At 44.1% G+C, this 71,492-nt stretch overlaps 4 protein-coding genes across 4 annotated transcripts in view; 3 read left to right on the top strand and 1 right to left on the bottom strand.

Annotated features, from left to right (window-relative positions):
- The window catches only part of dipk1aa (divergent protein kinase domain 1Aa), a 9,657-nt gene extending 8,116 nt beyond the window's left edge, over positions 1-1,541 (bottom strand). The window contains exon 1 of the mRNA XM_083659799.1: positions 1,414-1,541. Coding sequence (XP_083515925.1) covers positions 1,414-1,467 — 54 coding nt within the window. The 5' untranslated portion in view covers positions 1,468-1,541. The remainder of the gene's footprint in view (positions 1-1,413) is intronic.
- Positions 1,542-2,252: 711 nt separating this feature from the next.
- Positions 2,253-16,076, top strand: mtf2 (metal response element binding transcription factor 2). The gene is made up of 15 exons (XM_083658761.1): positions 2,253-2,420; positions 3,459-3,654; positions 3,908-3,998; positions 8,822-8,929; positions 9,123-9,223; positions 9,510-9,640; positions 9,778-9,873; positions 10,433-10,501; positions 11,024-11,153; positions 11,633-11,700; positions 11,819-11,992; positions 12,626-12,737; positions 12,992-13,050; positions 13,235-13,342; positions 13,447-16,076. The coding sequence occupies exons 1-15, from the start codon at positions 2,416-2,418 to the stop codon at positions 13,820-13,822; spliced, it is 1,824 nt and encodes a 607-aa protein (XP_083514887.1). The 5' UTR covers positions 2,253-2,415; the 3' UTR covers positions 13,823-16,076.
- Positions 16,077-17,282: 1,206 nt separating this feature from the next.
- On the top strand, positions 17,283-38,764 carry ccdc18 (coiled-coil domain containing 18; the record flags this gene model as incomplete). The annotated part of the gene is made up of 26 exons (XM_083659133.1): positions 17,283-17,383; positions 17,561-17,735; positions 18,165-18,326; positions 18,702-18,811; positions 19,461-19,589; positions 20,888-20,984; positions 21,089-21,198; positions 21,390-21,666; positions 21,950-22,037; positions 22,349-22,566; positions 22,777-22,887; positions 23,057-23,188; positions 23,543-23,677; positions 24,326-24,403; positions 24,531-24,647; positions 24,823-24,990; positions 25,966-26,108; positions 29,329-29,492; positions 29,736-29,949; positions 31,383-31,482; positions 31,670-31,807; positions 32,057-32,173; positions 33,634-33,771; positions 35,261-35,746; positions 35,853-36,563; positions 38,375-38,764. 26 exons carry the CDS (start codon positions 17,283-17,285, stop codon positions 38,393-38,395), a joined length of 4,440 nt encoding a protein of 1,479 aa, XP_083515259.1. The 3' UTR covers positions 38,396-38,764.
- An 8,974-nt stretch (positions 38,765-47,738) lies between these two features.
- Positions 47,739-70,974, top strand: scinlb (scinderin like b). Its single transcript, XM_083658922.1, has 17 exons — positions 47,739-47,816; positions 53,475-53,662; positions 56,091-56,245; positions 59,026-59,187; positions 59,492-59,641; positions 61,474-61,563; positions 63,651-63,783; positions 64,689-64,777; positions 64,908-65,123; positions 65,320-65,456; positions 65,748-65,838; positions 66,493-66,663; positions 67,528-67,702; positions 68,405-68,520; positions 68,756-68,833; positions 69,009-69,069; positions 70,171-70,974. The coding sequence occupies exons 2-17, from the start codon at positions 53,482-53,484 to the stop codon at positions 70,329-70,331; spliced, it is 2,166 nt and encodes a 721-aa protein (XP_083515048.1). The 5' UTR covers positions 47,739-47,816; positions 53,475-53,481; the 3' UTR covers positions 70,332-70,974.
- The last annotated feature ends 518 nt before the right edge of the window (positions 70,975-71,492 follow it).

Here is a 71,492-nt window from a genome sequence, read left to right as displayed (position 1 = left end):
ATGCTGACTGCAGGAATGTCCACCAGAACTGTTGCCCGTGGATTCAAAGTTACTTTCACCAGAAGCCGTCTCCTCTGTGTTAATTCTGCCTTGAAATGTGAGCTTGTGGCTACGACATGGTTATGTGGCTTATGATGGCAGTGACACTTGCGACATCTGCGGCTTTGTGTTGTGTGATCAACCGACACATTTGGCATGTGTCAGTGTCAGTAATATATTTGCAGGTTCTTCAGCGGGTCCCATGTTAGTCCGGCTTTAGTTACATATTCATTTCAATTAATGGCAGGAGAGCAATGTCCATCACTTCAGGTGACAGGTCACAGGGTTGCTCCGGAGATCCTGGTTATCTTGTTAAGTGTTGGCTAACCCAAAGCCCAACGCTCAAAAAGCTGATCTTTGCAACCAGAGGAGCAGGACAAAGTAAAATCAGCAGACTCTCGCACACCGTCTTCAATTAAAACAAATGCAATAAATGACACATTTATCAAACGTATGAATGAAACATTTATTACATGACTCAAGTGAAGACAGTGTGCCAGGAGTGTGTTGATTTTAGGTGTTGGCTAGTCTCGCTTGCCAGACTATCAGGTGTTGGCTAATGCCATGAAGAATTTCAATATTCCCCTCTGCGAGCATATTTCATCTTGTTCTGACCAAGCACACAGCAGCTCAGATTTCAGCACACCTCAGCTAGCCCATGCTCAAAGTTGAGTTCAACCAACCCTATTATCCAACCAAAAGCATTATTCCTGGACCTGTTGGATACGATGCAACTACATAATCAACTGTGGCCTCTACCTGCAACTGCAAGTCTTGGCAGTGTCAGGTAAGGTGTGAGGAAATCAAAACAACACTGAGATGAAGTAGTCCCAGCAGGCATCAGCCTGGAGAGAGTCCTTTGATGATTACCCCCATGTGTCCTCAGAGTCTCCATGACTAGTAATGATTACCCAATTTATGAACTTGTTATCATCACTGCACACGCACGCACATACATACATGCATGCACGCGCACACGCACACGCACAAGCGCACGCACACACACACACACACACACACACACACACACACAGGCGAGTATATTTGTACTGTGGATCAGCAGGCTGTCAACCTAATCTAACAGTCTCATTCTAATCAGCAGTCTCATTCCTCGGGTATCTCGAAACGGCATTTCTTAGTCAACGGACAGAAAGCTCTCATAGCCTGCAATAATATTCAGGCAGTGTGATAAGGAGGAAAAATAATGTTTTGGATTCGGACACACTGCCAGTCTCAGCGGCTTGTCAATCTGAAGTGTGACACCACCACGACCTCATGATCATCATTACCCATGCACAGCGGTCTGTCAGTTTAACCCACAGTCGCCTACATAATTGACGTTAGAAAGGAAAGCAGATAGCGGTAGCATATTACCTGCAAGTAGAATGACTTTTTCATCCAGGCCCGTGGAAACAGACCCTTCGCCATCACCAAAATAGCTCATCTCAATACGTGGACCTGGCTGCGGGAGATCATCCAAAATACATGGGGAGATTCCGAGCTCAGAATAATGCGGCTCCCAGTCGGTCGCCCACCATGCCTCATTTACAAAATCGATACAAAATTAATGCAAAATCTGATTTGAATCCCCGTCCCCCGATAGAGGATTTGTTTGATCGGCGTAGACGACTCTGCTATTGGCACTTTCTCTGCGTTGCCTCTTTGCTCCTGGCTGCAGCTGCTGTGTTCTGATCTCTCAAGCAACATACCTCAAGCTAAGCAGAGGTGCAGGGCGCAGGCGCGATTTTTTCGGCTACCATACATTCACAAAATGGCTTGGGAGGTTTTCAGATAGTCAACCAAAGTGAAGGCAATATATGTCGAAGTGCATCCAAAATAAGGGTCGTAAGTTTAATTGGTTCATTACTTGTTAGACTCTAACAAGTTAGAATGAGACTTCATGCTGGCAGCATGAATACATACATAAACCTCCGGTTATACTTTCACAATAAAGCTCTTGCAACATCTGACTTCCGGTCAGAACGTTAAAAATAAAAGCTGACAAGACGCTTCCTATTCAAAGGTGTTCGACCAAAAATAAACAGTGTGCTGCCTTTGGCTGGGGGTGGTGTGCCGTTGTTCAGCAACGCCCTGCTTAAACGTTACAATTTCAAAGTATGAAAAAAAAGGCGAGGCAACAACAAGCAGCGCTTCCCATAATGCCCCGCTCCCCGGATCATCAGCGGGAAACCAAAATGGCGAACGCACTGGGGGAAAATGATCCGTTTGTTATTTTCTGAAGCACGCACTGTGAGCGCTGAATATCTCCTCGTCACACTTCATAGATAACTTCAACCAGACGGAGCGAGATAACCGTGGTCTCTTCCACCCATATATTTCTTCGTGCGAGCCATTTGTACAAGCGGAGGTGACCGAATGAGGTATTGTTGTCATCTAACAACTAGCGTAGCTAGCTACAATGTATCACCGTGTTTTCCTCCTGTTGGGGGGTGTGGGTCACTGTGGCTAGCAGCGACCTGACACTTCCTTTTTACACGCGGATTATTTACTGTAATGTTAACTGTTAGGCCTGCGAGCTTTTTTATACACAAAATATAATTTCTGCTTTTAACGTTATCACAAAGTTAGTGTCCTTTCATCCTCTTTAGTGGCCTTAATATTGACCATGTTCACTCAGTGCCCGAACAAAGGGAGGCTCGGGCTGACGGGACAGTGCAGAGGGAAATACTAAATAAAGCCTACTTTTCCCAGCTAAATCTAGTGAAAACTGTTTGGCCTGCGCAATATAAAAGTGTAAAGTATAACTTTGTGTGATTATGAGTATGACTGGCAGCTGTCCTCGGCACTCTTGTTGTCACTGTCAGTTAATTGTCGATTAATTTTGTCCCATAATCTTGACCGTGTCCCCAACTGCCTGCTATTATTATTATTATTTATTTTTGTTTTATTTTATAAAAAAAAAACACACACACACACACACGTGGGATGCACATCCGGCGTGCTCTGTACACAGCTTACCGCTGGCAGCACCTGTCATTAATTAGAAATTATCACCTGTTATTTTCGTAGAATCATCTGTTGTCCCATCAAGAGGCCGCATGATGATGGAGCACTGTGAATAATTTGTGTCCACTAGCTGGGAAAATGGCACAATGCTGTGATGCGCTGTCTTATTCACAGTCAGACTTAGTTTTGTAAGATCTTGCTTGTATCTGACTTAATATGCAAGACACAAAATTCTAGAATGGCACACCAAGCAGACAGTCAACATACAGGTTGAAAATTGCAACAAAAACAGGGGGGGAGTACACACAGTATCACTTAAAATAATAAGAGTACTCGCTATCACTTAAAATGTCAAAATAACACTTGAATTGCCAGCAATTGGATCCACATCCTAATGCATGAATGTCTTTCTCTCTTCGTATCCCAACATTCCCTCTCTCCCTGTTGTCCAGAGACTCGGCGGCTGTGGACCACCTGTCTGTCCATCAGAGAGCTCAGCCCCAGCAGCAGGTGGCGCCCCTGTCCCCCGCCAGCCTTTCTGCTAGGGAAGAGTATGGAGAGGACGCCATGTCTGACAGGTTCACAGAGGGACAGGACGTCTTGGCCCGTTGGTCGGACGGCTTGTTCTACTTGGGAACTATCACAAAGGTAAGTGTGAGGGAAACGCTCCGTGGTTGTTGGTGTGTTTGGTGAGGCCGGTTTGTTTGCTTTTTTTTTTTCTGATGATGTGAGATGGCTGGTCAAGAATAACGAAGTGGATCAAAATCTACCCATTGGTTTCTATTTTCTTGTGAAGTTTTTTCAAAATAGTTTTTTTGTGTGTATTTATAGTTGTCTGATTTAATTTTATTTTTAAATACCATGTGGTGTTGAACCTGTACATGTTTTTTCTCTCTTCCAGATAGATCCGGACAAGCAGCGATGCTTTATTGTCTTTGAAGACCAGTCAAAGTCCTGGGTTAAGTGGGAGGATATTCAGACAGGCAAGTCCTGTCGACGTCTGGCAGTATGGTGCTTCATGCTTTGTGTATTTGTGAAGTATTTTGTTATTGCGATTGAATATTGATATTGGATGCAGTGTAGGAATTTAGCCAGGGGCTAGTGTTAATTTCGTCGACGAAAAATGTTAGTCGACTACCTTTTTCCCCAAGACTAAGACGAGACTTTTAGTTTCATTGACTAAGACGAGACTAAAATACTAAAACTTTTAGTCGACTAGAACTTGACTAAACAAAAAGACGATGAGGTTGACTACATATGATAAAAACTAACAAGGACATTTGACACAGGACTAAGACTACGACTAAATAAAAAAATAGGCGACAAAATTAACACTAATTATAGACTGTTTCCCCCCCTCAATGCAGCAGTTCAGGTTCCTGTGCTGCAGCATCATAGATCTAGCTGACATTTAGGTGTCTTAAAAACATTTGCAGGACTGTACATACGGTCCACTTGTCGTTGCTACCGCCGTACGCCGACACTGGCCCAGGTGGGCAGGGTCAGCATTAGCTACTATCCCTGGGAAAGAGTTGCCAACACTGCTTCGAAATACCATTACTAGTGCAAGCGCATCAGCAGATTCAACAGTTTTCATTGACTAAAACTAGACTAAAATGTGAACCATTTCGTTGACTAAAACTAGACTAAAATACTTATGGTTTTATTTGAATAAGCTGAGTCTTATTGCTTATAGATGCCTATTTCTTATTGCCTTATTGCTGTCTTATTGCCTATTGATGCCTATTCTTATTGCCTATTACTTATTGCCTGTTGCCTATTTGTACTATGTCGTAAACGGAGTCCACTGCACAAGAATTTCACACGTGGTACTTGTACCATGGAGTGACAATAAAAATCTTGAATCTTGAATCTTGAATCTTGACTAAAATGCTCAAACTTTTAGTTGACTAAAACTTGACTAAATAAAAACAGGATGAGGTTGACTAAAGGCCCAATTATACTCCATTTTCATCCGTAAATAAGGGCGTCCGTTTCAAACGGTGTAATCGTCACTGTCCACATATAATACTTCCATGCGTCTTTGACGTTGGTATCATGTTAAGTAATACATCCACCAGTGGGCAGTAGAGAGTCAAATGCATGAGTGTGTGTGTGATTTTCCTCCGTTTCATGCGTATCCGTAAGCTTTCAGATGACGGACAGAAAACGGACGAAATGAACGCAGAGTACGGACAGAAGGCTCTGTCCGTCTCCGTCTTTAACGTTGAGTATAATTGGGCCTTAAATATGACAAAGACTAACAAGGACATTTAACACGGGACTAAGACTAAAGCTGTGTTCACACCGAGATATTTATTTTTCGCTCTGTCGCTTGATTCAACCCTTTGGAATCACTCTGTCGCTCTGTTTAAATCGCTCATCAACAGGCACACGAATTGACGGACATGTGGGGGCTATAACGTTACGCAATGTCATGATGTTTGTCCACTACGAGCCACCGTCGTTGTTTACAAGCTAAGCCTATCAGCGTGCTCCTAACGCGAGCTCCATACCGGTAGTACAGACTTCACTTCATGTCAGCTGTCAGCCTGTCAATGCGGTTTGTTGCCACACAATAAACCAGCGGTTTGTTCCGAGCCAGTGTGATCCTTGACTCGCTCTCACGCGGCAGCCAATCAGCATTGAACAGCGAGCGACTGATGCCAGCGTATTTTCGCTCAAGTTGGGATATTTCATCTGGGGCGACGAGCGTATTTTCTCCCTATCGCTCTGTCTCTGTCGCTCGGACGCCCAGCGATTTTTCTCCCGGGCGAATATACGCTCAATCGCTCGTTTGCATTGACTTTGTATGTAAACTCGATGCCAGCGAAAAACTTTTAATAGGTCGGTGTGAACGCAGCTTAAGACTAAATTAAAAAATAGCCGACAAAATTAACACTACCAGGGGCAAGGGCAAAAATGCCATAAGAAATATCAGAATGCCTCTAAAAACTGATCGAGGGCAAAAGTTGCCCCCAAAATATTTTTTAAATTTCCTACACTGATTGGATCGAAGTGCCATCTCATTCTTATTTCTGATTTCCACCCCATTTTCTCCTCAATTGTACTTGGCCAATTTCCCTGTTGCCCCGGTCGCTGCTCCAACCTCTGCCGATCTGGGGAGAGCCGTACACTAGCACCATGCTTCCTTCGACACATGCGCAGTTGCCAGCCGCTTCTTTTCAGCTGACAGCGGGGAGCTTCACCGGCAGGACGTAGCACGTGGGAGGATCACACTATTCCCACCAGTTCCCTTCTGCCCCGAACAGGCGCCCCGACTGACCAGAGGAGGCGCTAGTGCCGAAGTGCTATCTCTTGATCATTTACAAGTTAACTGATAATATGGCCTGCATGGTAAATGTAGAAAATAAATAGAGTCCGCACACTGAAATTTGTCAGCTCCCAGGTCAGTTTATTTAACGTTTTGACCCAACGGTCTTCATCAGAAATGGAGGAGGAAGTAGGAGGAGCACTCATATACATACCGGGACTCAACACCGATTGGTGGAGAGACAACTAGACAGGTGAAAACATTTGTGTCAATCAATGTTCATACAGAACAATACATAGATGCCGGTATACATTTGCATGTAAGTAAAAGTACAGAGTGTATACACCTTCACTACTAACAACTGACATTATATAAATGCAAACCCAAAGAAAATAAAACATTATATAAATCTATTCAGTGTAAGCAGTGTAGGTAGTGTGTTGGGTCACATAGAAAACCAACAACATCTTTAATAGTTATAAAATGAGACCAGTATTCTAGATACAATACAATACGATATAATGAGAAACCTCCTTGAGGCCAGTATCTAGAATACTGGTCTCATTTTATAACTATTAAAGAAGATGTTGGTTTTCTATGTGACCCAACACACTACCGACACTGATTACACTGAGCATTGATTGACACAAATGTTTTCACCTGTCTAGTTGTCTCTCCACCAATCGGTGTTGAGTCCTGGTATGTATATGAGTGCTCCTCCTACTTCCTCCTCCATTTCTGATGAAGACCGTTGGGTCGAAACGTTAAACAAACTGACCTGGGAGCTGACAAATTTCAGTGTGCAGACTCTATTTATTTTCTAAGTTTATTTGCCTTTTGTCCTGCACCTGACCTCCTTCAAGCGGATGTGCACGCCCTACTTCTTTCTTCATTTTCTGCATGGTAAATGGCCTGCATTTATATAGCGCTTTTATCCAAAGCGCTTTACAATCAGTAGGTACATTCACCCATTCATACACCGATGGCGGCAGGCTACCACGCAGGGGGCTGGCACACCATCAGGAGCAATTTGGGGTTCAGTATCTTGCCCAAGGACACTTGGAGGAGGCGGGAATCAAACCATGGACCTCTTTTATCCAAAGCGATTAGTGGACGACCCGCTCTACCTCCTGAGCTACAGCGTTGCTACTTCACTGCGTGCAGTAGCAATGCTGTGCACCTATTAGATTCTGTGCAGTTTAAATTATAGTCATTTTTTGTGTGATTTCCTTTGCTGTTGACTCCACTATCTGCCTTCTTCAGCCAGGAGTTATCTTCCTGCTCTGTCCCTGACAGTTAACAGTCCACATCCTGTCTGGCTTCAGTACAGCACCAGTGAGCTGTCCAATCCACATGTGGAGAATGAGCATAGGGAAGTTACAGCAGGGCTGGGAGAGATAACCTTACAAGTTATGAAATAGCTGCCGGTCTAATTTTTGATAGATTTAAAAAGAGAAAGTGTTTCTTTCATGTCATTTAAGTTTTTGGTTGGAAATAAATTGCATGACTGATCGAAAACTGAATCAACGCAAATCCTGCTGCACAGCCATGTGCTCACAGTAGCTGTGTTTACATGCACACTTTTTCCTCAATCGGTTTAAAGATTTCGGGTCAACTGTTTACATGGGATGTGTAGCCTAAAGCGTGAATTATGCCAGACATATGGTCCGGACCATCGCATGGAAATGAGAGACACGGAATCTTGGCGAGAAAACGTTTGGAGCTTTCCGGCCGGGTTTCTCCTCGCCGGAGTGTTGAAAAACTCCCGTTTACGTCAAGATGGAGGGCATCTTGGGCATGCGCAGAAAGAAAGCAGCCAGAGAGTAATCAGTTTCACCCTTTTATGATACAATTGTTCTTTTGATCGGTTTATGAAAAGTTTAAACTACCCCTCTGCAACAGATTGAAATTTAAATCGGTTTGGGCCAATTTGATTGAGGTGTTTATATGGAGCATTTTTTATCTGTTTGGGCTTTTAAACCTATTGCAATTTGATTACTAGGCTCCATGTAAACATGCCTTGTGTTGTGGTGCTGTCTAAGGTTATTGCCACTAGCAAGTAACACCATTTCTGTGACTTAACACTTCTATAAACATTATGGCATACTCCAATGGTATTTTTTATTTTACTTTTTTTAAGAAGAGTCAGTCACTCAAATATAATCTGTTATTCTTGCAAACTGGTTAATATAAAATGGCTGTATTGTTTCTTTCCTCCTTGTCATGCCCTTATGGTTTGATGAGAGCGGTGTTTGATAGCCTGATTTTTATTTGATCTTTAGTTAAATTCTATCACTTTCGGTGTAATATGATTTAGTCTGGATACAGCGTTAGATGGTTTGGGATTGTACTTGGGAGTTAGGACATTCCAGTTGGTTTGTTGTGCCACATCCGATCAGGTCAAACACTGCAATGAGTCCATTTCACAACAATTTGACCTATTTCTTGTTGGCACCTAAACTAAAGCGCCTTTTGAAGTGCTTGGCTGTTCATCATACGTAGCCTGCGTCAGAGTTGTGATTCTTGTTTTGTCTGTTTCAGGGGATGAGGATGATGACGATGAGGATGACGACATTGTCTGCTCAATATGCCAGGATGAAAGCTCAGAGGAGCCCAATGAGATTGTCATTTGTGACAAGTGTGGACAAGGTACTGTCCTCATGCTCTTATTTCTAACGTTGAACAAAATGTTCTGTGGTGCGGTACATTTTAATTTGTTTTGTTTTGTGCTTTGACTCTCATTAATATTGACTTATATGTATAACTATGCATAGAGGGGGGTGTAATTCTGGAAAAAATGGATGCACTGCTCCGTTTGCTAAAGTGTTTCTGCTGTCTCTAGGGTACCATCAGCTGTGCCACTCCCCCATCATTGATGCCACGGTCATTGACTCGGATGACAAGTGGCTCTGCAGGGAGTGTGAGCTCACTGTCACTCCGAAGGTACGGCAGAGGGCACGAGTGGAGGGACACATAATAACCTTGACTTGCAGATGTGTGACATTTACAGGCTAGCTTGTGTGTGGTGTTGTTGTGTTTGATATCATGGCAAATTATTGGCAGTCATAATAATCACCAGTCACCGATTTAAATGTATTAATATACATTTAAATCTGTGACTGGTGATTATGACCGCTAATTGGCCAGACTGATTAATTTCCCCACTTTTAGTTTGAATATGTGGATAGATGGTTTTATGTCATAAAGAGCTAACGCTAAAGGCCTTCAGCAGCCCGAGCAGCAGCAGCAGCATATGGAGCTGCAGCTGTCCTTACCATACGTCTTGGAGGAGTTGGTGTGGGACCAGGGCCACAAGACTAACATCCAGCGCTGCTACTGCTACTGCGGAGGGCCAGGAGAGTGAGTCACGTATACACTCTTTAATCAACGCACTCACGTGTTGGAGTGCACACTTGCGTACCCGCCTTCAACTGTGAAAGGTTTACGATTACTTGCACAGACATCGCTAACTTCTCTGTCTGTCTGTCTGTCTTTAGCTGGTACCTGAAGATGCTGCAGTGTAACAGGTGTCAGCAGTGGTTCCATGAGGCTTGTCTCCACTGCATACAGATGCCCATGCTCTATGGAGACAGGTACAAATGCTGATCATTATATCCTTGCCTGAGAAATAAAAAGGAACTAAACCCTAAAACCCATTTTCCAGCTTTAAACCAATGTATACAGTGTGGCTTTTGAGTAGTGTTGCTGAAGGATTGTGGGGAAAATCTCCAGATTTGATAGTAAACTGTCTCTACACACTGTATAATTTTCATGCAGGGAGAGTGCCCTCTAGGGGTGGAAACCCACTTTTGCCATTGGGTCTGCCAAGAGGCTGATCTTGGGTTCCGTTTTAACATCAAGAACACCCCACCCAGAGTCAGAACGGGTTGATAGGATATGTCCCCGCCCCCTAGCTCTACCCCAAGTTCAGACGCTTATTATTATTATTGTTGTTGTTGTTGTTATTATACTTTTTTTTTTATCAAGTAGAGGCAGGTCTGCCAGAATTCTGGGGCTTGGTTCCCCCATAACATAATAATTAAAAAATATATTTATTTTGCCTCCCACTCTCTTAACTGTCTTTTTAAATTCTATTCCTTGATTCATTGTGCAATGAAAGTTAAGACAACAACTGTGCTTCTGTGTCTTCAGGTTTTATCTGTTTATTTGTTCCGTTTGCAACTGTGGACCAGAGTACCTCAGCCGACTGCCTCTCAGATGGTGAGTGAAGCCCAAGATGTTTGTTCAGCTTCAGTTTGATCCACGAGAAGTACTTGGACACAGATAGCCTGATGATGGAAGTTTGTGTGTGGACAAGGTCAAGGAGACAGCCTCATTATGTTGAATCTCAAGACTTCTGCACTAAGTTCACTAAGTTGAATCTCAAGACTTCTTCACTAAATTCTTCTATTCATAGAATGAATTGTACCATAAAGTAGAAAAGCATGTGATAGCCCTTCTTTAGAAAGTCATCTTATTTTTTAGATACAATGGCCCCTTTTACAGACCTATTCCAAAATTATTGTTTTGGAAACGACGTTTCCACTGCATCTCAGTTACACTTGTGAGTAGTTCATGGGTTTTTTGTGTGCCCAGTTTGCCATTACCACATGACCTTACCAAGTCTCATTTTAATTTGTGCTCTTTACATAGTTTCTAAGTATACATTGTTGCCGTTGTCTTTGTCGTGATTAGTCACTTGCCACACGACTATTAGATCATTATTATTTTTTGCTACATTAGGGAGGATGTGGCACACTTGAGCCTGTACAACCTGGGTGTGATCCACAAGAACAAGAAGAAGTACTTTGACTCTGAGATCGAGTTGATGTCCTACATCAACAACAACTGGGAGCGGCTGCAGCTTGGGGAGGTAAGAGGACGCTAAGCTCCATATATATCATGTTCTGTATGCTGGAAGCAGAAATTCTTAGGAAAGAGTTACCTACCGGGAAGTGACATGAAATCATGCATAGAAGTTAGACATTCAATTTTGTCTTGGATCTTGGAGCTGCAACAATTAGTCGATTAAACGATTAGTCGATCCGACATCAAATTAATCGCCAACATTTTTTTAAATAATGGATTCATCGTTTAGACAAATTTGTATGAAAAAAAAAATCACATTCTCACACACATTCATACATGGAAGCTGACCAGTACAACCACAGTCTGATCTGCTGGCCACTGGAGCGGTTGGGGTTAAGGGCCTGCCTCTTCACTTTACCCACCCAGATTGATCCTGTCGGCCCCAGGGATTTTTACAGTATACAAAAAAGTGTTTTGTTGGTGAAACTACACTTCTCGGATATTTAGCAATTCCTCTCCCGTCATTACCCTCCCTGTCTGCAGCTTGCCAACACTCCAAGATCAGAGCGATATCAAAGTATTCGGGAAGCACTAAACGGCAACAACAACAGGTAGGTTTTTAATTGATTAATCACCGTTTAAATGTTGTTGATTGCCTTAAAATATTCAACTTATGAACTTCAATTGTCTCCCCGACTGTCATTCCCCCCGTCCTCCTTTCTCTACCAGGTTTGTGTCAGGGAAGGAGATCAAGAAAAAGAAGCACTTGTTTGGCCTGAGGGTCCGTTTCCCACCTGCCCCCCCGTACTCTGAGGAGGCCACCAGCAGAGTGGAGGAGAGGGCCTCACACGAGATGGTCACCATCCAAGGACGCAAGGCCACCCAACCCCTGTCCAGCAGCAGGTAAGATGTTAGCCTTATTTCTATCCTTTATTTGTATCCTTTGCAGCATGTCACCCCCCCCCCTCTCTCTCTCTCTCTCCACCTTTCCTGTCTGCCTACTGTCCTATAAAACAGTGAAGGAGACACGTACATCCCAACAACCAGTCTTCAAAGCAGGTGCTGGACCCAATAAAAACAGCAGTGAATGGAAAAAAGTAGAGGCCACACAGACGCACATTGCCTACTGTCCTATCAAATAAAGGCAAAATGTCCCCAAAAAATAATCTTTAAAATAGGGCTAGCCTGAGAATTCACAAAGCATACAAAACAGACATGGAAGGAAATCATAGATTTTATAGTGTTTTGATGCTGCCATACTAATAATAATAATACATGTAATTTATATGCCGCTTTTCTAAAAACTCAGACACTTAAAGATCTGCATCTTGTATGTTGTATTTTTTCCCCCAGAATGTGTGGCTGTTTAAGAATTTATTTATGTCTTTGAAAAGCAGAACTGTCACTGTTTTGCATGTGAAACCCTTGTAGTGTAGTTTGCTGAAAAGTTGTTAATGTTTTTCTAGAACTTCCACTCCGTTAACCGTTAATGTTGCTCTAGAACTTCCACTCTGTTAACCGTTAATGTTGCTCTAGAACTTCCACTCCGTTCACCAACGGCACAGTGAAGACGAGAAGGAGGAAGCAAGGAACACATTCCCTGGAGACTCTGGCTAAACTGCGACGCTCCAGTGAACTCCTCTCCCAGGTGTGTAGGGGGGGTGTGTCGTGTGCGTGTGTGTGTGCACATGTTGAGTTTGTGGGCGGGAACTGGGTGTGTGCATAGCTGTTATCGTAGGTGAGTGGTGTTGCGTTATACTGCATAGGTCTCTTCTCTCACAGCCATTCTGGTGAGACACTTCTCAATCCAGGTGTGATTTTTGCCTGAGATGATTGTGAGAGAATGTTTTTGATTAGAAGTGAAGCCACTGAGATATAACAAGCTTTGTTTTTCTTTCACAGGAAGTAAGGAAGCCTCTACCTCTAGAGGCCCACTCGTTGGATCTCTTAATGTCTAACAAGTGAGTCAGCAGAATCGGGAGCAAAATTTACACAAGCATTAAGCAATCATGATCCTTTTGCCTGTGGCTGGCGGTGCAGATTGTGCCTTTGTTAGGTTTGAGCAGGAGTTCTCTGTCTCTTCCTGTGTATAATCTGGTCATTTATGTTGTTTTACTCTCCTGCATTTTGCCCTCTCCACCACAGCAGCAGGAGTGACCGGTCTCCGCCGTCTTCTCGGACCTCAGATGTGGAATCCATTGGAGCCCTGAGCACCACAGAAACTACCTCAACTAGCATTTCAAGACCGTCGAGGTATGTTTACTCTTCCACAGCAAGATTGAGCCCTTTCTCACTTTGACAGGGTGATAGATCTCCCCCACCCTTAACTTTCTCTTTGCCTGTGCCACACCCCTCAGCCTCTGTAGCTCCATCAAGACGTGCATGTCAACCCACATCGTGCCCGTTTCCCACCCGCCCTTAAAGAGGAAGCGTGGGCGGCCACGGCGGGCCTTGCAGCCCCCCAACCCGGAGATCCCCCCTCCCAGCCACGCAGACCCCAACCCCTCTGCCACGGAGCTTCCCAACCCGCTCGCAGGGCTCCACTCCACAGAGATCGTTCACGGCCTGGACCCCAACAACCAGCTCTCCAACCTCAAGACCTCCATCAGCAGCTATTTCGGAGCAGCGGGGCGGCTGGCGTGCGGAGAGAAGTACCGAATCCTGGCCCGACGGGTCACCCTGGACGGCAAGGTCCAGTATCTGGTGGAGTGGGAAGGAGTCACTGCATCCTAGACGTATATCACTGTCACCGTGACTCCTAACCAGCGCTAACAAGAGGTTAATGACTGTGCGAAGGACAAGTTTACACAGACCCCTATTCAAAGCATTAATTGTTTTGCCTTTTGTTCAGACAGGGAGCAAGTTTTGCCGGTAATGCTTACTCTAAAGCCTACTACAGTACTGCAGTGCAAGGTGATTGTAATGCATTGGAACACAAGTGTTTTCCTCAAGATTATACACTTTTTATTTACCATGGAGATTAAGCATAGAGAAAGTCACAAAGCCCCCTTATTTTTTTGCCCCCTCCCCCTACATTATATTCAATTAGTCTTTATAGAGTCCCCCATGTATTGTTGGGCAAATAATTGAACAGTGCGCTTAGCGCTACACCTGTAGGCTTTCAGTGATCTGTGCTGAGCTTGATTTTTAATCCAGTGGTATATGCTTTCATTTCTGTGACATTGTGTTATCTTCTTGTTTGTTTCTAACCTGGAAAGGTAGATTTTTTTTTATTATTTTTTTATTACCTTTTTCTTTTGACAAAGGTGTAAGGTCAGGTAATGAATGGCGAGTCGTAGAGGATACGAGAAAAAGGGGTAATTGTGTTAAAAAAAAGTAAAATACTTTTGACCAATGCAGTCATGTGCGGAGAGAAATTACATCAGTTTGGTTGTTTTCATACCAAATTGTGTGTGTGTACATCGGTGTCCCCTGCCCTAGTCCTAGCTGTGAGTACCTCTTGTTGCCTTGGGCAGATAAAATAGTTCCCGTCTGCTTTTGGGAAGTGTGTTCAGGTGTGAACGAAAACGAGAGGTGTTGTGCTGCTGCAAACTTGTTTATTTTATATAGAATTATACTACATCTATTATCATCTTTTCTACGTGTATTTTCTAATATGATTTTTTTTCTGTCCAGTAAGGTGTATTTCTGATTCATTTTTTCCTCCCTTTTTTTATTGTTATGGATGGATTCTCTTGCACATATCAAATTGTCATCTCATTCAGTAGATAATCTGATCTTTTCAGTGCAACAATTCTCAGTGAAGGTAAAGTTTCTGAAGTCCCTTTTTATACTGGTTTATATTAGTGTCATATTCTGAAAACCGGCATCTCTAAACAAACAGTGTTATTTCAATGAACAAATGTCCAGGAATTTGTTTTCCCCTCTTTTTCTTTTTTTTTAGGGCATGTACCTCTGAGGAAGTTGTTATTTACGTGTTTAATCTAAAATCGTAACAAATATATAAATTCTGTCTTAAGTCTATTCTGTTTTATTTTACAAGTAGTGTGGATGTCTTTGTATAGTACAAAATATATAATCTCATTTAAAGCATTTTGATTGGAAATTATTCAAAAATGGATTTACTTTGAAATCTACGTAGTACCGGACCTATTTTCTCTGGTGATAGTTATTCCAATAAAGTAAGTGCAACAGGAAAATGGAATACTCGTAGACCTGAATTCACAATTGCTATGCTCCATTTTTCTTTTTTTTCTTTTACTGATTATGCAATTCAGTCCTCAAAAAGAAAAATTCTACGCTTGAGACAAGAGGAACTGTTCCTCTGAACAGCTCTTCAGTTGATCTGACTCAGGCAGGCATTCAGTCTTTGACATTACAGGTGCTGTTTATTTTAGTCACCATCAAAGCTGCACTTAGATTTTGCTTTTATGTTCATGCTCACTTGTACACGCTCAGGATGTGCAAAAATGACACTGTTAAATAGAAGGCCAGCATTTGGAGTGTACAAGACGTTTTGATGTAAGTTATTCACTGATGTCGGTGGTCAGTATTTTTGTGTCAGGTCCTCCAGTCTATCAGTTGTAGCATTAATTTGGACCATATTTGTATGTAAGCTCATATTGTCAGTCACCTGTTTATGCTGAGTCAGAACACAATCTAATCACTGGAAATCCAACATTGTGCGCTGTACTTAATTGCAAGAGGTAAATATGAACTCTTAATCATTATAGGCTATCTCTTTTTGCATACTTTTTTGTTACTCAGACAAAACAAATCCTGTACCCTGAAGTAAAGTGAATCAAGCTTTTCGACATTGATACCTCTTAATTGTAAGGTTGTTATACAGTGCATCTGAAGCTTCCCTCATCTGTCCGGCCAGTGTTTGAGCCTAGAGATTATCTTGCTGTTTGCTACTACTGGCTTTGAGCAGGCTTCTCCAGCCAAAGAACATACATGTAACGTCTACTTTGTTTCTTGGGTTTCCTCATGTTACATTTTTATACATTACCACATAGGTGGACGTGTCGCGTATGACCTTGTTTTGTTAAAGGATAAATAAAAGCAGGTATTTTGATGTTTTTGAGTAGAACTTGTTTATTCATGTTGACCAGTGGTATAGTGCTGGGTATACACAGGTATATGGAATATAGCCACTTATTTTTCAGTCTGCTTTGAGTATACCCACTTCTAAATCCCCTCTGATGCACATGGCAAGGAGAGTGAAGGAATATGTAACTATTGTTTGATTAACTAACTAAATTTAGCTCAATAATTTGCAGCATATATATGTAGAGTTAAACTGAATTTAGCCATTTAAAAAGGCTCCTCTAGACAGCCATCAGTCCTGTAACTTCTGAATACATATACACTAATCTGTTTAACGGAGCCAAATGGAGGCAGGAGTCACATAGAGGAGATGATGGACCAGCAGCATTCAGCTGACACTGGACAAATTAATAAAGCTAAAATAAATAAGTGTATTCCTGGTTTTGCTAAAGATGATGTTGATACTAAGTGATGCGCTTCTCTTAACTGGCAGAGCCATGTTTTGGATGAACTACAATTCAAAAGTAGCAGTAGTTGCATGCCACTGTTTATAACAGGACAGTACAGGCACCACACCACTGATGTTGACAGTTCATAAGAACGCGCCACTATTCGCGGCTTCTGTCATGACAGCCTTCTCCGCCAATCATTTCACAGACAGTTGTTTCTAGTCCAACCACAAAACGTTTTGTTGGAGTGTGGGCGGATAGTTACAAATTGGCTGGCTGGCTGAGTTTACCAGAGTCTCTGGTAAAAGAAGATTTCTTCAACGCGGCTGAGTTAGTAACATTACAAATCCTGTTTTAATGCTTTCATAACGCCAGGGCAATTTTATTACACGGTTATCATTTAATTAAAACATGGTCGTTGTCTGCCCGGGGCCTTTTAGTTTGGTCGCTCGACTTAACAACCTGTTGATGTAGCAAGCAGCTTTGTTTACATCTCACGTAACGTTAGCGAATGTAAAGGTAGCTAATGCTAGCTGATTGTCATGCTTTAATATTCGGCACTCATTACATTTTGATAAGTTAGCTTAGCTGCGGATGTTCTTTATCTTGTTTCTCCTTTCCAGCTGTGCACACAGGTGTGCAATGTTTCTTCGGCAACTGAAAATGAACCCTGACGTTAGCAAGTTAAGACAGCTGGTTGATTAGCTCGAGGTCGACATGCACTCGTTAGTCTAATGTTTGAAAACGAGGAGGATTTATTCGAAGATGTGGCCAGTTTGAGGAATCGGCTTCGATTCACGGAGCTCAGCCTACAAAGTGTGGGACAGCAGCTGAGGTAACTGCAATGACAAAAGTACAATCTTATACTCGAACCAACTGTTGATATCCTCTCAGTCTCTGGTATTCAAGAGAAAGTCTGCAACCATGAACAATACAATGCAGCCAGTGATTTTGGGAATCCTTTCTTGATTCATTCCATCCGTTCTCTCGTTTTCCATGTTCCCTTCTGCAGTCAGTCAGGAGGACATGATGACAGTGGTCAGTCTGTGGCTGTGCATCAGAGTCCTGCCTTGCCTGATTGCCTCACCTTAGAAGACCTGCAGAGTGATGTCCCAGGTTGCCACGAAAAGCCTCTCGAGAGACGTGCTATCGCTGGCAGCCTAAGCCCACCCTCCTCCAAGTCTAGGGTGAGAGAGGATGTGTGTGTGTGAGAGAGAGAGAGAGAGAGTGAATAATTTAGAGAGACATCAAGCCGGATATACTGTGCATCACCTTGCCTCACGCTGCCTGCTATGTGTGCATGTGCAAGGAAGAGATGCTGTCCTGTCTCCAGAAAAAATGTGCGATCCCAAGCTGCACCTGCCATTAACATTGCACCGTCCTGGGTAAAATCTAGGTGTAAATCAGATAACCTTCATTGTGGTTTGGGTGAACAAATATTCAAAGTGTGCATGTAATACATTTCAGATCCATTTTAGAGTCGGATGTAAACGTAATCTATAGAACCTTGATTCATGCCAGTGGCATCGGTAAAGGGGGCCTATGTAAAACCTCCACCCTTCTAGTACTGACACACCCACACATACCTCCCATCTAGCCCTGTTTCCTCCCTTCAGTCTGCCTCACGCAAGGCCAGGTCGATAGAGATGGAGTCAGTCCCTATAAGGAAGAAGCTAGGCTGTCTGCGTCAGGAGAATGCCTGTCTGACCCTGCAGAACAAACAGCTCATCAGTGACCTGGAGGCCGTGCAGTATCAACTGGCCACCTCCAACACCCAGGTATGGTACTCATCCACACACACACACACACACACACACAGTCGTGTTGCAGTCGTAAGCCTGAATATCTTTATTCTTTTGAGTTGGAGATTATTCCTTTCCCATCTTAGGGGACTTAAGGTTGAATATGGTCTGTTAAACTCTCAGTTCTCTCCGAAAGAAAACATTTGCAAACAGGGCCAGTCAGGTTCAGTTTCTGTGACGATATCAGTGTTCTTTGTTTCGTTGAGAAATTTGCAGTCAAAGAGACACCGTGATCATATTGTTTCCATCTCTAGTTTCTTGAGTTGAAAAGCCAAGCTACAGCAAAGAAATCCTCTTAACAAAGATATAAAAAATGGTTTGAGAATCAAGATCATGTGTCTTGATTTTCAGGTCAACCTCCTGGGCTCCAGGGTTGGCGTTAAACGTCACAATATGGCGGCCATGAATGAGCAGATTCTCAGCCTTGAGGCAGAGCTGGAGGCTCAGGCCAATGAACTAAGGTAACTTTGTAACCTAACTTTCTTTCTCTTTCTTTCCAATCTATTATAATATGATTTGTATCTGCAGATGCATTAATGTAAACAGACCATACTGGAATACTGTGCCTATTTTACATGTTAAGATTGTGTAGTTGCTTATGGTAGGTCATTCCTCATGTTGTGTTATGCTGTGTTAGTTAGTGCTCTAATGGGATTCTAGTCTAATTTACATTCCAAGGCAACTAGAAACAGTTTTCCATGAAGGTAACATTAGCTGACACAGTCAATCTTTGTAGACCAAGAATAGGCAACCATGTAACTTGGAGGGCCATGAGTATGCAGGTTTTCATTTCAACTAAAAATGAACAGCAAAGCAGGTGATTTCACATTCAATCAGAGAGAGGGGAACTAATCAGTGAAATTACCTGGCGTAGTGTTGGTTGAAATAAAAAATGCAGACTCCCATTCATAGCATTGCTTATTCCTGTTATAGGCCAACATTCCTACTGTGGTGGCAGGCTTGTTACAGCCAGGCTGGTTAGAGTTACAGCGTCTTTCTGAAAAACAGCATCATACTTGTGACTTTTTTTTGTTATGTAAAGGTGACAATAGCCACTGGGTCACCCTGCCATAATATACTGACAGCAGATCCCTGTCTGTGTTTGCCCAGGACAGCAGAGCTGAGGGCAGAACGTGACCAGGAGGCAGCAACCCAGAGTGACAGTCTGGTGACGGCACTGACTGAGGAGCTGAGCATGCTCAGAGCGGAGCTGGACAACAAGACTGCAGTGGGCAATCGGTGATGCATTTAGTGGTGCTTGAGTTACAGCACCTGATTGGGGGGGGGGGGGGGGGGGGGGGGCACTATGCATTGGTCTCGTTCTGTTTGTTGGTCTGTCACACTGTAATGTCCCATTGTAAAGTCCAAGAACAACCACTTTTGGCAGGTGGGTTCCTATGCCCCCCCCCCCCACTACTCAGGCAAGGCCTCCCATTTGTCAACCAGATGGTGGCGCTATAGCAACTTTACGTTTTGGCCTAGCAATGAAATTCTTTGATTGCAGGATTCCTTGGTCCAAGTTGCATCTATCCATATATCTATCCATATAGAGCTTGCAGAGTTACATCACGCCGTGTTGCATGTTGGGACAGGAGGAGCACCATGTTTGTTGAGGACCTGAAGCCGAGACATTAGTGGACTTCTCGTTATCCACATACTGTACATGGCTGACAACCTCTATGCTGAGAATAATGCGTGACGTCAAATCCGCAAGCTCTATAGGCCACTCCCATTTCTGCCCACAAGTTTTTCGGACACGTTTCATTTTGTCCAAAACAATTTCCCCCCCGCCTTTTCTTTACTGACTCACCCAAGGGTGGAACTACATCACTGGTGGGGGACCACATGTTTGCTATTTGATTGTTTCATATAAACCAGTGGAAACCACATTGACAAAAAACACTTCTGCAAGAGCCACAGTGCAAAAGCCTCCATGGACACGAAGAAAAATTCAAGTTCTCAGTCTGCTTTAAATGTTCGATATTCATCTTCATATTTGCGTTTTATAGCCATTTTAGGTTCATGCTAGTTGTCCCAATGTGAAACTTGGTGCACTTGTCTTGTGCACCTGCAAACAGAGTGCGACACCTGAGATGTTCTATATTTATTTATTTATTTAAGTAGGACTTAAAAGAGCCACAACCACCCATAAAGGAGCCGCATGTGGCTCTAGAGCCTTAGGCTGAGTATCACTGATTTAAACAGTTCCCGAGCATTTTGAGTGAATAGTCAGTGTGGTATTTTCATTTAGGTGCCACAGTCTTCTCTTGTGTCTGTTGCATTAAAATGTTTTTGATTGAACTGAATTAGAAGATGAACCTGGGAATTAAAGTGACAACTCATGCTAATATTTTCGATTATTTTTTTGTAAAGCACCTTGAATTGCCTTTGTGTATGAAAGGTGCTATATAAATAAAATTTGACTTGACTTGACTTGACTTAATATGACACATAATAGCAGCTATTCCACGTGTAATTTATTGTCACAAACATCATACACTGATGGTTTTAGTACTCATAACCGTCGTCTCTTACAGAGCCGAGCAACAAAGGAACCAAGCCCTTCACAATGCAGAGAAACTCAAAGAAGTTTACAAAGAATACAAGGCCACCATTTCCATTAAACTGAAGAAGGTAATCTCATTCAAAGATCATCACACTCTTCCTTATTGAATAACTGACTTTTAAATTGCGCGGTGATGACAAAAACTTGCTTTATTTGTGTCTCTTGATTGAAGGTGATGGAGAGTGAGAGCAAACTAACAGAGAGTCTTATTGAGTGTGACCGAGAAAAGGAAGAGCTGGAGATGAAGTGCACTGCATTGGAAAGAGAGGTGGCAACAGTTAGGTATGTGAGATTGATAGTCCCATACTGAGTCCTTACTTCTAATTCCTTACTGTCATGTATTTGTGAAGATTTAAGATGATCATTTGGAGATGTTTTTGTGAAATTATTCCTGATGCCTGTGTGTACGGACACTAATAATTTGGAGGATTTCTAATTGATCGTCAGTCGTATCTGTGTCATGTGCCTCCCAGCCAACTGAAGGAGGAGGCGAGGCAGGCGAAGGCCTTGGCTGCAGACCGGTCGGACCTCCAGGCGCGGCTCGAGGAGGCCGGACGACGGGCCTTGCATCTGGAGAGGGAGCTGGGTGAGCGGGGCGCGGAGTGCAGGGAGCAGGCCTCTCTGCGCAGGGAGCTGGAGGAGCAGCGGAGCCTGGAGCAGAGGGTCGCTCAGAGCCACAGAGAGGCTCAGCAGAGTCAGGCTGAGCTGGCCAGCCTGGAGGCCTTACTGGCCCTGCTGCATCTACGAGAGGTGCAGAGACACACACACGCACACTGCAATTTCATTCACAAGTCCTTTGTTATTAGCTTGTCACATGACATTGTTGTCATTGTACCACCCACACTGGGGTGCTACATCATTTGCATCATGTGTGATATGTGCAGTATCTCAGAAACCTCTGATTGGATTTTGACATAACTTTGCCGTAAAATGATTGGTCAAATCAAGGTGCCATATTTATTATTGAGTGGCCATGCAGACTGCATCATTCGCGGGAGATGAAACGTGTACTGTTGCCTTGTTTTTAATGCAGGGTCCTGAGGGGCCACTCTGCATCAGGCCCTGTATTGTGCCCACAGTGGACTATTCAAGAACTACACACCTACTGAAGCCAAAGCCAGGTAATGCAGACAACCATATGGGTACTTCCATTACAGTACATACAGTGTAAGTGTTCACTGTGTTCATACACAGGGGTGTGATCTTCATTTGTTTAAATTCGGGTTTGTACTAATTTTTTAATGTTAATTTTTTGATCATTCCACTTATTTTCTGCTTATTAGTGTTGTTCTGATCACCTTACTCTTATTTTTAAACAAGAATATGATGTTAATTATGTGACAAAGTGCAAAAAAGGGCATTGGAGTTGGTCCCATACATTCTATTTCAAACTATTCTTCTCTTTTTTTTACCTGTCTCTCCACCCTTCCAGGTGAAGGCTACCAACAGCTGCTGCCGGTGCTCCAGTCGATGGAGGCTGAGCGGGGCAGACAGAGCGGCCTGGTCCAGCGGCTCCAGGAGCGTCTGAGCAGGGCGCAGGAGGAGATCTCCACCCTGCAGAGCTCCATGGCCCACAGAGCCTCCCACTACCAGAACCTCCACACCGAGCTACTGGACAAGGTCGGCCAAGCCACCGATACAGAGAAAGAGGTGAGGAGGGTGGCTGGAGAAACACGGTGTTGACACAGTATCAGCTCTCCTCTGACTGTTCTCATTTCCTCTATATATATGTAATATATCCTATATATTTTATAGGTAACTTTTGAATAATGATGAATGATATTTTGCCGAACTCAAGTGTTAATAATTACTTAGACAGATTGTCTGTCTTTCTCCCTGGCTGTTTCTTTGCCATTTCAGTTGAAGAGGAAAAGTGCACGCGCGGCCGCGTTGGAGAAACAGTTACAGGAGAAAAGCTCAGCCTACGGTCAGGCTGCTCTGAAGAACACTGAGCTGGAGCAACAGCTGCTGGTACAACACACACACACACACACACACACACACGCACGCACACATGCACACACACACACACACACTTGCAATCGTGCAAAAACTGTGGGATACAGAATCTCTATTAGTCATTTACTGCACCCTGCTTCTTAATCTTGCTCCTGCTACACTTCTCTATCTCTACCTACAGGAGAGGACCAGTGCTCTTCAGCATCATCAGTCATTGATGGCCAAAAAGCAAAGAGAGTACCAGCAGTCTTTGGAGAAGTGTAAACAATCACAAACACAACAATGCACGGAGCTACAGCACAGAATAGAAGTGGTAAACTTTAACCTTTGTTTTGCCCACTTCCGTCTATACCTCCACACTGCAATCCTTCCTCATCCCCCTCTGCCTGCTCAGTTAATTTCAATTCCTGTTCAGAAAACCTTTTTGGCATCAGCTACAAAGCACCATGTATTACTCTGAAGTATGATTTAAGGTTATTTGCACAATGATGTAGAAGGTGAGAAGGAATGATGGAGAGATCATGTCTGTTTTGAGCTACTCGAAAAACATTTCAAGCAGTTGAGTTCATCTGACTGGCCCAGACCACATATTTGAAACTGCAAATACAGCAAAGCTTTTCAGAATTTCCTCAAAAGTAACAGCCCAATACGATCCTCTCTTCACCAGCTGCAGCTGTCTGTGGAGGAGTTGCAGTCTCGGTTGTTCGAGCTGGAGCAGGAGCTGAGCTCAGCCCAGAGGGAGAGAGAGGAGGCGCAGAGGAAAGCTCTGCTTCTGGAAACCTCCCTGCACCAACTCACACAGGTCAGGAGTTAGTCTGGGTAAAACAGAAGCCATTTGAGACTAAGCAACCATGATTTGAGACAGGTTTGTATTGGTTATGGTTATGGATGATGGTGTTTATTTTTATTAATTTAATTAATCAAAATAGATGCCCATCTCGATCTTTGACCTTTATCGCTAACATCTCAGTCATCTCTCACCATGCTACGGTTTGGTGTTGTGTTAAATCATTAGAGTTTAAAAACCCTGTGTAATGGGAGCACGTTAAAATGATTAGGAGTTACATAATCTTTTCTTTTTTTTACCACTGGAAAACGTGGTACGACTCTCTGTCCCACGAGGGCAACAAAGCTATTTACAAATTACAATAATTGCTCAGAACCGATGCAGAAGCAAGTTTAGACGACCAAGCTAGATTCCTCTTGAGAGTGAGGTCAACCAAGGATCATTTTAATCGATCACTTTGCCTTTTGGAAGTCTGCTCACAGCTCAGTCCACTTATGAGAACTGATGTAGCTCAATATTATCAGCAAACATGACTTGCATTTGCTTGAAAAATGGATGCCCTCATCAGAATACGACCAAGAGAGAGAAACCCTAGATCACTGAACATAAACAACCCTGTCATTTTGTTAAGATTAAACCCTTTTTTATTTGTTTTATTTGAAGGAGAAAGAGGCTGAAGTGAGGCACAACGCGGAGGTGCTACAGAGTTTCAAAGAGCAGGCAGCCATGTCTGCCACCGAGGTTAGTAAGAGTTTGGCACCATAGACGCATACATGAACCACATTTCACAGCGTATCTCATGAGTTCTACCACAGCTATCACCTTGAGAGGACATTTGTGCCATCGATGACTTCTATCTGTGCATCAGGTGTTCGAGTTGCAGTCGTCCCTGTCGGCGTGTAGAGAAGAACTGACCTCCTACCTGCAGCAGATGGAGGAGGTAAAGGAGAACTATGAGACTGAGCTGCAGAAGAAGAGCAACAAGGTATAGTACTGCACAGACATTGAAGTGGGACATCAGTTTTGTCTGTGTGTTTGCTCTGAACAAGAACAGAACTGGAAAATGAGTTACTTGGGATGACCAATGCCCAACCTTATTTTCATGTAAGGGCCTCTCCTCAGGCTAATCTTCTCCTCCTTTCCTCTGTTTTGCTCCCCAGCTCTCCTCCCTGCAGGAGAAGCTCCACAGCACCAGCCTGGTTTGTCAGAGCTCCAGTGAACAGAACCTGCAGTTCCAGGTTTCTCTCCAGCAGCAGCAGACCATGCTGACCGAGAGCACCGCCCGCATCGCCGAGCTGGAGGAGAGCCAGAGCCTGCTGCAGAGACAGGTAGATCAGAGAGCAGAGAAACCTGAAAACATAGATCGAAAAATCTATCAAACCTTGTGTGGCTAGTCCTTGTTCGCAGCTTTTTTTTTGCCTATAATCTCATTAAAAGAGATCGAAGTGTCCTCAAAAATAAATTAAAGACATGTTGGCACTATCTAACTTCAGTTTTAATTGTTTTAATATTGCCCTTATATACTTTACTTCCATTTCTTCAGCATTAACCCAATCTAGTCCTTTTCCTTGCACTCAGGGCTCATGGTATTTCTGTAATGTCTCACTTATTGTGTACAAAGACATTTTCCATATTTTACAGCAAAAGCAATGTTTATTATCAGTAAGCCAAACAAATTAAAGGCCACTTGATGAATAGTATAATAGCTTAGTATAAGAGCTTTAATTAAATATGTAGTGCACAGATAATTTGTTGGCTGCATAGACTGATATACTTTACACACATTTAAAAACTTGTGGAAAATCCTTCCATCATTGCTTGAGGTAACTAACAAAATTGCGCTTGTGATTTTATTAAAATGAGTCACCCATTTTAGCTGGTGGTTGTAGTTTCTGCAGTGTCTCTTCTCACAACAAACACAGCACAATGGTCTCCATTCATTGAGCAGAGCCAGAGAGGGACACTGACTTGGAGCCAGCCTCTCTGTACATAAAGATCTGCTCCTGGTAACAGACTGTAGACCAGATGACTCTCTCTCTAAGGATAGATTGTCTAAAACACTCCATTATTTGTTGTGTCTTAGTTCAAACTCAGACTCACTTCACAGGGAAGTGTCACACTCAAGCTTTAGGCCAGAGCAGATTTTTTAAAGTGTCGATATCCCTGATCTAATTCTCCATTTTGTTCATCTTCTGTCAATTTCATTCAATTAATTACACTGTGGGCCGAGTATAAATACTAGAAATGTTGCACGCTCAATAACGCTAAGGATTGGCGCTAACATTCAGCTGTGTGTTTCCTAGGTGTCTGGTCTGGAGCAGGAGCTGGAGCGAGCACGGGTCTCTCTAGAGGAGGAAGTGAGCCACAGAGAGAGGGAGGCTGAAGAGAAGGACCGGGAGGCCCAGAAGAGGAACCAGCAGAGTGCGCAACTCTCCGAGTCCGTCGCGTAAGGCTGGGGATACACCACACACAACTTTTCAACTCTCTGAGTCCATCACGTTGTAGATACTAGAATACTAGAATTAGAATTCCTCAAGTTCAACTTTTAAATGTTCGCCTATGGCATAGCTGTCATTAGCCTATTTATAACTTTCATACGGGTGCAAAATTAGCTTTTTTCTCCACTGGCCAAATGACTAGTCAATGTTCAAATTTTAGCAGCCACTCAATCGATTACCATTGTTGTTGTTTTTTTGGCTGGTGGCGAGTGAAGCAAATCTACCAGCCAAATTTTTCCAGCCTTTGGGTGGTGGCTGGTACTATTTTTGTGCCCTGCTGCTTTCATAGCATTCATAGCTTCAGTGTTAGTTTAGCTAGCCAGGTAAACAAAACAAAAAAATGTATACCATTGTTCACTGAAGTTATTCAAGTATCTCCTCCAAGGCAGGCTAGACTAAGCAGCATTCAGTTAACTGCTAAGGCAGGCGAGACTAAGCAGCATTCAGTTATCTGATTAATTACTTAGGAAAAAGGAAGCAAGAACTTTCTTGCTTCCCTTTTCCTCATCCTCTTTTTTCTATTTTTTTTTTTTACTTCCAGATAACTTCTTCATTCACTTTCACTGTCAATCAAGAGAATGTAGGTGAGTCATGGGTTTGATGGGAATGGTTCACACTTCACAGTGACACACTGAAGCATTCCCGTCAGCCTTACACAATTCACATACATTCTCTTGAATGTAGGTTTCACTTTAAATTCAAGAGAACTACGTGCGCAAATCATCCAGGGAATGACATGGCCGGGGTCCATTTAGGGAGGGTTCAATGTCATTGCAAATCGTCCATTGGTTATTTAATGGGGAGAGGGTTGCAGTCACTGCTGTGGAGTACAGTTTGTTAGCCCTCAGGGGGACCCTAATGGCCTGGGGGCCCCAAGCAGTTGCCTGCCTTGCCTGTTCACACGCTGCGCCCCTGGCTCCGGCACTGGAACACCAACCTGGGGGCGTTTTTTGTTTTCACAAAACATGATCTCGTCAAGAGATCTTCCGAGAGAATCCAGCTGGCTTGCAAGGTTACTGGAACACCTCATTAAAGTAAGGTGACCAGACGTCCCCGATTTTGGGGACCTGTCCCCGGCTGGAGCTGTCCCCGAAAAATGTTGGGGTTTTCTACTGGCATCTGCAGCCGATATTACTCTAGCTCTAGTGGGCTCATTCTTAAATCTAGAGTGAAGATACTTATAGGCTATGAAACTGTAAGACCTACAGCATCCATTGGGACCAACAATGCCATGCTACCTTGTCGGGAAGGGGGCTAAATAATGAATTTTGAAAAACCGGCATGGTCAATTTCAAAGGGGACCCTTGACCGCTCTCACCTCAAGATATCTGAATGAGAATGGATTCTATGAGTAACCATGAGTACCCATTGACCAACCACTCAAGCAGGAAGGTTGCGGGAGGCTTACGGGCGGGTTAAAAGCATATAAAAGCATCACATGTCTATGTAGCCCGTTGATCCAGGCATCCAACAAGTGCTTACATGCTGCTTCCTGCTGTTCCAGGAAATCTTGAACAATGAAAAAACACTTAGGACTGTAACACCGAAAATACTTTTTGAGATCTGAGGCTGTTTGTAAAACATCCGGCGCTGTAGGTTCGGACGGCCAGGCCTCATGCTGCTGGAGAACACTTTCACATTTTGTGTGTGTGTGTGTGTGTGTGTGTGTGTGTGTGTGTGTGTGTGTGTGGGTGGGTGGGTGTGTGTGTGGGTGTGTGTGTGTGTGTGTGTGGGTGTGTGTGTGGGGGGGTGCACCAGGGGCCTCTTCGTGAAGCCGACACTGTTTATTAATTCATTAATAAATGAAACCGGAATCATCCCCCTTTTCTATTTCATAGGTATTAACATTGGATATTTGATTGCCAGACTGGAAATGTCCCCGATTTTCATTTGAGAAATCTGGTCACCTTACATTAAAGCCCCATTCAGCAACTTTTCCAAGTTTCGCTATTGGGTAAACTGCGCCCTCTGGGTGCAATAGTATCGGTGCCAAATTATCATGTTGCAAAACCGGACTGTGCACATGACATGTAGGCTAATAATTATTATTATAAAACCTGATTTTCAGGCAAGAGATTGGATTGTGTTCCCCTCACACACTTGATTGTTGATTCAAGTATATACCCCTCAGGCCTCATACACTTATCGATCTTCTGTGCCAACTGGCCAAGTCGACTGCCCCAAAATCTGCAGACAGGACAGCCCGATTGTGCATCCTGGCTAAAATTGGGGAAATAGTTTTATAGTATATATCCCCAGCTTAAGAACAACAATGCACACAAAGTCGATAGAGAGCCGCAGGAATGAGTCCGGAAGTATACTTCCGAGTTCTTGAGAGGAAAAGTCTATGGGATTTAACATGGGGGGTTTCGCTTAAATGCATAAAATAAGGTCTGTGGTTAACAAAAGTTTATGGGAATGCGAATTTGGATTCAGCATGATAATCTTCACAAACGTGAATAACTTTTATGACTTTTGGAACGTAAATGCTTTTTTTTTTTAATGTGATTTTTAGAAAACGCTTCAAAAGGCATTTTATTATTATAACCGAGGAGTCTATTAATGCACACCAGGCGAGACAGACTGCAGACTTGCTTTGGTTATCTTACTTCTGATAGTAGGCTGTTCCGTGTCGCGGCTCCTAGCCTTTCAGGTGGAGGCGGAGTGGAGGATGATACGGCGCTATGACTACCTCCACTGGTGGAACGAAAGGCGTAACACAATTATCCACCACCCCGCTTTCATCACTTTCACATCGGACGTGCGGATCACATATTCCGTAACATTTACCGCTTTCAAGACCGGTGTGAAAGTGGCTTCAGCTTTAGTACAGGTTCTCTAATAGTTCCGGTGGAGACTGGAGACTGGAGACTGTTCAGTTTTTCCAAGTAGTGCGCCAACGTTGCTTTAAGGCTACGATGGGAGCCATGTTGACATTAAAGCTAAGGGAATGCAAAGAGAAGTGTGCTTTGTGTTCTGTCAAAACTCTCATGGTTTAAAGATGCGTCAGAGCTCGTATATACAGTATGTGTGTGTCTGCATACGTATGCATGACTCCAGCTGCTAATCAATGGTATGTGTACTATGTCAAATCTATGCTTCCTTTTACGTAACAGCACTTTATAACTAACGTGCTGTACGTCTTTGTCCACTTGTGTCTTCCTGCAGCCATCTGACGTCAGAGATGAGCAAGTGCCGTGCGGAGCTGCTGTCCCAGGAGTCTGAGCTGCAGCGTCTGAGGAGGGAGACCAGCATCAAGACGTCTCAGATCAGCCGCATGGAGGAGAGCCTGCAGCGCACGCAGATCCTGCTCGACAAAAAGAGCCTCCTGGGTAGGACACCTGGTTTTCACCGTGCGACAGGAAGGTTAGGTGAACTACTGGAAGAGAATGTCAGTAGTCAAGGTGGAAATCATGCTGTGATCTGGAGTAATTAAAGCATTCCTCAAATGATCGTTTGTTCACAATTATTCTTTTGAAGTTGGTCAGCTTATGATTTAAAAGACAACTGAAACACCCTGACACTCTCAATATTCTCCTTCACACCCCCTCTCTTATCTGTCACACCCCTCTTAGTGGAGGATCTGGAGGAGAAGCTCCATGGCAGCGAGGCGGACAGGTGGAAGTGTGTCCAGCGGGTTCAGACTCTGGAGGGACAGCTTCAGGCGGTGCGCGGAGAGCTGGCCGAAACTCTGGAGCAGCTACAGGAACTTAAGGATGTTAGGCAGAGAACCCAGACCATCGCAGATGAGCGCAAGGCCTCAGTGGAAAAATTGACTGTGGAACTCAGGTGAGGACAAGCCCACATAAATACACCCTTACACACAGAGACAAGTGCGTTTCAAATGGAGAAAATGTCCCATATCTCTCAGATGAGGACACCTGACTAATCTGTATTCAAAAACAATACTCATATTGTTCACATGTATCGCACATACACACATCACTCCTTTTGCAAAACATGCACACACACACCAACATAATTTGTCTAAACCGTATGGATAATCTTTATTCTCCTATGGACTCTTGAAGGATGTTTTTCCGGCCCAACAAGAGGGAATAATAATGTTTGCAGACATTTTTAGTGCGCATTTCATCTTTTTTTCTTCTTCTTTTTCTACCATATTCTTTTTAGATTGACAGGAATCAATTGTTATACAGATTTAATTATATACATTTATGTGTAGTATTAGATTTAGATTAGATAAGTTCTCATTATCTAAAGTGAGGTAATGTTAAATATCTTGCTGCTGTTTGTGTTGAAATATCTTTTCTATTGTAAGACCCGCTGATACAGATAAAGATGATGTCAAGTAAATCACACGCCGCGTGTAGCAGGCTGACACACTTCCTGTGTCAATGAAGCGAATGGGATGCGGTGTATTTCACACAGCCTATCAATCATTAATAGTTCAATCAGATCCTGTTTGGTTGGGTTTAGTTCCTGTTGTGGATGTTTTTATTGTAAATGGTAAATGGCCTGCATTTATATAGCGCTTTTATCCAAAGCGCTTTACAATCAGTAGATAGTCTACATTCACCCATTCATACACCGATGGCGGCAGGCTACCACGCAGGGTGCCTGCCTAGACACCATCGGGAGCAAGGAGGGTTAAGTGTCTTGCCCAAGGACACAACGACAGCAGCTGGGAGGGAGCGGGGATCGAACCGCCAACCCTTGCGTCATTGGCCGACCCGCTCTACCTCCTGAGCTAAAGCCGCCCCCATTGTTGTCTTTCAGATCACAATGCACACAGACAGGGGCTTATTAACAGGAACATGTTGGATACAGAAAATGAACTTTGAAGGATAGTCTGTTTCTAAAACGAGGTGTGATCAGATAGATTTGATACTTGATAGGCGTAAGGCTCTTTCCACACTGGTTTTACATGAGAGACTGAAAGCACCTCATGAATTCAATCAGTTAGTTGAATAAGTTCTGCTTACTGAAAAGCAGCTTCAACCCAAAATGAATGCGCAAGCTCCCCACACCACCGAGGGGCAATGTTTTCCGACCGCCCCTTTTTTTCCTCCTTCTTTCTTTAGCCCTGCAAGAAACAAACCACTAACCCAAACCTCATCATCACCACCAGTGAAACTACAGAGGAGCATTTCAGCTCTCCTGTCCTCATACAGTATTAGTATTTACAAATGCCCTACTAATTAAATAAGAGATTTGATAAGCACTTCAGTAGTGGGATCTGTGTCTGTGTGTTTTCACAGGGAGATCAAGAGGGAGTTGGAGGACAGAACTCACGAGGTCCTAGACAGGGACAATGCATTGAAGGAGAGACAGGGGGAGCTCCAACAGAGAGCACAACTGGTAACGATGCGCGTGTGTGTGTGTGCACACACACACACACACACACACACACACACACACTTGTGTGTTTATAGGGCTGGATGATTACTGTATGATTACAGTAAAGGCTTGATGTAATTTGCTGAATACGTTTTTCATCCCATCTTCTCTCTCTCTCTCTCTCTCACACTCCCCCTCTCATCTTCAGATGGGCCAGTTGGACGTGGTCATCAGAGGCCATAAGCAGGAGATGGAGAGGAAGGTGGAGTCTCTGCAGCAGAGCCTAGAAGCCACAGAGAAAGAGCTGAGAGACACACAGAGGGAGCTCCAAGACAGAGACATGAAGGTTCAGACTCCATGCAGTCCACTCGGAGGCTGAACTTTGTAACCGTAGAATAAGAATGATTTTTACTCTGGTGCCCTTTCCCTGTTAGCGCATGTGGCGTGCGTGTGGCGTTCATGTGATGTGAGTCCCTCCCATGTTGCCCCCCACCCCCTCAGCATTTATAAATATTCACTATTTATAGTAATTTATAGTAATTGTAAAAGAGATCTCGCATCTCAATGTGCGCGTATGTGTGTGTGTGTGTGTTAGGACTCCCAGCAGCAGGAGAAACTTCGGAAGGTAGCTGAGGAGCTTCAGGAAAGCCAGTCTCGCTGTGAGGCTCTGGCCCGAGAGCTGGACCACACGCAGCAACATACAAAGGAGAAGGTGGGATCAGGTCTTTGAATGAATTTGTGTGCGCGCGCGCATGCATGCATACGTGTATCACCCATTTGTGCATTTTATTTACTTCATTACATGACATGACTATATTCTTGGTTCCTACCACTGAGATATATGCTGGTGCTGGAAATCCTTGAAAACACTTGCATTTTAATGTGGTGTTTTCAAGGTTTGAAAAGTGCTTGGATTTTGAACATACCTGCCAAGACTCCCGTGTTAACCTTTTCTCCCGCTCTCCTCCCGACTGGTCATTTCTCCTGTTAATCTCCCAATTTCATAGTGATACAACTCAAATGGGTGTTTCACAGTTTCTGTAATGTCCAGGCTCAGACTGTAGTGTAGGATATGTGTCGTGGTACCTGGCAACCCAACCAAACAACCCTGCCGCGCATCACTCGTCACTGCGCTCGCTCAAGCTCTCGGGTGAGGACTGTGAAAACCGCCATACTGTATGTAGGCTGTACAGTCAATGGGCTCTGCTCGCTTTGTGACTGAAAATGGACGAAACGGGTCCCAAGAAGAAGACATACTGTACACATCCAAATTTCAGTCCACTTGGTGCGTTACTTCCTGTTTCTAACCGCTAGCCACATCGGCCAACATCATGCGTTTTACAAGTTGTTTTAGTTGTCATTTTACATGTTTACTTTTGATGACATCTTTTGTACATTTTGTATGTTTATTGTATTATTTATTTTGTGAGCTATACATTTAAGACTCATTAAAAGTCATTTACTTTACATCCTTGCATTTATTATATTAATTTGTGGTGTAGGGTTATGTGTGTGTGTGTGTGGGGGGGGGGGGGGGGGGCATTGAGACTAGGCCATTCACCGATACAACAGAAAATCCCCCCTTTTTTCATAGCCCAATGTTGGCACAGGTATGATTTTGAATAAAGTGCAGGCTAATAAATTATAGTCCATTTTCAGAAGGGTTTGAGGGTAATACAATATGGTAGTAAGTACTAGTATTGCAAGTCAGTATGGAATATGCAACGTAACCAAAACGGCTACCAAAGTGACATCCGCCTTAAGGTTCGACGTGTTGCCTTCTGAGATGCTTTTCTGCTCACCACAGTTGTTGTTTTTCGCACCATTCTGTGTAAACACTACAGACTGTTTGAAATCACTGTGTGACAATCCCAGGAAATCAGCAGAAACACTCGGAGCAGCCCCGTCTGGCACCAACAACAATGCCGCGGTCAAAGTCGATGAGATCAAATTTCCCCCATTCTTCTGCTGACCTGTATCTGCACGAGCTTATGTATTGTACTGCTGCCCCACAATTGTCTCAACGGATAATTGCACACATAAGCAGGTGTTGCTAATAAGGTTCTCAGTGAGTGTACGTCTCTGGTCGCTACATAATCGTTACAGCATTGCAGTCACAAAACATATTTATATCGCAATATGCATCATTTGTGTGTGCATGTGTGTTTGCAGGAGGCTCGACTGTGTCGTGTGGAGGAGGAGCTGGCTGTGAAGGAGGCGCGCTGGCTGCAGGCTGAGGCCCGGCTACAGGGCGCGGTCACCTCCTTACAGCAGGAGCTGGAGCTGGAGAGGGAGCAGCACAGCATGGAGGTACAGAAGCTACTGGCATCGCTTTCCTCGGTCTATACACTCAATCAAACTGAATTATTGTCAAGATGGTGACGGAACAGTCAAGTTTATGTGACAACAATTTGGAAGTTCTGCAACTGTCAGATCACTGTCAGCACTTGTTGACTTATACATTTTGTCAGTGCATACATTTTTCTGTCTGTCTTTCTCTGACTATGTCCTGATGTTTGTGGTTTTGGATCGTCTCTCTCTGACCTTCTCTGTCTCTATTTGTCCTCTGTTGGCTTCTCTTTCTCTTCCTCTTTTCACACCAAGTTCCTTATTTCTTAAGTTTCTCTCCTCATCATGTCATCACAATGGGGGAGGTATAAATAATGGTAAAAAAAATCACTCCCACGTACATCTGATAGCATCACATTTATATCTTTTCAGCGCGCACTTTTCCCTCCACAATAGTTTCCTCTTCCCGCTCTCCCTCTTCATCCACTCACTCCGCTCTCTCTCATGTTCTTTCCCCCTTCTATGATTTCTTAACTCCTCTCTGTTGTGTCTCCTTGTCTTGCTGCTACCTGTTTCAAAGGGAGCTGTATTATGTTATGATAGGAGCAGCATATCCATAGCCTGATATCAGACTGAATCAACTCGTTACACTCATTTCCTAGCATGGCTCCAGACCTTCGAAGTCCCGCCCACTCCACAGTTGTGAAATTGGCTGGAAATGAGTTTAGAGACAGTTCAGTCTGAATATCAAGCTACTCATTTGCACCTTCTAGTCTGAGATTGCACTCTGTTTAAACAATTTCTATGAGGGGATTCCCCCATGACAATTCCATTTTCCCTCACCAATCACTAGAGACCAACGTATCGGCCTGAATCTTACATTAGTTACTCCAGTCGGGAGAACATAAAAAAAACAGCTCCCTTTTAAATATATGCCTTCCATGCAGTGTGCCGTTCGGATTTCAAAGTAATTGGTCATTTTAATCAATTTAATGCCGCAGCTGTTGTTGTTGTTAACGTTACTAAGGCACACTTGACAACCCGCTTGACGGCTTAGTCATGCCTATTGGGCTGTTGATTGACGCTGATTGGCCAATCGTTAGTCCCCCTCGGCGCTGATTGGTGAATCACTAGTAAAACCGGAGAAAAGGCATTTTCATGATGATGCCAGACCAGAAGCAGCCAAAATGCAACTCTGTGGAGTGGGTGGATTTTGAAGGTCTGGACCCAGGCAATCATACCCACTTTGAATCAAGTAATTCAAGTTAATTAAAATAATGACCCCGTGACGGCCCCTGTGTGGGCGAACTTCGCCCTGAAGTGTCCTTGAGCAAGGCACTGAATCCCTACCAGCTCCAGGGAGGTTGTTCCGTTGCTGACCTTGCTCTCTGACCTCCATCGATGGGGCAAGTGAAAATAAAACTTCCCTACAGGGATCAAAAAAGTCTCCCACTTAATCGTGATGTTGCCTCTGCCTCACCACTCAACTTTCCCCTCCTCCCTCCCCCAGCTGGGGTCCTTGCAGCAGACTCGAGGCCAGCTGCTCAAAGTCTCCGAGCAGATGTCCTCCACCATGCGCTCCTCCCAGGAGCAGCTCACCGCAAAGCTGCAGGTGAGCCAGACCCAGCTGGACCAGGCCAAGGCCCAGTGTGACCAGGCCAAAGCCCACGCCTCGCACCTGCAGGCCCAGCTAGACCAGACCATGGCCCACCTGGACCGAACCAAGACCGAGTTAGATCACAGCACGACTCAAGTCAGCCACCTCCAAACGCAGTTAGACCAGAGCCAAACACACCTCCTCCAGAGCAGAAACCAACTGGAGCAGAACAGGACACTGTATGACCAGGCCAGGACCCAGAACGCTCATCTCCAAGCCCAGTTGGAGCAACTCCGCGCCCAGTTAAACCAAGCCAGGGCCCAGGCTGCACAGCTGCAGACTCAGCTCCGTGCCTCTGAGAAGACCATGGAGAGCTCCAACGAGTCCCTGCTCATCAAGGTAGAGTTGGTTATTACACCTGCAGCCCTCTGTGGGAGCCTATCAGTGCACAGAATCCACTTTCTTATACTTTATCAGTGTATTTATCCTCTCTCACCTCGTACAGGAGTCAGAGGTGACCCGCCTCCAGGCCAGGATCTCCAGTCTGGAGAGAGCCTCCGACTTCCTCCACTCCACCAGCTATCCGCCTCTGTACACACACACACTTTCCCTCCCTGCCCTGCAAACACACCCACGCTCCCCTCCTCGCTCCCCCAAATGCCCTCAAACAGCCACCCCTTCCCCCACAAACACACAGACGGCTCACACACACCTCCAGCCCAGAAACGCTTTCCCCGTCTCAGTTCCTCACCCGTCCGACCAAACCGACCGCCAGCCATCTTGTGACTGGCTGCAGACCAGCAGCGTCGATTCCTCCCTGGATGTCCCGCAGAGCCTGAAGGCCACGCTGAGGGAAGCTCTGACCCAGCAGCCATGGGAGTCGTCCTCTGCCTCCATCTCCCCCTTCCCCCCCGACACGGTGGATCACAGCTGGCAGGGCCTGAGCGCCGTGGAGGCCACCACAGCCACCGACCTCTCCTTCAACCCCCTCACCTACATGGTGGACAAACTAGACGGCCAGGAGGGGCCGGAAGACGACGACACGAGCCCCGATATGGACGCTGCCGCCGGGCAGTGGGGCGGCGAGGAGGACGAACACATGGGCACTCTGACCGGGATGCTGAGGTTTGTTACCCAGACACTGGCCAGGCAGGAGGACACTTCTTTATGGAGCTCGCCAGGGGAATCGCAGCCTGGACACAGCCTCACGCTACAGGTAACACCCTCACTCAAGCTTAACAATAAAGATGACAATAAAGAGCCATACATGTAGTCTGACTATTCAACTCTATGGATGGCTGCCGGCGTGTTTATGACCAACCAATTTAGTGCTGAAACGCTTAGTCGATTAGTCTGTCGACAGAAAATTAATCGATAATTATTTGTTTTAGTAATTTATCAAGTAAAAATACCGGATATGCTTGCTATCGTTTCACAAATGCGAAACAATTTTAAAACATACTTTTGGGCTCTGGTAACCTGTCATGGGCATTTGTCATCTGTAGACTGATTACTTGAAAGAAGAAGCAATGGATTAATCGCTAATGAAAACTACATTCTGTAGAGTGCATGCCTCCACCAACATTTTGTGATCTTACATCAATCCATCCAAACGCCTTTTTGTGATTTGGCATGGCAATAGCCACGCCCCCTTTTGGCCAGTGGGCGTGGAAATGTAATCAGTTCTAAGGTGCGTATGAGCCGGAAGTGTAGGAACTTCTGGGTAAGCCTACAAAAATACGTCATCCCTGCGGTGCTTTAGCGTGATCCTCCCACATGCCGGTGAAACCCCTCGCTGTCAGGTGAAAGGAAGCGGCTGGTGACTGCACATGTGTCAGAGGAAGCATGTACTTGTCTAAAGTGTGGATACCGGATCTACATGTATATATACCGGCCTGCCAGGTATGTGTTTGTGGTCCCGCGACTACAGATGACATCACAGCTTCACGCATTGTGATTAGCTATACGCTGGGCAGGTGCCAAAAATGTCAGACAGCTTTAGATTAGCTAACAAGCTAATCTATGTCATCACACATTTGGGCCTGTTAATAGATAAAAAATATGAATCATACAAACTTTCAATAATCAGGATTCAAGTGTACAATACACTTTATGCTAGGTAATGTACCCTAACAACACAAATCTACCATCTTGTCTGCATGAAACAGTGTACACACTTTTAAACACATTTAAATGTGTTACGATGGTAGCCTATATGATATTCTATATAATGCTTGTGCGCATAATACCAGTGTATTTAGGACGATTGAATGTGTGTATGATTGGTATTTTTAATGTATTAACGTGCTCCAGCATCAGTAGCTTAGCCATAGGCCATATGAGCTAAGCTTGTTAGCTAAAGTTAACAATGTAATTGAATGGTAAGCTAACTAGCCAACTAAAACCACAAGTCACAGCCATTTTGTGCATCACTTTAGACTCCAACCAGCCGTGTATTGTGGTAAAACGTGATGTCAGGTATGTTTGTTGTTGTTTATAATTTCCCCCCTGAGTTCGGTTACATTCCCCATGGTTGATCTGGCTGGTAAATCGGCTAGCTAGCTCGCTAGCGATTCGTTTATTAGCAAGCAAGCTAACGTTACCTATAGCAACTACAACAGTCATTGGTGGTCAAGCTAACATTATCAATGTTATAAATGTAGGCCATCTAACATTATCAATGTTACATCATTAGGTTGCTTGCTAATGTCACTGTTTGGCCGCTGCAGCCAATCCTAATGCGTGAAGTCGTGGTGTCATCTGTAGTCCGGGTACATCCGGTACCCACAACGGTTCTCAACCAGATCGGCAGAGGGTGTGGAGCAACAACCGTGACAGCAGGGAGAATGTACAATCGGGGAGATAACACAATAGTTTTTTTCAAATTAAATGCATGTCTTTTGGAATATGTACTATAATTACAGCAGAAATGTGCTTGTTCCACTTTCGTGCTCCTGTCTCTGTCTGATCCATGTTTCTGTTCCACTGTCGTGTTCCTGTCTGATCATGTTTCTGTTCCACTTGTAGAGGGACCTCAAGGACACATGAAGCTGTGCTGCCAAGGACATTAAAGAGTGGTGGTCTGCTCACTCTGTTGACATACAGTAGTTGTGATCTTTGTGTGCGTTTGTCTGGGTCTGTGCAGATTTTATAGGAAGGAACCTGACTTGTGTGCGTGCGTGCATGAGCGGCGCGCGCGCACGTGTGCATTTTATAGCCTGTTTATTAACATTCCACATTAAATCTTTCCATTTGGTGCGTGCTATTTAAATCAAGCTGCAGGCCAAGCATTGTCGTCTGTCAGGGATTGGATGTATAATCACTCCAGCTCAGACTACCATGGCTGACGGCTACCAGTTTGTTATTTTTGTCTTTTATATAAATGTAGTGTTTTATGTTGTGTCCTTCTTTCACCAATAGTTGCAAACTTTTTACATACATCTACTGTAGATAAGATAAATGAATGTCTTTAATCAAATAAATAGTTTTTTTTTTATAGTGGTGTTTTGATTTTTCTTTGTGCTCTCATCTGTTTGGGTTTTCCTGTGTTGGTGAAAACTGTAGGGTCGATTTCCTGGGACAGCGGGTAGTTTTTCCTCTCTGGGAGAGGAATTTATGGGTCAGGAGAGGACGCTGGAGGGGGGATGTGCTGAATCAGACCCAAACTGGCTTGGATTTGGCATGCTGACTAGGGTTACATGAGAAGAACTGTGTAAATGTGCAGTGGAGAGTTTTAGGATGAGTTTTGCTCCTCAAAACATGCACGTCTGATCAAATTCAGTGCTACAACCCCTATAGATAGGAGTTAATGATCGACATATAGAGGGAAGGACAGTTAACCTAGGCCAGGGAAAGCAGTTTGAACTCAAGTTGATTGTTTGAAATCATTGAATAGATGAACCTATACCCACTTATCATTGTTAATACTTTGTGTGAGCTAATCCGATAAAGCTACAGCTCTTTTGCCTTTTGAGTATGACTGAATGAGACCATACTATACTGGCTTTTGGTAACTGTTTAACCTCATCTCACCCCTATGTCATCCCAATATGCATAACTAATTGGACTAGCAGTTGGTTGGTCGGCTGCTGAAAACTATTTACTGACCTACCTGATGACCCTGGGGCATGTTTACACTTGCCGCAGGCAGCAATGGTTGTTAGAAAATGACGTGTTCTCTTTGTGTCTGTGTGTGATAGGGTGGGCATGTCTTGACGGATGAGACAAAAGACTGCAAGCGTCTCCATTAGCAGGCCACACTGCCGTGTCAGGGTGGGAGGTGCTTGTCTCTGTTAGCAGGCCACACTGCCGTGTCAGGGTGGGAGGTGCTTGTCTCTGTTAGCAGGCCACACTGCCGTGTCAGGGTGGGAGGTGCTTGTCTCTGTTAGCAGGCCACACTGCCGTGTCAGGGTGGGAGGTGCTTGTCTGAAATGAAGGCAGCACAAGTCGACCAGTTTTTTCCACGCTGCTGTGAGTAACTGTGTTAGTATGTTAAAGCAGAGGGGCCTCCCCAGGGGGGCTCCAAACGCTTTGAGCGGAGGCTCAGTAAATAACTACAGTGTGGTATCCCATAGTTATACTATAAGTACAGATCTTGTTACCCTCTAGTTACATGCTTATTTGCGGGCTGTATTCTAAAGCGTTACCGAAGTATCTTGAGTCTTAAGTATCTTGGCTCAATTGTTGAGTGTCTATGTGGTCAAATAAAATAATGATAGGCATCCAGGAATTGAGCGAAGCTATTAGGTAAAATAAGGAGGGGGGGCAGCTTTTTTTTTTTAAAGCTTTGTCTGAGGGGAGGCCCACAGTCTCAGACTTTGAAAACCCCTGTGTTAAAGCATTTCATATCGTATTATTAGTTAATGCATTTAGGTGTACAGAATCTTAAAGCCTTTTCATTCCGGCATCTCTGACGTCCACACACCGTTGCATTGTCTTTCTGTTCCCCTTCATGCTTGCTTGTAGCGTTCTCAGTAAAGAGGATGTGGTTTTCAGTTGCAGCCTGTTACGTGCTACCTAGCTGCATGCTAGACTCCTGACACATATCTTGCAACAGCTTAAAGTGTAAAAAAGCAATTCTCACTTCTGCAGCTGATCAGCTTCCTCAATATTATGGATAGCTGTAATTTATCCACTCTATCTTAGATACCACCCCCTCTTATTCCACTTTAATTTGAACTGACACATGCACTGGAATTGATCTATGGGGGTTTTTACGAAGGAAGGGATTTAAAGGAACAGTTCACCGAAAAATGAAAATTCTGTCATCTCACCTTCATGCCACATTCCCACAGCGAGCAACACTGCATCGGGGAAGCACAGTGCGGTTATTAAAACACGTAATGAAGAAGTCCTTGTTTGTTCATGTATGTAGAAGATATGAGATCCTTGTTGGCTCACTGCAGGAAGTTTGCTCTGTAGTATGTAGAGACGGACTAGAGGAGCTGCCAAAAAGAAATTAATCTGTTTTGGTTTCAGTAGGATATTTTGAAGTCACTTGAGCTGCCTCAGAAGCCTCTCCACTCCACTCCACCACCACCATGTCCTGGGAGTCAGACCGGCAGACAATGGCTGAGTTTCCCAACAAAGAAGCTTCTTAAGAGTTAAGAAGCTTCTTAAGGAGTTAAGAAGCTTCTTAAGGAGTTAAGAAGGCTCCAAAGAAGTGTTTCCCAAACGCCTTCTTAACAGTCGAGAAAAATAAAAAAAATAGAAGGCTCTTAAGAAGCATCTTAACTGGAGCGGCTCACTTGATGGCACTCTGAGCCCAGCAGTGGGCCACGACTCAGTGGTTGAGAAACACTGTTAACACCTAATCATGGTCATGTTAAACTTTATTAAACATTATTTATTTCAGACATGGACTGCAGTTCAAATTGCTTTATATACACAGCATACAACAAAACAGAGAAACACTACAGAATTTAAGCGACCTTGGGTTCTGTGAAAGGTGCTATATAAATCCACAACATTATAAAAGGAATCCATTCTGATTAGAGGAATATAGCCTACGGTAAAACATTTAAAACACAAGTAACCATACATACAGGGGAGATTTTCAAGTGTAATTTTAAACACTAAAGGGTACATGAAAGAAAGGAAAAAGGGAAAAACACAAGAGGAACAGTGGACACAAGTATCTCCTTTTGCCTGACGCGGCTGGATCTGCCAGTGTTTTGTCATTAAGAAGGTGTTAAGAAGGCTCCAGACCCTTCTTACAAAACCTTCTTAACGAAAGATCATCTTAGCGCTAAGAAGCTTTTGGGAAACGCAGCCTTCTTAACGGAGGATAATTGGAAGATAATTTTAGGCTAAGAAGCAATCGGGAAACGCGTTGGCTTCATTGGCTTCTTACGGGAGCCTTAAGAAGGGTCAAAGAAGCTTCTTAGCGCTAAGAAGCTTTTGGGAAACGCATGCCTTCGTAAAGAAGCAATTGGGAAACGCGTTTGCTTCTTAAGGGGGCCTTAAGAAGGGTTGAATTAGCTTCTTAGCGCAAAGAAGCTTTTGGGAAACCCAGCCAATATAGGTTATCTGTGTCCATGGCTTCGACACAATCTCCTTGAAGTCACTCGTCCATTCACAGTGACAAATGCCTTTGAGTCATCATCAAGGGGCTGTGCGCTCTTTATCTGACCGCCAAGGCAGTGGTCACTCTCCAGCCTTATCACCTGCAGCACACCCACAGGCCCAACAATATGTGACAGGGCCTGAATGGAAAAACCTCCCCGGGCTGTCCTTGTGTTTTCACAGTCACCAATCTGTAGCAGTGTTGCCTCAGCTCAGCTCTGGTCGGTGCTATACATAGAGCATTCAGCTTTTCACATGTTTAGTGGCAGCCCATGTAAGATCAGATAAAACTTGTATGATCCCTGCAGGGAGACATGGTAAAGCACTGCAATCTTTAGTGCATGGGCATTGGCAGGAACGCTCTGATCCTATATGTCAGATGATTTTTCAATTTGATTCAGTTCAGTTTATTCACAAATCAGTAAAAAATACAAGTACAGTCCTATAAGACAATGGAGATTTGTGAACTGGGACACCCTGATAAGCTATCTGAAGCTTGAGAATAGGGCCCCAGACACTAAGCAAATAACATTTAAAATATGTTTACTAGCACGTCATTTGAATTGAATTTGAATTTACAAGCCAAACAGCCAAGGTTGTTGTTTGTGTTAGTGCATATTTTTAGCCAACAGCTCTTGAAGAGAAAAGCAGGAACAAAGCATCCATAGTACAACCTGCCATACAACACGGCCATGTTCTTTCCATGGTTCTGGTTCTAATCATTCCTGTTCAGAGTCATGTTTGGGTCGGCCCAGTGCGGTTTAGCCGGGTCCAGCGGTGCTGTCTGACTCAGCAGGATGGAAAACAACCTGTCCTGGTTGACATTGCCAAAGGTCATCGTTAGCTCCTCCCACAGCACTCCACAGTCCCCAAGCTTTGACCTTTCCCTTGTTAAACTGAACTGTTAAAAGGCCGTGGTGTGAGCGAGCATCTTGGCAACAGTTCCTATGACGACTCTCAAAGCAATGCTGGTTTGCTCCTCAGCCTGAGGATGAATTGGCTGTGTGGTTGGTGAAGTGGCTTTGGTTAGACTGACGTCTTTTTCTGCCCGCTTGTCAGGGGACGCCACACAGTTCCTGCTCAGTGTCCTGTCACGGTTATCTGTGACTTATCATTGACCCTCCATATCCAACCCAGTTAACATGGCTGCACTGTGGACACTTTCTGGAACAAGTATAGGCTAGTAAGATAATGGTGGGGGCAGATGCATCTGGTGGAGCCACATTGTTTGTCCTTGCAGGGAAGGCCTGAGGGTGAAGACGTAGCAATTAGTTTTTAATGGACTCTACCTGAAACCTCAAGTCACTGTTTTTCAAGTCCAACAAGATTGTTAGGGAATTTGTATCTCAGTTCCTTATTGAAGATCACAAATTCACCATACAGCACAGCACGTTATAATTAAGCAATATAGCATGAGAGCAAGTGTGTTGTGGCGAATATATCCCGCTGATAAGCTGTTGGATAACAGCTTATCAGCGGGATATATGCCACAACACCACGCAGCTCGAGTGCTATATTGCTTTTATAAAACGGTTTCCAAGTATAATAATATAATAATAATAATACTATAAGTCCGACTGGCATGGTATTCTGATAGAGTCAGTTGAAACACTACTGTAAGGCGGGACCGCAAGAACGTGCGGGTGATTTGATTGGATCGTTCTGGAGACTGAAGTTGACATTGGCCAATCCTGGCGCTTGCTGAGAAGCTGAGAGCTTTCTGGAAAGCCGACAGGCAGCTCGAGCGCAGCGCTGCATTCTCAGCGCTTGCTGAGAAGCTGAGTGCTTTCTGCAAAGCCCGACACCAACTAACGTTACAGGGTTAAATGCGGGGTTAACAGCCTTTTTTTTTGCAAAGAAGACATTAGCCCGCATTTATTCTTGTACAAAACATAATTTTCTGCGAAGTATTAGTAAAGTTATAAGCGAAGATCGATTCACAAGGATCTGACAGCTGTCTCCGCCATTTGTTTTTTTTGAGGTAACCAAAGGCTTTTAGTAAGAGAGTTGCCATGGCAACCAATAACCCATGGCCATGGGTTATTGGAGTGGGTTACTGGATTTATACAATGGCTGTGAACCAATCAGATTGCTTGATTTGAGAGAGCCGTTTTATAATGCTGCTTATATTCACCATATATCAGCTCGACCACTGAGTGGGTAGTCTCTTAGAACAGACGAGTTGGCTTCCGCAATTTTCAAATGCTCTCGCCATACCGTCTGTACGTTAGACCCCCAGAACATGCACAAGGAAGTAGTGAAAAAAACCTTCAGACCGGAAGGAAGTTCGACGGAATCTGACCAATCACGACACGCGTGTCCACGAAAAATATGTTCCCCCCGGAAACTTAAACCGATGCAGGTTGCTAATGCTAGCAGTGCTTTAGAATTACCATGGAAGCTACGCCGACGAAACCGGTGAAAGAAGACCCTGATAGACGTAAACGATGTATCCGCGGCTTGGAGGAACCTCGTGCAAGACGTGCACTTATTCCAGAGTTAAACGAAAGTGATGAGGTAAGTTGCTAACGTTACTGAGCTTATCGTTCGTCTTACTAATCAGCGTTAGCTAACGATAGCTACAGCAGTATACAGCTAGTTAGCTAATGTTAAATTCTGATTGGACGAATGAGCGGAAGTCCCGCCTTTCAACTTCCTCTTCCGTTTGGTGCATGATTCTCCCCCACGAAGTACAGACTGTATATAGCTGCATCCGCCGGATGTAGATAAGACAGTCTGTTTTAAGAGACTACTGAGTGGGTGTCTGTCTTGCCAACAGGAGGCCTACACTGAAAATAATAATAAATCTGATATAACATTTTGTTTAGTAATTGAGGAAAATGCTGTTACATTTGCCCGGTCTCCTTTTGACTTCACCTTCTGATTGAATTAATTTGATTAGGAAAAAGCGGGGGCACATTTCTGGTTCGTTTGCTGTGGTGAGATTAACCGCTTTGGTAGTGTCACTTTTCACAGCCTCTGATAAGGGTCTCTAATCCATTGTGGGTGCAGTGTATTGTCCTGAGGGTCTGCATCAGTCTGCTGTCACTGTGGGGCACAATGAGGCTCCGGCCAGGCACACGACTGGCATGTGATGTCACATCCTGCAGTCTGGCACCAGACACACACAAACAAATGACTTCAGAGTGGTGGAGCTGACTCCTCGCTGGTGGAGTTAGAGGGAGAGGATTTGGTAACACTTTAAGGTACACAGCATTTAGAGTAGTTACTATGGAACTAATGGACTATTAGATAATTGTCAGTTCTTGAGTCACTCCTAATCAAATGTCATATAGTAGCCAATTATTAGTTAATGAATAGTTAGGCCTAATTGAGAAACAAGTGAGGGAACGAAATGAGGAACCAACTTTTAGTCACTCGTTTCTCAATTAACTAATCATTAACTAATGATTAGCTACTCTGATTTGATTATGAGTTACTCAAGAACTGACCATTAACTAATAGTTCCTCATTAGGTCCCTAGTAACTACTCAAAATGCTGTGTACCTTTTTAACCGACATACTAGGAGAACAGAATGGAGAATATGGATGAAATCGATTTGTCATTGTTTGAAACCAAACTCATGATGTGTTTTGAAGCTTCAGAGAATGAGCTTTGGCAAACGTTGACAGAACGGATGGAGGGGAAACCTGTGAAGCACAAAGACACTGGCACAGATGCTTCCCCTCTCTGCTGCACACTTCAATCTGAGTGTCAGCTGAGTGTCCTTTTAGTTGAAATGTGTTAACATGGCATGCAGATACATGAACACGAGCAGTAGACAAAGTATCTTAGAGCACTGGTTCTCAACATGGGGTCCGGGGACCACCAGGAGTCCTTGGGAAGCGAGGGGTTCCAGGGGGCCCCAACAAATTGATACATTGGTAAACTTCACCATTATTTAATTGAGGGGTCCTCCTTGATATGAAAAGGGTTGAGAATCACTAGAGGACATCCACACACTTACAAATGTCACATGGCCTTTTGTTTTGATGTGGGATCACTTGACAACCACCTGTGAATTTCTTAAGTTGCCTGATATGTTTAATGAATGACAAACATTCAGACCTTAGGAGGACATATCATCTTGCTCTGCTTCAGTTAGGCACAAAATTGACATAGCGTACCAAGTGATGATAACGTTTGGGAGTATTGTTACATTTTTCTTGCGCAAAACTTTCAAACAATGACATGGGATGATACTGTGTAGTTTATCGTCCCATCGCTTCCTTTCATACTGTGAAATGCATACATGCGTTCTTTCTCGCCTTCGCCTCACTAAGCTCATTGGATCCCTCATAGACAAAAGAGAAGTAGGTTACAGAAGTACAAATTTAAGCATCTGATTAGCAGACCAAAGGGACTTTCTCTAAATTAACTGAATTTGCGCTTGGGTGAGTCATGTGTGAACAAGGCTTGCCCTGTCTTACTTGGGAACATTTATTGGCAGCAGATTTTAATGTCAGCAGATGGCATCAGATTTGGTGTGGAGTGTCTTCTCACTTATGGTAAACCTCTTATGAAAGAGTCACTAATCACCTTTAATTACCTAGGATGGCACTGAGCTGTGGCTGCTAACAGTCAAACTTCTTCACGCCAAGGACCCCTAAACTCACACAAATTAGACCACTGACCCCCATTTGATAAGATTTCGTCCCAGGGTCCCCATCTAATAAGATTTTTGCTTTTAGATGTTTAATTACGGAGTATGAACCCCAAAACAGCCATATATTCTGCCATTGTGTTACTTATGGATGGAATTATAATGAAAATAAATTATTCTCCTTTTTGTTGGGGGCCCATAGAACCCCCTCAAGGATGGTACCCGGACTCCACTTTGAGAACCACTGCTCTACAAAGTAGCAGGCGTATACGTCTCAATCCCTGCCTGTGTATAATTTTGTAGCCTACCTGCAGATTGTATACGTTGTCGGGATTTATGACTTCCCTACTGCAGCGACAGCACATTGCAGCCATGTTGCTCATTGCCTTTGAGCTGAGGAATATGGCCATGCTCCAAACACTGTCTGCTGAGGAGGATCGGAGGAGAGTGGGTGTAACCTGTGTGAGCATGCCTGTTGGTTCAGCGCAGCTTTGCATGTGTTTAACAAGCTGTGCAGCAGGTTCAGTGCAGAGGATCAATCAACAAAGGACATAGCTTTAGGAAATTATGTGTTCGGACTGGGAAATGAAACGGCACAGATCCAAGCCAGTGTTTTGCATCCTGTATGATTGGTATTTCTATCTGTAGAGATATAGTTTTAAAGTGGAGGGGAATCAGAGTCCTAAACTGAAATCTTGCCTTTAAAATCCTTAATATTTGTCTGGACTAAGACTAATCAAACCAATAAATCAGCACAATTTGTGGAGCAGCTTTATATGGTCTTTCTTTTTCATTTTCATTTTTTTTCATCTAGGTTAGTTTCCGCTGTAGAGGAAGTCAAAGGGTGGGACATTTTCCTTTCTTTCTTTTTTCTCAATCAAAGGACAAATTAAATCAGAAATAGGCCTACAGTCACACCATATTATCAGCTAGCTCAGCATAGCTTCATCGTTTTTCACAGAGTATTAGCCTACAGTAGGCTACTTTTTAATCTGCACTATTCACTCTGGCTGGCAAGTAGGCTATTATCCTAACACATGTATGCCAGTCATTGCCAGGTATCTCCCGCTAATGCCTTTATTGGAACGATGCCCAATGTGACCAAGAAGCATCTTCATCCTTCCTGTAATTGATTCAGCCAACCAATCACTGCTCTCCTCCTCATGAGCACCCCCCTCCCCTCCCCTGCCTCCACTACATTAAACACAAAACTGTGACGCTCCATGTCAGTCCCACATCTCTGCTTGCATCGTCGGACCCTCTCCTCTCTTCTCTCCCGTGTGTGATTCTTCTTGCAAACTGTGAGTTCACTTTTTTCCACTCGACATGAATGCAGCAGCAGCAGCGCCGTGTCTGTGCGCCTTTACGGCCAAAGTCTGTGCTTTTTTAATCGTGCAGGCACATGCAACGCGTCTTAAACCGGCTACACGAAAACTCTGGTTAACTGAATAGGCCTGGCTACTGCTAAAATATGTGTTGTTGAAAATATGTGTGTGTTTGTGTCAGTGGTCTTTATACTCGTGTGTCGCCGATTCAGTTGAAGATTGGAAAGTTTCAGTTGAATCAATTTCCAGATGTGGGAAGCATTCCGCTTCACTGACTCATTTTCCGCTTTTTCTGAATGAATCATAAGAGAGGAATCATAAAACCTTTTGCACTGTTCATTGAGGGGCAAATGCGCTGTTTGCCACGAGAAAGACACGGACTTAAATGAACTTCAGATATGGTTGGCTGCGGCAGCAGCAGCTATTACGTAACACTTGAGTAGGCTACAGACGGTGTAAAAAAAAAAGATAGAGTACAAAGTGTAGGCTAGATGTTCAGTCATTTGGATTCAGAAAATATGCGTATGCTTCTATTCTATTCTATCCCATTCAATATTCTGTTAAATCCTATTACTCTATTCTTTTGTATTCTATTCTATACTAATTCCGTTCAATTATATTCTACTCTACACCATTCTATTATAGCCTACTACACTATTCTATTCCAACGGTTACCAAACTTTTTAGTCCGCGACCCCAAAAATAACGGTGCCAGAGGCTCACGACTCACGAGTCGCGACCCCCACTATCCCTGGAGGTGGTTGAAGCCAGAGCAATTAGAGAGAGAGTGGCGTCAGCGGAGGACCAAAATGCGTGACTAATTAGCCAATGAACAGCCATGAAGGGGTCTCGCGCTACTTTTGAATGAAGCTGATAATGTACAATTTGATTAAAAAAAAAACTTTCAAAGTACAACACAAACTGTCCATTTTGCTGCAACTCGACAGTACTGCTTAATCCAGGACCTTACATCCTGGAACTCTTGAGAGTAAAAAACTGGTCCATTGGATTGAATGGAGATGTCGCGACTCTTCTAAATACACGACTCTGGTTGAAGCATACAAACATTTGTGTGCAAACAAACAAAACGTAACAATTATGGTTAAAACGTGCTCTTTTTAAACATTTTTAAATTGTAGTTCACACATTCCTTAGGCCAATTTCACACATTCTGGAAATCATCTTGTGACCTATACCCAGTGGGGGTGGTGGGTCACGAGACCACCCAGTGGGGGTCCGGACTCCCCGGCGGGGTCCCTACCCCCACTTTGGGAACCACTGTTCTATTCCATTCTACTCTACACTGTTCTATTCTCAACTCAGTCTACTCTACACTATTCTAGCTACAGCTGTTCCATTCTATTCTTCTCTACATGGTTCTATTCTATTCTATTCTATGGACTCCAGCTGGGAAGACTTCTTCACATAAGCTTCTCATTGCCTCTCATTTGCCAATAAGATTGACAATGGAAGCAGCACAGCAGACTGACTCAGCTCTGCTCTCAGCAGCCTGCAGAACACAAGCAGGTCTGGAGGAGGCAAAGAGACTGTCCATATAGACAGCACTGTGCAAAGAGACTGACCATATAGACAGCACTGTGTGTGGAGTAACAGCCTCCTCAGATTTATGGCATCACGTCATATCAGTGTGTTGTCGGCTGGATCTTCTTCCAGATACAAAGCCAGCTGAAGGATGTGCAGCGTACTGCTGACACAGCCGAGCAAACTGTAGGTTCCTTCAGGAACCAGCAGCTGATGCTGTCAGTGTCTGGATTACCTCTGCTGCTGCTGACTGACAGCTTTTACTATGGGTACTAATGATCAGGCATTTGCAGTGTAGATAGATAGATATACTTTATTGATCCTTTGCAGGAAATGGATGATGTCATCTGGTATGTAAATGTCACCATGAAATATGACCAATTGTAGAATGAATTCAATTGCTGTAATGTGTTTTGTGGATAGTTTTCCATATTAGGGCAGTTGTATTCAATAAGATGACAGAGCCAAAAGTGGTCTGTTAGTCAGGAAGTGTCAGTGTTTTGTCATCACAGTCAGCTGAGGGAGAGACCACATCAGCAGCATCCTGCTTTTGGCGCATGATCTGGTTGATGTGTAATTTGGTATATAGCCTAGCTACAGTCATTTGCACAATCTCTCAATCTTGGTGGTGTTTTCATCCGAATCTGATGTTGATTAAAAGTCCAACTTATTTTTACACTGAGTACAATGTAGAGTGATACTGACAAGTTATCATCATATCTATATGTACAGCCGGCCCTTTTCACACGTCATGGTAACAACCTTGGTAACAACTGAACTGCATTACAACTTCCCGTTTCTTTTTCAAAACGGTAATGATTACTAGTAGCCTACTAGATACATGATGTAACAAATTAACATTTTGGGAAGGTTGTAGAGCAATTTAGTGAAGGACAGAGCTGGCAACACTGCAGGAAGTTGTAACGCACTGGTTTGTAAATGCAGAAGCATTGAGAGACAGAACAGAGAGGCAAAGTGACTGCCTACTTCCTGCTTCAGCGCTGTACCAGAGATTTTCATCCGCCATTTATTTTCCCATACACATTTCGTAAAATGCTTGTAAAAATAGTTTTACTGGTTCAAGCCAAACGGTACAGATATATTTAGAAACTGGAGAGATCGAATAACATTTCACTGGTACCAAAACGTTTAAAAAAAATGCGGGTTTAAAGAAAATATTTTTTCGATGTTTTTTTAAGTTTTGGTCCGAGTTTTGGTAAGCTATGGTAAGCTATGGTAAGATATGGTCTCTCCCGATTATAGCGTTAGCTGAACCGTTTGGTTCGACGAAGTAAAACTATTTTATAAGCATTTTACGAAATGTCTATGGGAAACTAAATGGCGGATGAAAATCTCTGGTACAGTGCTGAAGCAGGAAGTGACGTTCCACTTTGCCTCTCTATATCTGTGAAAGCAGCCTGGTTTTGGAACATGCTGCAGTTAGTTGCAGTTAGAGTATGTGTTGCTTGTTTCATTGAAGCAGGGGAACAAAAGAAAGAAGTCTGCAGTGCAAATAGTAGCCTATAGTTTTAACGAAGTCTGGCTCGTGCAGAATAGCAATACAGAAAATGATGATGAAGTTATTAACAAGTTAGAAAGGCAGAGGTCATGCGCACACACTGCACACGTTGATAGCTGGGAGTGCGCTGATAATCTCTGTGGGTTTAGTAGATTACAGGAGGTGATATCATCATCATAGTACCGTGTACTGTGTAATCTACCTGGACCTCGCCCACGACTGTCAACAACTCTCTTACCACATGGATCCTCCACGGCACTGCTAGTTGTCACATGACATAGGCTTTTATCCAGAGAAAATACTGATCCTGATAAAGAAGTGTTCCTTGAATATTGTAATGCAACTAAATGCAGAAAAATAGATTTATTTTTGAAATAGGAAGAGATTAGCCATCAGGGCATCTTAGAATCACATTTTTTCTTGAAAAGCTAAATAGGACAGGGCAGTGCCAGGAAATTGAATACTATCAATACACAATATTATAAGCAGATCTCATCTTCTGATGAAATAAATGAGATCATCATCATCATCGCCTGAGTGGGCGGGCGGCAGGGTGGGAATTACACGGAGGCCATGGCTTACGTTGCCCCTCCCTCTGATTTTTATGGTTTTTATGGTATTATGGTTTTATTGCTTATTTGATTCTTCCCTTACTAATGGGATTGGATGATTTAAACACACCATGTAATAGGGCATGTGCAATCTTGAAATAGTGCAATATTGTGCCTAGCTGGCACTCTTCCTGTGTTTTAGTGCAATGCTGTGACTGTGACCGTGTCTGTTCTGTGTTACTGTGTCTGTTACACCGATGTTGGTACAAGCACTTTTGCCCAAGACAAATTTCCCTCCTGGGACAATAAAGTTTATCTCATCTCATCATCTCATCTCTGGCCGTGATGCCCTGAGATCCCTAAGGCCACCTTGGCAGTGCCCTGCTACCACCCTGCTACTGTCAGTTGCTTTAAAAGAATCAGTGGTCTCAGTTTAATGTAGCCTGCTCTATGCAAAGGATGTGTCATTGGCTCCTTTTAACACACATTTCAGAAAAATCACTCTTCATGATGTCAATAGAGCAATGGCCTTTGTGCTCTGGCATGTGGCCGTGCCCTAAAAAAAATTGCGACGCCGAAGGCTAAATGACCTTGCCCCAAAAAAAACGAACCCATCCTGGTGGGCGGTGTTAATCTTCTTCTAATGGCTTTCCGGCAGACTGGTTACCTTGCGACACATTGATGCCTCTCACAGAATATTGCACAAATTTCGGACTCGGGGGTCCGCCCCCTCTCAATGCTCCTCCCTCCGGCCGCCGTGCTCTCCTATTCGACCTCCCTCGCTGCTTGACAGCCATCATCGGGTACTCTCCTTGCTCCTGTCACGATTGCCGGTGTCTGTTTGTCACGATTTGCGACATCATCAGTCATGTCATCAGTGATGTCACTCGAGCATTGTGATGTCATCAGTGATGTCACCAGACCAGTGATGTCATCAGTGATGTCACTCGAGCAATTGTAATGTCATCAGTGATGTAATAAATCCTTCCTGGCTGAGGCTAAATTAAGACAAGGGTGAACAACAGCAGCAGTTTGCTCTTGTGACAGCAACGGTAAATGACTAAATAATTATAGTTATTAAAACTAGTCTGTCTAGTTCAGGCATGGAGTTTTTTATACACTAAAGGCGTGATTGTGGTATGACTGAGCCCTCATGTCAATATTTATAACTACTGTAGGTTTGTCTCTCTGTGCGATTAGCCACAACTTCTGAAAAAATATTCTAGAGAAAGGATATTATGACACCTGCCTTATGACACAAACTCACTTCCTCAGTTTGCGACATTTCTATATCTCTCTCTGCTGCACCTTCCTCTTTCTGGGTTTCATGTTACAGGGCTAAAGACTCAGGTTTAAGTTTGGCATCACCTTCAAATAGAATTATTCAATAATGATTATTATTATAGTCATGAAATGTTTTTATTCTGTCAGTTCCAAAACATCTCTCTAGTTAGTTACTGTCTGTATGTACTGTACTGTATGTATGTGTTTTTATCGCATATCTCGAGAACCGTTCGTCCGATGGACTTCACCCTTGGCGAGTGTTGCTGGGAAGTGCAGTGTCGCATTTGATGCAATTTGGACGTGTGACACACGTTCAATATTAATAAACATTGACTAAGCAGCGCCAGGATGAGACGCTGAATCAGAAAATACCCCTTTACCTAAATGAGTGAGCAGCAAGCCGGAAGTTGTGTGGTGGGGGCTTAAAATTGTATGTGTGTGTGTGTGTGTGTGTGTGTGTGTGTGTGTGTGTGTGTGTGTGTGCGCGCGCGCGGTTCAGTTTGACCATGTGACTCATTCAATATTAATACACTTTGAATGGGTCAGACCAACTGCTCTGTACAGCAGCGGGGCGAACGGGCACTGCACTAGTTTATTTAAATCACCTCCTTTCTCTCTCTCTCTTTCTCTCTCTCAATACTTCCCTCTACCTCCCATCACTCTGTTCTGCATCTCTCCACCTCCATCTTTCTCTCCCTCTCTGTATCTCTCTCCACCTCTCCTCTCCCTCTCTCTCAGAGCCACCATGGTTTCCCATAAGGAGTTTGTGGGTGCGGGGAAGCAGCCTGGCCTGCAGGTGTGGCGTATTGAGAACCTGGACCTGAAGCCCGTGCCCACGGCCCTGCACGGCAGCTTCTACACCGGAGACGCCTACCTGCTGCTCTTCACCACCTCCGCCCCCTCCTACAGCATACACATGTGGATGGGTAAGATCAGAAGCGTCATACCCATTGAAACTGATGGAGAGAAAAAAATGCAAAATTCATGGTGGTCATTAGTAGTAGAGCATCACTCCCCTTTTCAAACATGTGAGAAAATGAAATGCTAGAAATGTTAGTTATTATAGGCATAGTTTGCATAGCAAGTTAGTTGGCTACTTCTTCCATGCAGCTAAAGTTAGCATTGTAATCATAGCCAGAGCTGTTATGGCAGTGAGCTGTTCGTTTTTACCACCACTATCACATGTTATACTGTAGTTAGCAAAACACTGAATTCCATTTGATGTCTCCAGGTCAAGATGCAGTTCTTTACAATAATTAGCATTGTGGATATAGTCTTTTTATGTGAATAACATTTTGGGTGAAGCAAGATTTAGCTATATTTCAAAAAAAGTGGCAGCAGTGTAGAAGCTAGTGTAGAAGTGAGTGACTAAGCTAATAACCATAAAAGCACAAATAATTGACCAAGATCTCGAAATAAATATACAGTATTTACCCTAATGAGAAAAGGAGCAAAATATTGATGGTTAACACTGAATAATGACATCACAGCAGTCTAATCCTAATGTTCATTTAAAATGAGATATTCCTCTAAATTTGGCTTCACATGACCAACATTTTAGAAATAGTTAAATGGACCGATTGATAGATAAATTAATCAATCATAGTGGATTCAGCACATTTTATCTGGGCAGACTGATTGAATCATTGCAGATCTATTTGGACCTTAGTTCACAGCCGAAAATCTTTAACTGACAACCTTTGGTCGCCACCGAATGTCGCTTCCTCAGAATTTTGGCTTGCATGACCCCCTGGGTAAGATCAACACACATGTTATAGCAGGAAGGACACAATTACACACACACATGCACAATAGTGTAACTTTTTTTATTAGAATGTAATCATAAAAAGCAAATCATAAATTAAATCATCAATCATAAAATTAAAATGTCACTTTAAAGAAAGTGACATTTTACTTTACATAGGCTATTTGTTTCTCTAGTACTGCTAGTCAGTAAGCATCTAATTGATGCTGTTTCTTGAAAGGCATCGGGCCTCTACTGATATACGATAGATCTGGTTTTACCGATGCAAAGATGTGAGAAACGATGCATCGCAAGTTCATCCCAAAGTATCCGATGCACACTTTTTTAAACCGGTGCAATCACATCCTGATCTTTTATGCCGATGCAACGATGAATCTTACCATCCCTACTCATCCAGTAGGAATTATTAGGGAACTAGCCTACTTTTTAAGGATGAATACATTAATTAATTAATTAATTCGTAATTTGTTCCATCACTCATTTCTCAATTAACAAATTATTAACTACTGATTAGCTACTCTATTTGATTGATTTGATTAGGAGTTACTCAATAACTGACCATTAACTAATAGTTAGTTCCTTATTCCTTCCTCATTATTTCCCTAGTCTAAATTTTGTGTACCTTATTGTAAAGTGTTACCAAGGTAACTAATTACTTTTCAAAGTACTTTCCCCAACACCAACACTGATGCACGCACATTATAATATATACAGTATGTACCGGGTTAAGCACAATGCATTTAGATGCGTTGATACAGATGTACACACAGGACCACAGGATGTAACTTTAGATCGTATGAGCCTATAGTGTGTGAGAAGTGCAACTTATTCTTTGCATGTGGTTGTTACACTGTAGCCGCTGTGCTGTGACCACACATATGAATAGGCTTTTGACCTCAGAGCTGAAATGGGTTGAGGTGTGTGAAATTCTTCTGTGCAACCCTGATCCTCTCTGCTGCCTGTCCTCTCCGGTCTCCACAGGCCCAGGCAGCTCAAAGATGTCCAGAGTGGCCAGTGACAATGCAGCCAAATTTGATTCCCCAGCCAGATAATTTTGCGGTTACATAACAGCAACAGAGATGAGAATAAAGCAGACGCCTGTGCGTGCTGAGTCTGCTGACACACATGTGGATGCCCCTCTAGGCTTGTCATTACTGTCCCACAACACACAGGCAGGCGCGGCGCCATACCCTGCCCTGCCAGCTCTTAGGCCCGCCTTCTCTGTTGCCATGGCAACCATCTGTTAGACGTTTTTAGGCTTAATAACACAAGAACCTAATGAATCCCTCTGTGTGGGATGGATGTTAGTCATGTAACATGCTGGAACTCTTTGTCCATGTTCTGTGCCATCTGAGAGCAGTAGATGCAAAGTGGCCCTGGCTGAATGCTCAGAGCCTCCATGCCTGACTCCGGCTTCCCGTAAGGTCACGGGAGAGCTTCAAGTGCAGCACTCTGCCCTGCTAATGTACTGTAACATAACCCAGTTAGGTTATTGTGAGGAATACATCTGTCAGGATTGAAGTCATGAGTTAAGAGGATTTGGGAGAAACAAAATATGAAAGTAACAGAATGTACAATGACTGTTCCAGGGGATGAGTGTTCTCAGGATGAGAGTGGGGCGGCGGCCATCTTTGCGATGCAGCTGGATGATTTCCTGGGCGGCGGGCCGGTGCAGTTCAGGGAGGTCCAGAACAACGAATCCCTCACCTTTATGGGCTACTTCAAATCAGGGATCAAGTACCAGGTGAGCTTCTCCGGACAGCTGGGACAACTTGGGGTGGGAGGAGTCACTATCTTGCTGAGAAATACTAGATGTGTGAAACACTAGATGTGTGGACCTAGATAAATTGGTTGATCAATTGATTGACGTTGACTACTAACTTATTAGTTAGCAGCTTATTGTATAAAGTGTTTTATAAGCTGTCTGCCAGAAACTTGGTGTCATGATCGATGACCAACTAACCTTTACAGAGCATGTGGCTTCTGTTGTTTGGTCATGCTGATTCGCCCTGTACAACATGAGGAAGATCAGACCCTACCTGTCTGAGCATGCAGCACAACTCCTAGTACAGGTGCTTATAAAACCATGCCTTGACTACTGCAGCTCCTTACTGGCAGGGCTCCTGGCATGTACGCTCTGAAGTCAAACCACTGCAGATCATACAGACGTGGCGGCGCGTCTGGTCTTTAACCAGCCCAAAAGAGCACATGTCACTCACTCCGCTAGTCATATCCCTCCACTGGCTCCCAGCTGCTCAACTTTAAGTCTTTCATGCTCGCCTACAAAGCAGCAACCAAAATGTCTCCTACCTACTGTATCTGAACTCCCACATTCAGTTCTACCCACTACGCTCTGCGCCTGGTGCTGCCACCACAACAAGGCCCTAAGTCTAAAGCCACACTCTTCTTCGGTGGTTCCTTGGTGGTTGGTTGATGTAGAAAAATGCAACCGTATGCATTTCCTTTATGCACTATGCATTGCCTCTATGCACTCTATGCATTGCCTCTATGCATTTCCTCTATGCACTCTATGCATTGCCTCTATGCACTCTGTGCATTGCCTCTATGCACTCTATGCATTGCCTCTATGCAATGCCTCTATGCATTTCCTCTATGCACTCTATGCATTTCCTCTATGCACTCTATGCATTTCCTCTATGCACTCTGTGCATTGCCTCTATGCACTCTATGCATTGCCTCTATAAATTGCCTCTATGCATTTCCTCTATGCACTCTATGCATTGCCTCTATGCATTGCCTCTATGCACTCTATGCATTGCCTCTATGCACTCTATGCATTGCCTCTATGCACTCTATGCATTGCCTCTATGCACTCTATGCATTGCCTATATGCACTCTATGCATTGCCTCTATGCACTCTATGCATTGCCTATATGCACTCTATGCATTGCCTCTATGCACTCTGTGCATTGCCTCTATGCACTCTATGCATTGCCTCTATGCACTCTATGCATTGCCTCTATGCACTATATGCATTGCCTCTAGGAGGAGAATCAAAACCAGCCAAATGGGAAATTGTAATTGTATAAAAGAGAGCAAAGGGACTCCTGTGTCCCTTTGGCCCACATCTAAATATAAATGCAAGGTTTAATGATTATCGGCTTCCCATGAACTTTGCCATGCAGTTAAGCTCGTGAGTCTGAAGGTCAGAGGAAAACAAAACAGTCCGCTTTGTTTACATCCCAGGGCGTGTCCGACCGGCTGACTGTAACCGTGGTAACCAGCTTGTTCAAAGGCGGCCATGTTGAAAGATGTCTAGCTTTACCCACCATGTGTTTCTCATTTCCAAATAAACCTCCCAAAAACCTCCCCCCCACTTTGGATGGATGTAATTAGCCTAGAGCCAGCCTGTTTACTGCTTGACAAAGTCGGTCTGTGGAAACTGCTCACTGTGTTGTGCTGTAATTTTGCAGATGCGCAGAAACACACACACACACACACACACACACACACACACACGTATGCGTGCGGTTACATAATGTTGATCAGAGAGAGAGAGGGAGAGAGAGAGAGAGAGAGATGCAACCAAACCTCATTATATCTGCATAGTTTGGTTGACCCAACAGTTAGGGCACAATCCTCCTGTTAAAATAAACAGGGCTACATTGTTGCCATGGAAAGTTGGACTGGCCTTCTCTGGAGAAAGGCAGCAGGACAGCATGGATGTGGTTTCCATTTTGAGGCTTGCCTACAGTAAATAGCCTGCCACTCCTCCTGCTGACACAATGTTGTTAATGGGTAGATGAACAAAGTCAAAACCGAGGAGGTCCTCTTTCATGAGCTACAGGCCTGGAGCTGTTTGTTTTGGGACTGGCAGGGATTAACCTGTGCTAGAGAACTCTCTATATGGACAAGTTCATTTAACTTTACCTATGATGCATAATATTTGTGTGTTCAGTGAAAACACAAATGTTCTTTTTCCCCAGCAGGAGTGTGTTTGTGTTTGTGTTGCTCATTTGCAATGATTCATTTGCATGTCTTGTAAATCCCTGTTTTGTTTAATGGCTTTACAAAGGAGGGCACCTTATGAGACAATCCCACGTCTCACGTCTGAAAGCAGGGAATCATGTTAGTTCCTGTTGTCCAGCTCTAGTGTTGATACGGTTAATTGCTTGTGTTAGCAGTGATTTACAGTATATAAATGAGCCCTTCACAGTACAATCGACTGCCTTTTTCCCTTTGAGGTTTTACAGTGCTTTATAAAACTCATTTTACCATCTCTCAGACGACTCATTTGACCCCTCCCATCACAACTAGCGAGCACATCCTCTCCCAAAGCTTTCACTACACTTTGTGACTCTGCAGTTTGACCTACGAATAGCAGCTCTTTCAAACTGTACATATCATGAGTTATTATCATAATGTGAAATCATGGGGTTCGTTGAGCATCTAATAATGTGAACTTATTTCTTCCCTTGATGACACTCATAAAAAAAATCAAATTTTGGTGCGATGTGTGGACTTCTCTGTGTGTAACCGCACTTGATCTCTGTTTCGTCACAGAAAGGGGGCGTGGCCTCTGGTTTTCAACACGTAGTGACCAACGACGCCAACGTGAAGCGCCTGCTGCACATCAAGGGCCGGCGGGCCATCCGGGCCACAGAGGTGGACCTGTCCTGGTCCAACTTCAACACGGGAGACTGCTTCATCGTTGACCTGGGAAAGGTACACCAGCCTTTATCTGTTTCAGTCTTCATAGAACGTTTAAAACTAACGAGGAGAGCCACTACTCTCGCATTGCAGGAAGTCCCTTATCTATTTCAGTGGGGTGCGCTATCTCATAAATGACATATTGACGTCAATGACCGTAAGAGATTACCATAAAATTCTGGCCGCTCACACTGGGTGAGATGTTATTAAGCAAACAGTGATAGTTATGTCCACAGTTAAATGGTGGAGAGTTGCATCTGATGTGTCCTATCATGTCCTATCCTAAATGTCCTCCTATCCCTGTGCTGTCCTCCTCCAGAACATCTACCAGTGGTGCGGCAGCGAGTGTAACCGCTTTGAGAGGCTGAAGGCGTCGCAGGTCGCCATCGACATCAGAGACAACGAGAGGAACGGCAGAGCCAAGCTGCAGATGGTGGAGGACGGGGCCGAGCCAGCAGAACTCATAGAGGTGACACACGCACGAGCACACACACACACACACATGTACGCACACACCGATGTGCACACGCATGCACACACACGCACGCACGCAAGCGTGCACACACACACACACACACACACACACACGCGCACACACACACACACACACCCACATCAGATCATGGTCACTTTCTGGGACATTACATAGACTTACATTCATTCCCTGGAGACTTACTCTAACCATAACCACTATTTGCCTAACCCTAACTTAACCGTAACCCAAAACCCTAACCTTAACCTAAGCCTAAGCCTAACTTTAACTTTAACCCTAACCTAACCCTAACCTTAACCTAACCATAATCAAAAACCCTAACCGTAACCTAAGCCTAACCCTAACTTTAAACTTAACCCAACCCTAATGCAAAACTGTAACCCTTAACCTAACCCCAAGCAATAAAAATACATAAAAAACCTTTTCCCAAATTGGGGACACAGCTTTTGTTCCCAATTGGACAAGCCATCCCCAATGAACTGGTCTGAAGTCTGAAATGTGTCCCCGGAAGTAGCCTACACACACACACACACACACACACACACACACACACACACACACACACACACACACATACGACACACACACACTCTCCCTCCACTCTCTATCTGAATCTCTTCTCTAGCGCACACCACTGGCGCCGGAACAAGGGGGACATGGGGACATTTTGTCCCCCTTAAAATTTGGTCCCCCTAAAAAAAAAATTTTTTTTTTTTTTTTTTAAATCTGAGGGGGCAACTGCCCCTGACGCTTAGAGCCCACTTTACACTGTTTACACAGCCTGTGATGCTTGTTAAAGCCATGATCGTTGTGGGATTATTACACCTGAGACAGACAGACCCAGGGATCAAATTACAGAGAGCCCACTTTACACTGTTTACACAGCCTGTGACACTTGTTAAAGCCGTGATCATTGTGGGATTATTACACCTGAGAGACAGACAGACCTGGACTCTGTTTGCACTCACTGTCATTGGCTGCTGCTATAATCGTATACGGTTATTGTTATTTTATTTTAGTGTTTCTGCCTGTGTTGCTGTCTGTTGTAGTGTAATTGTAAAATGACCTAAAGGGAGAGCAGGTCACCAAGTGAGTGAGAAAAGGAGAAAATACTGAATAATTACATCACTACAGTATAATCCTAATGTTAATTTAAAATTAGATATTCCTCTAAATATGGCTAAAAATCATCCAGACGTTAAAAAAAACATAAATTTTTCTTGCCGGCGCCCTGACGGGAGCCGGCAAAAAAACATTGAAAAAAAAAAAATTTTGAAAAAAAAAAAAAAAAAAATGAAAAAAAACAATTTTGACAAAAAAAATAAAAATGTCCCCCTAATTGCAAACTCGTTCCGGCGCCACTGGCGCACACTGGAGTGTTTACCCTGGAGGTGATGGCTTGTGACTAGATGCTGTATAGGTTGTTGATGCACGTCATGGCCAGTGGAGACAGTAGTCTGCGTGGGAATGAGCGAGCGGACACAATGCTGTCCTCTGTGTTGTGCAGCGACTCTGTGCCAAGGCGGCATTGTAAACGCTGCCATTAAACAAGAGAGGAGGGTAAACTCCAAGTGGCCTAATGAGACAGAGAGAGAGAGAGAGAGAGAGAGTGTGTGTGTGAGTGTGTGTGTGTGTGTGTGTGTGTGTGTGTGTGTGTGTGTGTGTGTGTGTGTGTGTGTGTGTGTGTGTGTGTGTGTGTGTGTGTGTGTGTATAAGGGTGCACACTTGTGTCTTTCTGTATTAGTGTGTGACAGACAAAGAGAGAGAGAGTGATTAATGAGTGATTCATTCCCCTGCTTGCTGTGTAGGCTCTGGGGCCCAAACCCAGCATCGCCCCGGGCACCCCTGATGACGAGAAGGTGGACACCTCCAACAGGAAGAAGGGTGCCCTCTACATGGTGAGGAGGAGCACAACTGACACAGTTTGAATTCACACGCTTTTGAAATCGGTGCAGTATTGACAAAGATGGCAGCCGCTTTGCCCAGATGCCCCTCGTGCATCGGCAGCCTGCACATACCTGACCCAGAAGTGGGGCCGTTTTGAGTGGGTCGCGGGTGTGTGCATGAAAAAAAAAGTGATTCTACTCGTTGAGGATGGCGGCGTCCACGGCCAACATTGCTCTCTTTCAGAGGCTGTAGCAGCAGGCTCATTTTTAAAGCCAGATATGGTATCCTCTGAAACTAGAGGGCCTAAGGCAGGGATACTCAACTTGCTTTGCCCGGGGGCCACTTTCGTGAAATGATAGAAGGCCAGGGGCCAGTTAATAAACAAACAATATACATTTTTCTGTAGCGGATTGTAGGTTTTTGGGGTGTCAGCCGGAGTTTAGTCTGACAATTTTGTGCACACCGGATAGTTAGTTAGGTTAAGTTAGTTAGGTTAAGTACATACATAAGTGCCTGGGTAGCGAGCAGACGGCATATTTGACAATTTAGCAGCTAAATTATAGATTATTGAAAGATGTTCCATATTCCAGACTGAAATGCTATAACAGAAGTGGAGTATTGGCCAGAATGACATGAACATTTGGACACTTATTCAGCGGGTATCTTGCATGTTGCGTTCAGGTGCACTGTACTTTTTTTTTTTTTTTTTGCAATTCCATCGTGGGCCACACAGGGGTGCGGCCCGCGGGCTGCAAGTTGAGTATCACTGGCCTAAGGGATCCATTGGTACCAAACATGTCATGCTACTGTAGCTGTGAACATCACCAGTTTAAACTTGTTTAAAAAGCATGTAGGCCTAAAGACCTAAAGGCCTAAATGGAGGTCAATGGAAGTTCTCTCTGTTTCATATCATAACGATATGAGCCGATGCGTGCCAAAAAAATAAGCTCTTTACAGGACGTACATGCACGGTGCCCCGATGCCCCGCCTGCCTCTGTTCCAGCCCATTGCGTGGCTATATCTAGCTCAATAGACCCTTTTCACGGGGGGCATTTTGTGTCAAAAAGGCAGGGTAAACACAGGTGCAAGCAAAATACTAATGAGGGTTTCCAAACTTCCAATCATAGAAGTTGGAAACCCTCATTAGTGTTTTGCTTGCACCTGTGTTTACCCTGCCTTTTCGACACAAAGTGGCCCCCGCGAAAAGGGTCTATACTGCATCAATTTCAAAAATGTCTGCTCTGATCAGTTAGTTAAACAGAAACAATTATGAAAATAAGGTCCCAGTTGAAAAATACTTAAAGTCCCTGGAAACCAAAATCCACAAAAACCTTCTAACTATTAAATTTAGGGTCTTATGTGAGTAATTGTGTGCCTCAGAAAAGAGAGAGAATTACTTTCAACCCTAACCCCAAAAATCGACACTTTTCTACAAGGTCTGGATTTCCATTTTCTCATTGAAGAGAGCGGAGCGCGCGGTGCTAAAATGCATGATCTTATCACGTCATAAGATTTAATCGAATCACACACACGCATGTACGCACGCGCACACACACACACTGACACACACACAGTAGCGCTGTGCACTCGCAGCGCAGCGGCGAGTGTGTTCGCCGAGCAACGCGCAAACACACACACACACACACACACACACACACACACACACACACTCCATCTCTCTTTCCTTCTCTCTCTCTCTCCTTCTCTCTCTCTCTCTCCAGAGGTCTCCTCCGAGAGAGAGAGAGAGAGATGAAAAGACCTGCTGCAGACGGGACACGCCCACACAGTCCGCGGGAGAAAATACACTCTAAAATCTAATTGATTCTCATTACTTTTGCCATGACTGTCAAACCTAAATTTATATACTTTGCGACGTTCATCATCGTTCAAATTTGGCTGGTGGCTTATTAACATAGGTTCCTGTGATGTGATGAACTCAAAATGCTAAATAATAAAAAAATATTTCTGGTTTCCAGGGACTTTAAATTCTCATTTAAGATTGTAACACATAAAATATGTGTTGAGGGTGATAAAATGGTTTATTATTTCATAGTACATTTTATGAATCGGAAGATGATGACACCCTCATGCTTTGTAGATCTCTGATGCCTCCGGTTCGATGAAGACGTCCGCCGTGGCCGAGTCCAGCCCTTTCAAACAGGCCATGCTGTCTCCTGAGGAGTGCTACATTCTGGACAACGGGGTGGACAGGAACGTCTTTGTATGGAAAGGTAAGGGGCTGCGGGTGTCACTTTCGTCACTGTTGACTTTTCCTTTCCTCTCTCCTGTCCCGTTTTCCCGTCCTGACCGCGGCCTTTCTGTTTCACACACTGCACAAAGTGGAAACACGCAGGCTGGAAAAAGTGTATACACACTTAAAGGGCCAATTTGATGCTATTTTCAACTGTTTAAAACATGTCTCGTGGGTCTTTAAAACAAGCTTATGAGTTATGTTCTGCTCTGTCTCTCCCCGGCCTCTGATAAGATGATCTGTATGATAGATCCATCTTTGGTGCAGTTGGTTGTTTTATGGACATTTTTCCATACGATGCAGCTGTGCAGGCATTTCTCCTTACATGGCTGGTGTGGAGTTATCTGGGAACCAGCATGTGTTTTGAGACTTCCATGATGTTTATGTAAATGGTAAAATGGTAAATGGCCTGCATTTATATAGCGCTTTTATCCAAAGCTCTTTACAATCAGTAGGTACATTCACCCAGCAGGGTGCTGGCACACCATCAGGAGCAATTTGGGGTTCAGTATCTTGCCCAAGGACACTTCGACATGCAGACTGGAGGAGGCGGGAATCGAACCACCGACCTCTTTTATCCAAAGCGATTAGTGGACAACCCGCTCTACCTCCTGAGCTACAGCCCTTTATAATCAAAGAGCCCTGTTTTATATGGAATGGGACCAGTTCAGAGGTTTTGTAAAGGGGCTGTGCAATGTGCATGTCATGATAGTATACATTTAGGCTATTATTGTTTATGCTATACATTTTTTTCTTTCAAGCCAGAATGGTGTGACCCATAACATCCCATAGTAATATTAGAAATGACTCGCCCACCTATTTCCTCTAAGGTTCCTACATATATATGACCATGTGTTTGTGTCACCTTTATCTGGCTCACACCAGGTCCCAAGGCCAACACATCAGAGCGTAAAGCGGCCATGTCGGCAGCCCAGCAGTTCATCAAAGAGAAAGGATACTCCAGTAAGACGCAGGTAAACCCACACAATCGCATTTGTAACAATGTTTCGGGAACATATCAAGGAAATTCCACGTCACGCTTGCAGGCGCGGTTGAGTTCGACCTCGTGTGACCGACCCTTCTCTTGTCTTGTTTGGCCTGCAGATCCAGGTGCTTCCTGCAGGGGCCGAGACCACTCTTTTTAAGCAATTCTTCAGCGACTGGAAGGACAAGGACCAGACGACGGGCCCCGGCAAGGCCTACACCATCGGCCGCATAGCCAAAGTGGAGCAGGTGCCGTTCGACGTCTCCCTCCTCCACGCCGACAGGGCCATGGCCGCCCAGCACGCCATGGTGGACGACGGCCATGGCAAAGTCCAGGTATGAGTGTGCGTGTGCATGTCTTGGTCAGTGGTCACTTTTCTGCATGAGTGCTTCTTTCTTGCCCAGTGGTCACTTTTCGTCATTATCGCAAGGTTTCGTGGTTAAATAACAAATAGGAGAAGGAAAAAAAGGTGGAATGACAGAGAAAGCAGTGTGGTTAAGAGGCAGTATGTTTCAATGTGGTGTTTTTCAGATCTTCCGTGTTGTTGAGAACGGTGGCCAGATGCCCGTGGAGCCTTCCGCCTATGGCCAGTTCTACGGAGGAGACTGTTACCTCATCCTATACACCTACAGACTGGGAGGACGGGAGCAACACATCATATACACCTGGTAGGAGGCATATGCAGATGTGTCGACGGCCATGCATTCATCTGGGATGTTATATTTCTGCCATACATGTACTTACATACTGTATGATGATATAGGCCTACACACATAAATAAGACAGACAGACTGACAGACAGACAGAATACATGTACAGATACAAACATACAGTACATACATTACCTACATGTGTGTTTTGTATGGACTATGGAGGAATATAATCTGTGTGTGTGTGTGTGTGTGTGTGTGTGTGTGTGTGTGTGTGTGTGTGTGTGTGTGTGTGTGTGTGTTTGTCAGGCAGGGGTTGAAGTGCACCCAGGATGAGCTGGCAGCGTCTGCCTTCCTGACAGTGAAGATGGATGACTCGATGGGAGGAGCCCCGGTTCAGGTGAGACTGAGTTCCAGGCAGAAGCACCACTCCTCTGCCCACAATGTGTGGAGCAAGTTCAGGCTCGGTGCATTCCCATGGTGCAGTCTTGGTTTGCTTTCTTTGAAAGGTCATCTCAAAACATGTTGTTTTTGGAGATGGTGCAAATAGACAAAATATACATCAGACACAGTACTGAACTGCAACTGCAGCATATGTTAGTAAATAAGATATGTATTTCCAATAGTATTAATAAAAAAAGCTGACACCCTCCCCCCCATCGAATGTTGACATGAATAGTCAAAGAGAGAGCTGACGAGAAGAGGAGGGTTAACAGTTAACACTGTGGGTTAAGTTAACTTTTCACAACACAGCATTTACCATCTTATTAATTAGAAAACAACAAAATGAAGATTTCCTTTTATTGCTGATGAGGGTTCAGTGTCTCAGCTCCGCTTCCTAACCCTCATCATCACTGAGGATAATACAACTGACCCCAGATCAGCCATCGCAATGCAACTTCACCCTCCTCCCATGAAAAAAAAACGAATGACCAGCAGAGGGCAGTGTTACTGTAGTTTTACTTTTTGATACATCCACTACAAGGTTCTTGCCAAAGTGTTCTGGAAAAGTTATGGGAACTGCTGACCCCAACGGATCACGGTGTGTCTCTAGGTGCGAGTGACGCAGGGCCAGGAGCCTCCCCACCTGATGAGCCTGTTCCAGGGCAAACCCATGATGATCCACCTGGGCGGGACGTCCCGCAAAGGTGGCCAGACCAAGGCCGGGGCCACACGCCTCTTCCACATCCGCCAGAGCTCTTCCAACGCCACCCGGGCTGTGGAGGTGAGCTGTCTGCCAGCGTGTGTGTGTGTGTGTGTGTGTGTGTGTGTGTGTATGAAGAGGTTGAAGGCTATCTTACACTCAGTGTTGTAGTACTCGATTCCAGGACTCTCGAGTCCTAATTTTCAGGACTTGTGACTCGACTTGGACTCGAGCATTAATGCCTTCGGACTCTGACTTGTTAATTGATAAAGACTGTTTGTTTTTTTCACAATAAGCCATAATAATTTGGCGTACGATATTGATAGCTATATTAAAGGAACACTCATTCTATTTCGTGCATTGGGCAGGCACATGTTCCACTTACATGCGGATTCACACTCTGTTCAATAACAGACAGTTAGTGCTAAGATGCCTAAAGAGATGCCCCAAATCATGTGCTTTGCTTTCATGAATTTGACATCAAATTCCAGCAAGAGCACTGATAGATAGATAGATAGATAGATAGATAGATAGATAGATAGATAGATAGATACATTTTTATTTCTGTGTCATGCACCATATTCATGGTGCCCAACCCGTCTGGGCTTACAAGACACAAATCATTAAAGTTCAACAATACAAACAAATTAACAAACAAGCTACAAAAAGCTCAAACATAAACAAGACAAGACAGAGTTGTATATTCAGATGAACAACTTCTCCATTCTCCATAGATGTTCCATATATAAACAAAGTATTGAGGAGAAGACAGGGCCCACGTTGGAACTAGAGTCAGACTTAACCTTGATGACTCGGACTCAGATAATGGGGGACTCGACTCAGTGACTCTGACTGGAACACTGGGGGACTCTGGAGCCGACTCAGACTCGAGATATAGTGACTCGTCTACAACACTCTTACAGTTGTGCACCTCTCTCCCTTCAGGTGGAGCCCTCTGCCTCCAGTCTGAACACCAACGACGTGTTTGTCCTCGGCACCCCGGACGCCATGTTTGTGTGGCGGGGCGTGGGCGCCAGCGACGAGGAGATGGAGGCCGCCAAGCATGTGGTGGGCTGCCTGGGTGGCACTGCCAGCAATGTGGGAGAGGGCAAGGAGCCAGGTGGGTGACCACTAAGCTCCACACACGGGTCGTCCGTCAAATGTGGTGTCAGGTGGCATGTCGGACACCGCCGGTCTGATTCTGGCAAAAGTTGGGAGGGATGATGCGGCTTGGCACTGTGTTCTGCTCTTTTGACATTCTTCCGGCCTGATCGAGGCTCTGTTATTAAAGGTCAAACTTTGAAAGGTCGTAACTGTGACGCCATGAAGTCAGATTGACACGAGACTGGCTAAAGACATCCAGCTATTTCTTACTAATTAAGCCAATCAGTGTGATTGGCTTAATGAGGGCGATGTAATTAGAGATCATAAAGTCAAACTTTGAAAGGCCCTAACTGCTCTACTGCACTACTCATCTCATTTGGTTTACTTTTGGAATGATTGCTGCCTGCCTCAATCTTGGCAGATGACACGTTTCATTTGTTTCACGTATCTTTTTAAGTTTGCTGCAATTTGAAAAAGGTTTCATCGTTAGACATGAGACAATTCAACGGACAAGTCAGAATACAGGCAAAAGTACCTGACGAGTCAGAATACAGGCCAAACTACCTGACGAGTCAGCATACAGGCCAAACTACCTGACGAGTCAGAATACAGGCCAAACTACCTGACGAGTCAGAATACAGGCCAAACTACCGGACGAGTCAGCATACAGGCCAAACGACCTGGCAGCTGATTTCTGTCATCTTCTCCTCCCTCCCAGCTGGTTTCTGGTCCGCCCTGGGTGGGAAGAAGGAGTACCAGACCTCCAAGAGTCTGCAGAACATGGTGAAGCCTCCACGACTCTTCGGCTGCTCCAACAAAACTGGAAGAATCATTGTAAGTCACAGAGGGAAATGAGAGCAGCAATAAAGCTTCCATGTAAAAGATTTGGAGTATAATTGGAATATTTTGGTTTGAGCAGTAGACCATCAACACAGTTTGTATGATAATGCTATGGTAACACATTATAACACAAATATTGATGTTACAATTAATACACACACACACACACACACTCACTCACTCACTCACTCACACTCATCCTCATCCTTTGTTTGCTGTTGTCTCTCAGGTGGAGGAAGTACCAGGGGACTTCACTCAGTCGGACCTGGCCACTGATGATGTCATGCTCCTGGATACCTGGGACCAGGTGAGATGAGTTCATCATCGTCATCATTCGAGCTTTCAGAACAGTCCACTATATATGAAATGTAGTTCTGTTATTTCTGCACTCCATAGCATGCATGAGTGGAGGCATGCATATGCATACGGATCTGAATATGTAGAACATCTGAATGACTGGAGTGTCTCTCTATTCCCCATAGCTCTTCCTTTGGGTTGGAAATGAGGCGAATGCAGAGGAAAAGACTGGAGCTCCCAAAATAGGTTTGTTACACTGAAATCCCCATGGGGAGAAACAAACATATCACTCAGATGATACTGTTTTGCTGCAGATACTTGGAGCCTGTTAGTATATTTTTATTGTTGCAAAAAGGTGCTAGATTTCAAGGCAGGGTTCCTTCCATAATGGTAGAGTCAGTGTTGGTGTACAGACATGTGTGTTCCACCTACATGTGGAGTGGATTCACACTCATGTTCAGTAACTCCAGACTCAGACTCAGGTAACGGGGACTCGACCCGGACTCGTCTTTGGTGACTCGGACTTGGACTCGAACACTGGGGACTCGAGACTTGACTTGGACTCGAGATATAGTGACTCGACTACAACAACACTGGGTAGAGTTAATGTAAATGTCCAAACAGACAGTCTAGAGAAATCCTCCTCTTAGTGAAAAATATGAAGAACAAATCTGCACTAACAAGGATGCCATAGCAATGGGAACTCTGTTAAGCACAGATGTGCTCACACACGACAGGCTGTGTCAGACTATTTTACCCCATTTTTATCCCTACATATACTGTATATTTAGATTTTATTTTCACTGTGTTTCTTTGGACCAATGGGAACTGATTGAGAACAGATGTGTGTGTGTCTGGGAGTTGTCTGTCAATACTGAAGTGATGTATCACCTTGGTAGAACATTTTCACTTGGCAACAAGACATCTCTGTAGAATTTGAAGAGCAGCCAGTCAACCTTCAATATATTATGCTGCTCTGGGGATCCACTGCAGGCGTTTTCCCCTAACCTTCAACTCTGGTAGCTGCCTGCAAACAAGGCATATACTCATTTAACAGCATCATATGGGACACAGAGTCCAAGATTACCTGGAGATATGTCTATCCTTGTTTGTAATACATTTCAAGGCAGTTAGAAGTATGAGGTAAAGTCTGTCTTTTCAAAATGACACCAAGACAGAGGAGTGAATATCTGTTTGTCCAATTATGAACAAATGTTGCAGAATGTGGACCAAAACATGAAAATGTCCCACTAAAATACAATCACTGAAACATTCCAAACTGCAAAGTGTGCAAACATCAAATCAATCTGGCCAATTCATAAAAACTTCTGTCTCTCTCTCATTCAGCGAAAGACTATGTGGATTTGGACCCATCTGGTCGCAGTGGCCTGCCTATCTGCACCATCAAACAGGGGTCAGAGCCCGCAACCTTCACTGGCTGGTTCCAGGCATGGGACGCCAAAATGTGGGAGACGGATCCACTGGACAGAATCCGTGCCAGATTCTGAACACCAAACTCCAGGCTCTCTTACCCCTGACCTTCCCTTTGCCAATGTTTTTTTTCTCTCTGAATCCCTAAGTGCCAAAATCACTATTCTCACTGCTCTATGCCCGCCCCCCCCTTCCCTGAATCCCTTAGTGCCAAAATCACCATTGGCACTGTTCTCTTGTTGGCCGCTGGGCCTCTTTGCTTTGGCCACAGCATCCATCCAATGGCATGTCACCTTCACGTCTCCATCATACACACACATAGGAAAATAGGAAAGGATACCATTTGAAACAGCTGGAGATATCCCTGGTTTCTCTCTCTGCTTTCCGTCACTGTGGCGCTTGTGTTCAGAAGAGGACCGTCATGCTCTGCTTTTCAGCTGATTTCACAGGAATCCCCCAAGTAACTAGAATTGATTTCAGACACATTTTACTCCATTACTACGCTATGTCTAAATGTGTTGTGTTTTATTATTGGTACTTGAATGGTACACTTGGTAGAAGTTGCATGTTGCATTTTTTTTTATCCTATTCTGTGCAGGTGAATTTTAAAAGGCATACTGTAGCTATATGTGTATTACTTTATTTTGGAATAACTTGCAAATGCTCATATGGAAGGCTTTTAAATAAAGTTCTCAGTATTCTAAAGCTGATTGTTTTTTGCACCACCACCAGCAGCACATTTACAATTTGAATCAAACTGGTCTCTTTTACAACTTTCATACCAAAGACCAGGGTTGGACCAGGGTAACTTGCCCCATGTTCAACCCTTCTTTTGTCCATTTACACAAGTCAGTCAACATGGGTTAATCCCTGGTCATGACAATTCAGACCTCACTCACGACCCTGGAGAGATGCATAACAATTAGCATATAGGCTCTTAGCATAACAACTAGCAATCCGGATGGTGCCCATCACACTGAAATCAACCCTGGTCTGGTGGGACGCCAACCCAGGTCAGGCGACCCGGGTTATAGTAAATGGTAAATTGACTGCATTTATAAAGCGCTTTTGCCCAAGCGCTATGCCTACATTCACACACCAAACTACCACACAGGGTGCTGGTGCAGCCATCGGGAGCAATTTGGGTTTCAGTATCTTGCCCCGAGGACTAGGGTGGGAATTTCCGTGATGCCCTGAGATCCCTAAGGCCACCTTGGCAGCTGTGCCCTGCTACGAGC

The sequence above is a fragment of the Poromitra crassiceps genome (genome assembly GCF_964638095.1).
Source record: "Poromitra crassiceps genome assembly, chromosome: 23".
Taxonomy (NCBI): domain Eukaryota; kingdom Metazoa; phylum Chordata; class Actinopteri; order Beryciformes; family Melamphaidae; genus Poromitra; species Poromitra crassiceps.
The sequence above is the reverse complement of the archived record's forward strand: the minus strand, read 5'-3'. Positions and strand labels throughout refer to the sequence as shown.

What these genes read in the sequence shown, in the direction of transcription:
- scinlb (XM_083658922.1), top strand. Translation starts at nt 53,482, where the DNA reads ATGGTTTCCCATAAGGAGTTTGTGGGTGCGGGGAAGCAGCCTGGCCTG. An exon ending in AGCCAGCAGAACTCATAGAG is followed by an intron (nt 59,642 to 61,473) that starts GTGACACACGCA and finishes CTTGCTGTGTAG; the next exon opens with GCTCTGGGGCCCAAACCCAG. An exon ending in GAACGTCTTTGTATGGAAAG is followed by an intron (nt 63,784 to 64,688) that starts GTAAGGGGCTGC and finishes GGCTCACACCAG; the next exon opens with GTCCCAAGGCCAACACATCA.
- mtf2 (XM_083658761.1), top strand. An exon ending in ACTTGGGAACTATCACAAAG is followed by an intron (nt 3,655 to 3,907) that starts GTAAGTGTGAGG and finishes TCTCTCTTCCAG; the next exon opens with ATAGATCCGGACAAGCAGCG. An exon ending in AGCGGCTGCAGCTTGGGGAG is followed by an intron (nt 11,154 to 11,632) that starts GTAAGAGGACGC and finishes CCCTGTCTGCAG; the next exon opens with CTTGCCAACACTCCAAGATC.